General features: G+C 39.4%; 2 protein-coding genes, 2 long non-coding RNA genes and 1 pseudogene across 4 annotated transcripts; all 5 read right to left on the bottom strand.

Moving 5' to 3' along the window:
* Positions 1-36743: 36743 nt before the first annotated feature.
* On the bottom strand, positions 36744-37625 carry LOC129096983 (uncharacterized). Its single transcript, XR_008531504.1, has 3 exons — positions 37541-37625; positions 36911-36967; positions 36744-36815 (listed from the first exon to the last, which is right to left on the bottom strand). It is a non-coding gene; the product is annotated as an uncharacterized LOC129096983 (long non-coding RNA).
* Positions 37626-43533: 5908 nt separating this feature from the next.
* On the bottom strand, positions 43534-44428 carry LOC129096967 (putative cyclin-dependent serine/threonine-protein kinase DDB_G0272797/DDB_G0274007; the record flags this gene model as incomplete). The annotated part of the gene is given in 5 exon segments (XM_054605645.1): positions 43534-43716; positions 43825-43916; positions 43951-44254; positions 44257-44352; positions 44354-44428. Coding segments are annotated over 5 exon segments (750 nt in total), but the record flags the coding sequence as incomplete, so codon positions are not given.
* Positions 44429-44666: 238 nt separating this feature from the next.
* On the bottom strand, positions 44667-45549 carry LOC129096980 (uncharacterized). The gene is made up of 3 exons (XR_008531501.1): positions 45465-45549; positions 44845-44901; positions 44667-44749 (listed from the first exon to the last, which is right to left on the bottom strand). It is a non-coding gene; the product is annotated as an uncharacterized LOC129096980 (long non-coding RNA).
* A 3071-nt stretch (positions 45550-48620) lies between these two features.
* LOC129096971 (putative uncharacterized protein DDB_G0283431) lies at positions 48621-48860 on the bottom strand (the record flags this gene model as incomplete). The annotated part of the gene is made up of 1 exon (XM_054605646.1): positions 48621-48860. A coding segment is annotated over one exon (240 nt), but the record flags the coding sequence as incomplete, so codon positions are not given.
* Positions 48861-52558: 3698 nt separating this feature from the next.
* Positions 52559-56079, bottom strand: LOC129097731 (putative uncharacterized protein DDB_G0271606; annotated as a pseudogene).
* Positions 56080-72089: the final 16010 nt, after the last annotated feature.

Genomic DNA, 72089 nt, shown 5'->3' with positions numbered 1-72089 from the left:
CCCTGACCTCTGACCCCTATATGTACCTTCAGAGTGAGATTTTTAAAGGCAATGACAAACATGTCGTGGATTCAATAAACCACGGGGGCCGAATTGCGTTCACGGCGACGTCGGGTCAGGAACTGCAGTAAAAATTGGAATCAAACTGCCGCTATAAAACTGTGAAGACACACACACACACACACACACACACACACACACACACACACACACACACACACACACACACACACACACACACACACACATGGTTTACAGGCTTTTATTATCGGAGAAATAAACCTGCTCCCTTGGATTTGACACAACCTCACAGACGCTATGAAACCCCATTAAACATGATGTTGACTTTCTCAGGCAGGACGGAGAATGACTTCAGGCAAATCAACATGGACTGAGGGGGTTTCTATCACAACGGAAACACTTACAGAACAACAAATTCCACACAGATTTGTTTTTTGACATTTTCTCTTTTAAATATATAAATGTCTGAGCAAGAGACGTTGTTATGTAACATTGTTATGTTACTTAATGTTTCGTTACTTAATGTTTCGTTTCTTAATGTTTCGTTACTTAATGTTTCGTTATTTAGTGTTATATTACTTGATGTTAGATTGTTACATTAGGTTGTTACGTTGTTTTGTTTCGTTACATTGTTCCGTTACTTAATGTTACTTTACTTAATGTTACTTTACTTAATGTTACTTTACTTAATGTTATGTTTCTTAATGTTATGTTTCTTAATGTTACTTTACTTAATGTTACTTTACTTAATGTTATGTTTCTTAATGTTACGTTACTTAATGTTATATTACTTGATGTTAGATTGTTACATTAGGTTATTACGTTGTTTTGTTTTGTTACGTTGTTTTGTTACTTTGTTAAATTATATGTTACATTATGTAATTCCTTTATTGCGTTACAGTGTTAGGTTGCGTTGTTATGTTACGTTCTTACATTACATTCAGTTGTAACGTTATGTTGTTACGTTGTGGTTTTTTACGTATTATTTGAACAACATCCATGATCTTTCTTCTAACCTGAACCAAGTAGCTTTGTTACCCAAACATAACCAATCATTTCACAAAGTTAATTAAGTGTCGTTGTGTGTTTCTGCACGCGTGATTCAAGGCGGATTTGAAACGTATTGATGAAACGCATTTTTGGCTCAGAATTACATTTAAAGTGTCCTGTGGTTATAAACGTACAATGGCAACTTTTTTTCTGTCAACCAGTTGGTCTGCCTTGAACAGTGAGCAGAGAGTGCTACTACACACTGTGTGTTAGGGAGTTTGAATAGGTCCGGATGAACAGGTGGGCAGATGGGAAGATTGGCATGTCACTCTGCATGTTAGCCCCTCCCATCATCAGTGTATACATCTGTGTTATGTAGTTTCGAAGCCGTTTCAGTGGTCAGAAGACTAGAAAAGAGCTCTACAAGTACAGTCCATTTACCATCGGACATTTACAGAGGCGCCCTCGTGTCCTTGACCTAAGTAGTCAGGAGACACACACACACACACACACACACACACACACACACACACACACACACACACACACACACACACACACACACACACACACACACACACACAGGGACAGAGGCTTCATTCTCTCCTCAGGTAGACATTACTCCATTACATGCCAAATAGTTGTTTGCTGCTTTATTACTGTTCTGGATATTGCACAGAGAACCGTTGATAGTAAGGTAATTTGATACCCTGCTTTTCTTACCGGCATAATTCTGAAATTGTTCCACAGTATCCTTAGGACATCATCCTCTTCTATGATGTCAATCATGTTAACAAGGTTTAAATACGACCTGACAGTGGATGAAACATTCAGACTCCAGCGTCAGTGGTTTTAATTTAATATATAGTTTGTTCTTCTTATTGTTGTTCACTGTCTTGCAACTTAAAGGTTAAAGCAACAAAATTAAAAATAAAAAAAACACATCATATGTGTTTAACAAAAGTCAAAGTTCTTTGAATAAAGTTTCCAGATGACAGTATGTCTTTCTGGTATTAGAAAGATGTTCTTCAGCCACAGTGACAGTTTGCCTCATTATGCATGTTTGTGTTTCCTAATTTGCCGACTGGTGTCAATGTGGATGTGGAGGAGGAAGGGACTAATAACGGTGATTCGACTCATTACCTTTCATTTGGGGACCTCTGATTGTATTACCCTCTGAATGCATCAGCTAGTATATACCAACAAATGATCAGTCACTCTCACTCACCCTGAGCTGCACTCTGACGCTCTCGGCTCCTCTCAGTTCGTTACATGCATAGTGTACTTTCAGAATAAACTTCTGTCTTAACGGAAAGTTAGATTAAGGCAACATGACTACGTAGTTAGAGTAAGGAAAAGTATTTGATTGACAACTTGTGACTAAAGTGACTAACGACTCACGACTCTTGCGACTTTCAACTCTTGCTACCAAGAACTCTTGGGTCTATGAACTGCTGTGACTAACGACTCACATGACTAAAAATACTAATAAGTCACATGACTTACCACTGCCATAACAAAATGACTTAACATTCACGTTAGTAAAACGAAAACACGCAACATAAGAACTGAAAACACGTCACAAACGTACCGTAACTTCAAAATAACTCAGAAGTGCTTTGGGACACGAACATTGGTCTCCTGGTTGAGAGTACTGTGTTTGTTTGAGCCGTCCTCCAGAAGTCTCACTTTCTATATTAGTCACTTCAGTATGTGTTTATATTGCAGTCAGTACAAACCACATGGCTTGAAATGACACAACAAAAGAGATGCCGCTGTTATTTCAAGCTAAATGACTTTCAAATTGTCACGTCATGCATACGGTTTAATGTGCTCGGCTGGTCTGATGGACAGCCGTGTTATCAGAGTTTAAGGAGGACCTCATCATCAGCACCGTGTTAATGGACCAGCTGGGTGTGAACAGATTAAACTAATGCACAAGCAACAAAGAGCAAACAGGAGGTGGACAGAAAACCAGAAACACTCTACACGATACAATCCCCCGGCTATAAACTCTGCTTCCTACATCTGAAAGGGAACATGCACACATCTAGAAAACCTATCCTCAAGTGACTGATTTTAAAGGCAAAATGAAAAGTCCACACCTTGTTTTTGGCTCCTATTAGACTTTTTAACTGATTATATCATCTAAGAATCTTTATATCGTTCATAAACATCTCGTACTCTGAATATTAAAGTATGTTCCTACATTTAATCATTATTAGTCTGGTTTAGCTGGAGTCTTTTCAATTTGTGTTGCCCCTCGCCACAACAACAGACTCAACGGATCAACAGTTTGTAAGATATTTTACAAAAAGTTATTTTTCACTTTTTGTTATAACTTGGTTAGATTTAGGAGAACATTGTGGTTTTGGTTAAAACAAGGATATGTTTGTTCTGTAAAATAAGTACATTTGCTACGTAACTGACATACGTGGGGTTAGCTAAAGGTTATTTATGCAACATTCAGAGAAATAACATATCAGCAAACAACTATTTGGTACGTAAAGATAGAGTGGAGTAATGTCTACCTGAGCAGAGAGGGAAGTCATGTTTTGTTGTCTCAACTGTCACAATGTTGGAAGACTCTGAGAGGCAATAGAAACGTTTGGAATGTTGCATTTAAGTAAATAAGTTAATTACAAAAAGAAAGGTAGAACAATTCAACGTTGACTTCTAGTTTCAGGACACTAACGTGGGTCTGCTGGGGGAAAGTGTTTGACCTGTCCATCCACCCGAAGCTCTCGGAGTTAGTTGCTCTTAATACTACTTCCCCTGACGCCCTCAGAGGCTGTACGAATCATAGCATTACATTATTATTGCGTTACTTTTAGTAGGTATAAGCAGTGTGCCAAATCTGCTTATACCTGACTGGACCCCCCGATTACCAACAGGTCCAAGTATGATCAGTACAAGAGAACAGTGGCATCCCATAAACTGACAAGCGATTGACTTAGCTTGACATTTGCACTTGTGGTAAAATGACGTATACAGAACAAGAAAGGCTTTTTTTTTATCATTTGGATGCATCCCTTTGAAAGGTCTGGTGATATTAAAAACATATTTGTTTCTATTTGGTACTATTTTCTCTCCCGGCTGAGAGTGATCTTATTCCTCTACGGGTATTGTTAACATTTCATCTTATTTTTATGAAATACAAGTTAGTATTCTAAACTATATATTACACGCAAACTTTGTTGTTTCTTTCTCTTCAAAAGCGGCCTTTTGGCTGTTTGGAATCACATTTATTTGACAGTTAAACATAAACTGCAGCTCGTTGGGGATTTCACTTCTCGTTTCCTATCTGTGACATTTTGTAAGTCGCTCAGCCTCAGGAGGTTTTTTTCACCTTTTTATCACAAAAACATTGATTCTGTCCATAAATCTTTCGTCCGTATTTTTCACGTGGAACGAATGCAGAAAGATTAAACTGGTCACACACCTTTTATCCGCGGTGTGTAATGACTGTCACCTCTGCACCTGCTGCTTCTAATAGAAAGACGAGCTTCAAAGGGAAAACTGTCATTACTGAGCGGGTCGCAGAGGATCTGCAGCCGGACGCACAGTCACAACGTTCTGCTGCAGCTTCAGAAACTCTATCTGAGAACAAAGACAAATCTGACTTTTCTTTCTTCTTTTCTTTCTCCTTTTCTTTCTCCGTCCTTCATTCAAACATCAAAGCAGGGAAAGAAAATGAAAGCTGGACGCATCGGAATCAGTCAGAACCTTCTGCTGCAGAGAGCCGACGGGTTTATCTCTCACGTCATTCAGAAGAGATCCAGAATGAGAATCGCTCTGTTGTTCTCGTTAATGCTCCTGTTATACGACAAAAGAGGGAGGAGTTATTTTAATAAAAGCCAGAAATCCTGATTATCATGTCATTGATTTGAGATGTGTCTGGATTCTTTTTGGTTCTTCAAAGCAGGTTTAAATTTCATCTGTTGACAGAGCAACAAGTGCTAAATCAAAAACCTGCAACAGAGCAGCTTAATCTCAGTTAGCTGGATCACCCTGAGCCTTTAAATGCCAACGCAGTCCAACCATGGCCAATCCTTTTTATACCAGAGTTACCCAGAGCATTAAGAAGACAGGGTCTGCTGCCAGAGGAAATAGTAAAAGACTTCATTTACAAATAGATGAAAATGTATGAATAAATATGATATGCAAACAAACTAAGGGTATATGTTTAAAACAAGTATGTTATCAAGGATCAAGTTTAGTCTTTATTCACTGTTACAATCAGTAAAATACATTCAGTATACCTTCAGTAGCTAGCGTAGCATAGACATGCTAACGCTCCACAGGTTTTCACATAGAAACGTTTATCTTCTTCCAGCGAGTATCTCTGGTACTCAGCGTTTAACCACTGATGAGTCTACGGCGCAGAGCCCGGCTGGTCTATGCTACGCTGTGATTGGTCTCTCTGCGTCCTGAGGGCGGGGCTTAGTGAAGGCTCACTTACCGGACTAATCTATTAGACTTAGAGCTGAGAGCTAATAAATAAAACCAGTCAACCTTTAAAAGCGGGCCTCGGGCTCCGGAGCTGCCTTAAATAATGCTCCAGCGTTTAGGATGATTGATGGCCGAGTTAGGCCGAAGGATTTATTAAATCTATAACAGAGTTTATGTTGCGTTCATAATGATCTTTCCCTGCTTCTAAAAAAAATTAAATACCAACGTCACATGGAGAGGGGGAGGGGCATCAGCGGCACACTGACTTCTGACCTTCTACGGTCCTATATTCCTCTCTAATCTTTCATTTAACCTTTATTAGCTCTTCTGGCGTCATGAAGCGTGTGCACGTGGGCTTGTAAAAGCTTGTTGCTCCTCACATGCTGCTCAGGAGAATTACAATCTGCTCAGGTAATGAAGGAGATCAGGAGGAGATGGCAAACACATCTGCACCGCATGCACAGCCATTTTATTTAACTACAGAAACACATGTTATAAACTGGAAGTACGTAAAACTCAACATACATTTTTTATTTTTTCGGATTGAGTTTTAACGCAGCAGATTTAAACCATTTGGTAACAACACATTTCTCTCAGATTTCCTGTTCCCTCTCACACAGAAGTTCTCGGTGAATAAGGTTCTCGTGTGAGGAGCAGAACTTCCAGTGAGAGGAAGAGAAAAAAGGCAAAATAGTGATAAATGCAAATAACATAGAAGCTGATCCCAACATGTTTAAATATAGCTTCATGTTTACAGGGTTTCCTGCAGAGAATTGGTTGTCTAACATATCGCATAAATATGACCTTTTCCTGACAATTCATCATGCTGCTCTGGTTTATTAACACAAAGTAAATGTATATTTAATCAATCATAAGTCACCCGCTGAGCTGAAGTAGAGAGATCTTGATACATCTCATCCTGTGATCAATTTAGTAACCAGACATTGGTTTAAACACATTCAATGTTTTATGCTTTCATTTAATAATACAATCGTTTATTACAACAAACACAAGCTGAAGCAGCAGCCTCTTCTCCGACAAAGGTACGTTTACTTACAACTGAACTGATTTCTCGAGGGAAACATCGTTTCTCCTAGATCAGGGACGCATTTGAAACACGTGGTTATCGTTGTAAATTGAAGTATAACAAAACTAAATCACAAAAAAATAGTGTTTGGAAAATCATCATGATTTGGTTTATAATAAAATAATTATTCAAAACTGGCCGCTGCCCTGGCAGATTATTAAACATGAATGGTGTCAACTTCACTGAAGCAGACAAAAAGTGTTCAAAGAAGTGTTCCTTCATCTTTTCAACCTTTTCTGATATCAACTATTATTTCTTATTGAACTTATCCAATAAAAATAAAAACAAGATTTGGAAATTTGTGGAACAAAACAAGAAGCTAAAAACTCTGGCTGCGAAACCTGACCAGCTCAGTAGTGCCACACACACACACACACACACACACACACACACACACACACACACACACACACACACACACACACACACACACACACACACACACACACACACACACACACCACACTCCTGTCTCGAACAATTTGTGTACTTGAACACAACACCAATAGATTACATTTTGTGTTTCACAAACTGCCATGAGTCTGTTCCTCCATCAGCTCTCCGTCCCCTTTATTCATCCACCCATCCATCTTTTCATCCTTCAACCTAAACATTCAGGTCTTTATATCCCTCCACCCATCTATTTATTTATTTCATCTGTTTATTCAATCATCCATCCAGGCAAGTTACTACGAAAACAATAATTGCAACAGACTAATCTCTCTCTCTCTCTCTCTCTCTCTCTCTCTCTCTCTCTCTCTCTCTCTCTCTCTCTCTCTCTCTCTCTCTCTAGTCTCTGAAGGGTGAGTTTCCGTCGATGCAGCAGATGGCCGTTCACTGTTTGGCGAACCTTTTCTCTTTCACACACACACTGATGTGCTGTGTGTTATAGGACACACACACACACACACACACACACACACACACACACACACACACACACACACACACACATGCTGCAGCATTTATGTTGAATACGAGTATCTGTCTATAATGTGTGTGTGTGTGTGTGTGTGTGTGTGTGTGTGTGTGTGTGTGTGTGTGTGTGTGTGTGTGTGTGTGTGTGTGTGTGGATCTCCCCCTGCAGCGTTCAGTAACCTTGTTGGTGTCCGGACTCTTCCTGCAGCTCCTCCACAAAATCCTAAACATCTACACATCCGACAGAACCACAAATGCGATGGAGACGTTTTTACGTTGATCAGAATATGGACGGCTGCATGTGAAATATTGATTTTTATTATCCAATCAAACAGCTTATGAGGAATATGTCTTTTCTGACAAGAGCAAAAAAGCAGAATATTTAAAGAACATGTTTTAAGGATGCAGTTTAGTTGTAAGGGAAGGTCATTTTGTTAGAGAGAGGTTTGTCCTCTCTCTAAACACAGACACAAAGATGAAACTGCAACAGAAGCCCTCTTGTTCTTATCAAAAATGTCACTTTTTCTTCATGATGAACCGGTTATTATGCGTCTGATTCTTCCCCTGGTCACCCTGAGGTTCAGCAGCGTTTTCTCTTCCCGTAACTTCCACTCGTTTGTTTATCTGTCGGTGTTCCAGCAGCAGATCAGTGTTTCCCAGCCTGATGTAAACTCTGTGTGTGATTTCCTGCCCAGTCAGAGCGGCGGAGCGGCGGCAGGTGAAGCGGAGTAACCGTCCGAGGAGATAACGGAGAGAGAGATCAGATCTGAGCTCTCATTGGTTCACAGCGTTGGAACGCTTCACTGCTGCTGGCTTTTTGTTTCTGCGTTGTCGGACATGTTGGTCTGTGTTGTTCCTGCTGCTGGACCCGACAACACAACTCATTAGAAATAACCTTGGAAGGAGGAAGATGTGTGTGTGTTTTTGTTAATAATACATAGTGAGGACCATACACTTTTCCAGGTCCTTACTGCCTCAAAGGCCTGATTGAGGGATGAGACTTGGTTTTAAGGTTCAGGTTAGAGTTAAGTTTATGTCAGGTAAGAGTTGGGGTTAGGCCTTTATTTGTGGTTTGGGTTAGGGTCAGGGTCCTCACAATGATAGAAGTACAGGAACGTGTGTGTTTTTGTGTATCCGTACAGTATTTCTGCCTGTTCCATACCACATAATCAAAAGTCCTCATTGATTTAAATAAATTATGATCTTCACTGGTTACTGACTCCCCTCCGGCTCTGCCCACATCTTCCTTAAAACCCAAACTCTCCTTTTTGGTGACAGAAAAACATCAAAGCAGCCGGTTTGATGATTTTCGCCTTTTTCTCTTAACTCTGCAGCGACAGAAGCAAAGACCGAAGACCTCAAAAGAAAACAGGCCCCAAGCTGTTGGCACGGCAACCGACGGGCAAAGAAGGCGGCGAAGATGAAAACCTCGTACTTCCAATGAAAAAAACACTTTAAAAGCTGCAGGTTTAGCTGATTTTCACACTCGAGCAAGAATAAAAAGAAACCAGAGAGAGGGAAAAAATGAATGTGCAAGTGAAGATAAAGAAGGTTTTTTATCAAAGAGCACAAAAGATGGAAAAATCAAGGTGACTGAGGTGAGTGAGGAAAGTGGAACTCAGCCTTCTAGGAATGGTGAACACCAACAAAGCCTCACATTCAGAGAGGTGAAGGTGTAGAAATAAAAATACACTGTGAGATTGATGAGACGCCAACAGGTTCGAGGTTGAGCTGAAAAGAAGAGCAAAGAATTACCAGTGTTAACATGTTTCATGAGCAGAGGCTTCTCAGCCGTGTGTTGCTGGTTGTATAGGATGGAGGAGGCGGAGCAGTGCCTCTAATGTACAAACAGTGAGAGGATCTTCCATTCTGATCTTAATCCTCTAAAAGCTTCTGGAAGAGCAGCCAAGTTGGCTCTCTCTCTCTCTCTCTCTCTCTCTCTCCCTCTCTCTCCCTTTGTTCCGTAAAGTGTTATATGTGTGACGTTTTGATCAAAACAAATGTTGCCAAAGCATTTACTGTACTTAGACAGAGCCAAGTAAATATGCAAATATATGCGAAAATTACTTGGACCCTTTAGATTTTGCAGAACATATGACATCATAAGTCTTTGGACCCACATATCGGAATAGGAAAAACTTTCAAAAAAACAATAACCTTAGTGTCCATGTCCACATAGCACATGTTTCTGGTAGAAAAGTGGCCGTAGGGCGCTCGGTAGTCATTCATCCCAGCGTTTATGTTTCTAGAACAACAATATCTTGACAACGTCATTTGTTAGTTGCAATATTTTCACATGTAAAGTTTCTTTGAGTCAAATGTTTTGGGTTGTCATGATTCATAGAATAAATCTGCAGATTTTCTATTTTCAACCCTTCTTTTCTTACAAAATTCCGTTCCAATACAAAATGGTCTCCCGCTACGTTTCGAGGGAAAGTGTATCTTCTCTCGGGTTGCGGTTGCAGTTTTCAACAACTTGTTAACGTTGTAAATCGAAAGAAAACAAAACATCATGGTTTGGCTTAAAATGACAAGGAAATTTAAACAAAACAAAAATGCTTGTTTAGGATAAGGCAACAAAACTATTTGGTTCACAAAGGACATGGACACCGGTCTCCTGGGTGAAAGTCCTGTGTTTTTCCTTCTGCAGACTCATTTGAAACTCATTTATCAAAATCAAACATCAAACAAACATCAACAAAATACGTTTCCCCTTGAAACATAATTCACAAATCACTTTGGTTGAATGAGAATTGACTTTCCGGGAGACATGATGAATTCATATTTTCTCCCTTCAGTCATTTTTTCTTGTTTTCCATTAATAACCTCTCCTGTAGTTACCTTCAGTGTCACCTGACCTCACTCACCAGCACACCTGTTCCTCTCCTACAAAAATCAGTTCCCATAAAATCTGCACTCTCAATTATGTTGCAAGGGAAATGTATGTTCTCCCGGGTTGCAACCGTAGTTTTAAACATAAACAAAACAAAATTGCTAAAAAAACGACTATTGTACCCTGCAGTAAATGTTTTTTCACATTCTGTCTCAGAGTGTTGATTTGCTCCTCAGCAGCTCTGAAAAACACTTCATTTTGTATTTTCTTTAGTCCTTACAATTTGACATTTTCAAGATTTCCATTCAGACGCAGCTATAAATAATTTCTTCCATCCATCACGTCTTCATAAAAGAATAATGAGGCATGAAAGTGTAAAACACACAGCAGCCGCCTGAACGAGGCTCTGCTCTACATGTGATCATTATAGCAGTCGGTCCACTTCTCTGGATGACTCATAAGTTCTGGAGCCACATTATCAACGATTCATCAGATAGAAATGAACTCTTTTTTAGAGGGCTCTCCTCCTCTTTCAGCGTAAACCACAATCTTCCCTCACAGCTCAACAAAACCACGGAGCAGAAATCAGTGACAGGTTGTTCTGAGTGCAATAATGAAATGTGGAGGACTTGTTAAACGTTATTTTTATGGATTATGAACCCATAAGTGAGACTGGCCTCAGGGTTGTGAAGGGAAGTATACACAACTTGTATTTGAACTTTCATTAATGATGGATGATCTCTCTGTGGACATTCTTTTTTCCTAGTGAAGTGTAGATTATGCATCCTATTTCCTATTTACCTCAGAATATATAATCCATGGTCAATACAACTTTGTTTATATGACAAAACATAACGATGTGAACCCTGTCTCCTCCTAAATGATGCTCCCATTCAATTAAACTACACTTTCAACATTGAGAAACTTGTCTCTTTGCGATTCCATAGTTTGGAACACGTAAATTTAAACAAAACAACAAACTAGAAAACTACTTGGTTAGGCTTAAATAAACATCATGGTTTGGTTTAGAATGATTACGCAATCGATGCAAAAAATAACTATTATTTGGAAATGTTCTGGCGACAAAAGTACTTGGTTTAGTAAAAGCATCATGGTTTGGATTAATGATTACGAAATTGAGACAACAAAAAAGCAACGAAAGTACTTGGTTAGGTTTAGGCAACAAAACTATTATTTGGAAATGGTTGTGCAATAAAACTGCTTGGTTAGGATTTGTAAAAAAAAACATGGAACATGAACAGCGGCCCCCTGGGTGAAAGTCCTGTGGTTTTCCTTCTGCAGACTCATTTGAAACTCATTTTTGATATACGGCAAAGCAAACTTCGTCCACGACAAAATACGTTTCCCCTTGAAACATAATTCACAAAGCAGTTTGGTATTATGGGAATCAAATTTTCCGGAGACATGATGAATTCATATTTTCTCTGTTCAGTCACCAACCTCTCCTGTAGTTTCCCTCAGTCTCACCTGCTCCTCATTCCCTCGTTATCCATCATATACTTCAGTGATCTCAGGCGTCCTTTTTACCTTCTCTGGTTCTTCTCACTGACTGATTACCTCTAAACCACTGACTGCTTTCAGCTGCTCTGCCTCTGAGTCCTCGTCTCCGTGTGAAGAACTGCTGAACGCCATCAACCTCCTTTATGTTGAGGTGACGTCTAGACCCTGTTTTTAGCACACAGAAAAACTAACATGCAAAGTTTTGCAGTTCAATTTTTAATAAAATAAACTGAATGTAACTAAATGCAAAAAAAGAGCTTCAAATTTTAAATAGATTTCCCACATGAGAAATATTATTATTCACATTAAATGTAAGAAAACCAATATGATTAAGATTGTTTATGTCATGTGACATAGTCAGTTTATAAATGTTTGCTGAACTTCTTCATGCAAAATGACATTTCCAGGTAAAATGTTCTATAAACCTGTAAAACAAACTGATGGCAAATTAAACTCATGGTCATTCAATAATAAAAAGATTTACCAGACTTCAAAATAACTTTATTTTAAAAAGTTCCACCTCTACAGTTTTCATTGAGTGTGAATCTGCTGCAGCAGAGTTCACACATGCAGGGGACTCTGGGTAATGCTGCCCTCTGCTGTACTACACCTTAAACTACAGATGATCAGTCATGTGACTCATCAGGCTGCACTGTGTTTTACTCAGACAGATCCGAGATCAGCAGTCTGCCTGAGAGGAACGTGTTCCATGTGAAGTTTAAGACCGACCTCAGTCCAACAGTTTCAACATCAGCGTCACTCTCTTCATGTTGTGTGAACGTCAATGAAGCTCCTTTTGTTCCATAAAAATAACTTCCTCTGAAGAATGAAATTTAGTTTGAAAAGACATCATGCATGTAACGAATGGACAGACCGGATTCTGGAGGAGAAGGTAGAGTTTGAAGTGTAGTACCACTGAATAAGCTGCAGTATTTGGTATTATTGGTGTTACATCCTGTTGTTCTCGAACCTTATTTCCTGTCTGATGAAGGAAGAAACTAAAAGATAAACAAGGTTTTCTAGGGAAAAGTAGATGCAGATTTGTTGTTGTTGCTTTTGGAGTTGTCCCAGCTGTTCATTTCTTTCATCATCATCATCATCATCATCATCATCATCATCATCATCATCAATTCTTCTGTTTGTCTTGTATCAGAGATGTTGGAAGCTGCAGTTTGCAGTTTTGTTGGATCATGTTATAAAGGTGTTCTTGTTATTGTGTCCACCTCCAGCGTGTTGTCAGTTATGGACGCGCCTTTGAGAAGCTAGATGTGTTGTCATGGTGATGCAAATTGGAAAAATAGAGTCAAGCCACCACAGTGTGAAAAGAAGAGCTACATGGAGGCTGTGAGGACCTGAAAACGAAGCCAGGGGGCAACAAAGAGCTACTGTTTACTGTTGCTTTATTTTATTTTCATCAATTATCCTCTCCGTCTACTTTGCAGAATGATGTCTGTGAAGTTTGTTTCCACATTAGTCTGCTGAAGGAGGAAAAGTTCCTCTGAGCTCAACTCAGAAAAGACAAAACCAAAAACCTAAAGACAAAATATCTGACAACACTTAAAAACTGTATAAACTAAGGAATTAATAATGGTGTTTTTGCTTCACAGCTTTACACACGAACACTAGATAAATTGCGGTTTCCACATGCCAGCTGCAGCCTCATGTACTGAGTTCCAATTCTCCCAAAGTTCATCTCTTAACCAGCTGTGATGATCCATCAGCACATTGTCTCCTTTGCCATAACTTTGAGCTTCTAAAACACATTTTTTTGTAAATAACTACACACAGTTAACACATCGTTTTAAACTAAAAACCTGCCATTTTAAAATAACACACCCAGTTGTCAATCAGCTGTCACAAACCGGGCCGCACGGCCATGACAAAAAGGTGAGATACACACAATCAAGAAGTTTTAACAAATTATTTATTAATTCAAATGGCAAAACATAAAGAAAACCTAATCTAACAGTGGAGTGTCGGTCAGTAATGTCAGCAGTGTAGGTGAGTGCATGAGTGGAACGTGTATGTGCTATGTTGTATGGTGTGGAAACAAACCATGATCAGAAACAGAGATTTTAATCTGTTTATATCCAAATAATCCCATCCTCATAAATACAAGAGTGAGAATTTCTGCATCTGTCTGCAGGGCTCGACACTAAGTGTTGCCATTGGCAACGAATTCAGTGACAACCACTTTTTAACAATTAAAAAGCTAAAAGCAAAACATGCCCCCTTTAAATAAATAAATGTTTAATATTTGTTCTATTATTGATATTTAAATGTCTCTGTTTCAGTCAGAACAAAGACAAAGGGCTTTTGTGTTGATGTATTTACTGAAATCTGTTTTAGAGACAATGTTGAGACAAATAAAGTTGTTTGTTTTTGGAGTGAAAAGTTCCAAAGAACACATCAACTTAACAAACGGTTGTGCAAACTGATTCAGAAGAACCAGATGAAACTGAAATCAAACAATAAACTGGACGGAATGTGTGTGAATGTGTGCACATCCACACACATTAACACACAGACACACACATAAAAAGCACGACAAACAGAAAAAGATCAAGGGTTTCCTGAAATGCATGTGATTTTGTGGCCCTAATTATTCTACAGAGCTTCGTACATTGAGCTCCACATTCTGTGGATTTGTTTCTCATGGTTGCTGTCTTTCGATCGTACGTGATAAAAAGTGATTGATCATTAATGTGTGTCCATTTTTGAACATTTTATTTTTCCAGTTTCGCAATATGACCCTTTTTTTCTAATGCAGAAAAAAGACTTTACCATCACAGTCGGGTATCTTATTTACCCAATATTTTGAAAAAGAAGTGTTGTTGTAATTCTGTAATCCCACTCTGACAACCAGGAACAACACAATCATCTCGTACAGTGTTGTCCCACTTTTAATGCTCAGTATGTTTAGCTTTAGGTTGTTAACTCATGACCTCTCAGTTAGTTTCATGTCTTTGTTCAAAAGACAAAAGGCTCATTAGCCTTCTGACAATCAGGTCAACATTCATTCAGCATGATCAAACATAAAGAAAGTTAGAGGAATTAAATTGTGCATGATCAGAGGAATTTCTCTTTCAGGTGATTCAACATGGAAACCATTTTTCAGTTTTGGTCTCCATCCTGTTGAGCCCTGGACAAGCAAACTTGAGCAGGAAGTTATGCGTTAGTGATGTTAGTTGATGCTTTTTGCCTTTTATTTAATCAATCAGTCAAACTTCACTCCTGTCTGCTCCGGTCCAAACATTTGAAATATGAGTTGAAGATTAAATCAAGTTACTCTAGAAACATGCGTCACATTGTTCAGAGAACCAGTCACGGCGTCTCGGTGCGTTAAACCTGATTTAACAACAACATAGCGACTCGCACCCTGTTCTTCTGTTCAGGCTCGTGAGAAACAGAACTGCACCCAAAAAGAACGAGGTCATGAAGACGGCTGGGGACACAGACTCATTTTGGCGACAGAGCTGTGAGACGAGATCCATATGTGGAGGTTTACTTTAAAGGGAAGCTGCAGGGATTTGCAGATGAAGAACCACGACATGATCACTCAATCATGTCGTGGGTGACAATTGAACAAATGTTTTATCAAGCTGATCCGAATCAATTTTCTTCTTTCTCTTCTATAACTCAAATTCTGAACCTGTAACCTCCATCCATCCGTCCATTTATACCCACTGTATTGTAATAAATCTCAACAGATTTCACTTTACTGTACTTTCTATATGTTTATAATGAATCTGAACTTGATTGTGTAAATTACAGAATTTGCTCTCTGACTCCAGTGGATGTTCTCCTAAAGGGAACTTTAACCAGAATTAAGTGTTGGGTTGAATTTAACTGTCGTTAAAAATACAAGATTGGAAAATGAAATGTTTTTAATAATTATAATAGAATTTTAAAAAATGTACTTGTTATAAACAAACAGAAAAAAATTAGAAACACTCGATTAATTGTACAACCTGAAATATTTATTTTGTAAGTAGATAAAGTAAACACACTTTGAAATGGTTAGTGTTTTTTAGACATCATCATGTGAAGTAAAATTCATGAAATTTAGCAGATAAGGAAGTGCATCATCACATAGATGCTTCACATATCATTCTGACAGCTGAACAAAAACAAACGCTGGGGAAAATCCAACCTGGAGCAAGAAGGAACACAGAGAACCCGAAAGGCAATCAAAAGAATTAAACAACCTCCGGCCGTCCATGAAGGTCATGAGCTGCTGTTTCAAGGTCACTGGACATGAAAACTCACATGCAGAATCGACCGTAAACACGCTTGACTTATGGTTATGAAAGTTATGTCTCTCCGAATTCCTTGGAAAAACACATTCTAGATTCAATATGAAAAAAACATCTTTGTGGGGTTTTAATGAATAATTTCTACTAAAAGCTGACATTCCAAAACCAATTGGACCTTATGATGAGATTTTTTTTATGCCAATATCTGACCAATAATAAATTAAATACTTTGCCAATTTTACGGATGCACTAGTTTCATTCTTTCTTTTTTATTGAAAGAAAAGCTCAAACATGGTGGCAGATTTCCAGAGGAAGCATTTTAGTCATTAATCCAAGAAAAGATCTGCAGAGACATAATATGTGTTGATTAATCTGTATAGTTTATTTACAGTTTGCAGAATTCATTAGTGCAACTTCAAGTGAGCCTCGCTTAACTTTAGCTAAATGTCCATTTGATCATCAGCCGAACTCATTCTGTGCTGATGTAAAAATGCACCTTGCAGAGACACACAATTGTTGTACAGTACAGACTTTCACTGTAAATCACATACATGATGGATTACTGACAGGGCCTTCCCGGCCAAAGGCCCAGGGGCCCAAGGTGTCAACGTCCCCTCTGGAATTGTACTATAAATAGACTCAAAATGACCTCTGAGAAACAAAAAACGACTACAAAGAGATTCAAAATGACTTCAAAGTAACAAAAACATACAAAAAGATCAAAATGATCTCAAAGAACCAAAATACAATTGTAAAGAGACTCAAAATGACCTAAAAAAAACATGACTACCAAGAGATTCAAAATATCTCAGAGAAAAAAAAACACTACAAAGAGACTAAAAAGGACCTTAAATAAAAAAAAAACACTACAAAGAGTCAAATTTACCTCAAGAACAACAAAACACTACCAAGAGACTCAAAATTACCTCAAAGAACCAAAAACAACTACATAGAGACTCAGATTACCTTAAAACATTAAAATATGACTAAAAACAGACTTAAAATGACCTCAAGGAAACAAAAACCACTATAACTATGAAGTTTGATTCTTGCTCCTGTGTTGATGAGTCAATGTTTTTTGTTTTTTTCGAGGCCCTGGGGCTCATCGGGTCATATCTGCATCGTGTTTCTTACAGGTATGTTAAAAACGTCAGCATGTCAGTCACAAACCTTACTTTAAGTTGATTCTTTGTTCATTTGTTACGTTGTTACCTTCAGTTGATTCTTTGTTAAGTTACGTTGTTAAGTTAAACAGATATGTTGTTGTGTTAAGATGATTCTTTGTTAAATTGTTACGTTAAGTGATTTTATAAGTATTTACGCCCTTAACTTGATTCTTTGTTCAGTTAAATAGTGTTTTTGAAGGAAATCGTAACATAGATGATAGTTGTTTGCTTATGTATTCATGTTCAGAATGTTAAATATCGTTCTTTAAGTAAAGAGTTAAGTTCCATATGATGGAATGAAGGCTGGGAAAAAGCATTTAAGAGCTAAGGGCCTTAAGACTTTGATGCTTCCTTAAATCTAAATGTATTAGATTGTCTGCTGTCTGTCTGGTCTCTCTCTGTGGTTTGTTCCCTCTACTCACAATCTGGATCCTCTCCTCTGTTAAACTAAACGACTGAAGTGAGACTATGTAACATTTCCTTCTTCTCTTAACAATCAAAAGGTGTATTCACAATAAAAATGCGCAGTGGCTCAAATCAACACACTCAATGGTTTTGCTTTATAGCCTTTCTTGGCCTGGTATAACCAGTAGCGTATGATGGCTAATGTTTAAAAACTTTAAATAGCCATTACAGAATAATTTCACTGAATTACTAACTCCTCTCTTGTTTTATTACTCATTCATATTCCACATGTAACCACAGTGGCTGTTGTTCAGTAACAGTTCCATAATTGTAACTCTAAACATGGATGGTGTCAACAACAGATCCCTCTCTGTGTTGACTTATAAAACTCCAGCCGTTGATGAAGACTGTATGATATGGTTGAAAGCACAAGAAAAAGCTTGTACTTTGACATTGAGTAGCAATCAAGTCTGATAAAACCACTCCAAGCATATTGGCTTTTAATAAATATGACTTATGTATGTTTTACCAGACTTCTCATGTTATTTAGAAATAATAAATGTTTTCTAACCAAGTCCCTATTATCAAATATTAAAGTAACGAGTGACAACTTCATAAGTTAGCAAAACTTTTATTGTAAACCATCTTTTATTATCAATGATGCAATAACAGACAAAATGTTGACAGTCATCTTATAATCAGATTCTCTGATTGGCTTCTGAATTGAAACATCACAGAGTCCTCCCATCATAGACATCTGGATTAATAATAGACTCCTCCAGGACGATCCAGTGTGATATATGACCAACGGTACAAACTCACACCATCATACTTCAACACAAGAACAACAGAGAGCTTATTTACAACATCTCAAATCTACAAACAAATCTTTCAATTCTTTCACTTCATTTTGAGAATAAGAGCTGCTCTTAACACCTTCAGCAACATGAGCGAAGTCCATGTGCCATCGCCGCCACAACGACTGAAATCAGACTGATTTTGTTGATGAGGGCAGAGGATGCCGCTGTTGTGGCGCCCGCTGCCACCGGTGCTGCTGTGGTTGCCACCGGTGCTGCTGTGGTTGCCACCGGTGCTGCTGTGGTTGCCACCGGTGCTGCTGTGGTTGCCACCGGTGCTGCTGTGGTTGCCACCGGTGCTGCTGTGGTTGCCACCGGTGCTGCTGTAGTGTGGTTGCCACCGGTGCTGCTGTGGTGTTTCCCACCGGTGCTACTGTGGTTTCCTGAGCGTTGACACAGACTGCTTTGAGGAGAAGTTGTTGGATTAGTGTCACATTAATTCCAAACTCATTGAACAACTTTAGAGTGAAAGTTTCTCTCTTACCAACAAGCAGAAGGAGGATGGCACACATTCTTGCAATCATGGTGATGCAGTTTCTCTTTTCTGCTCTCTGAAAGATAGAATTGGTAACTTTAATCTGATGAATAGTTATTCCCTTTTGAAACATTTAATAATGCACCTTCAACTACTGCTGGTTACGCCTTACTAGATTATAGATAGTAACTGACTAATGACTATAATTTTCTTCTTTGGCTGAATGATGATTTACATAATCACTAACTGTTCTCACACCCTAAGGCAACTAATACTGTGATGATCCTAAATACAGACTGATAATTAATTATTATAATTACAACAATAAAATGGTAAGCTTTGCATTAAATTGCATCAAAAATATTTCCATTATAACATTTAACAAATAAAGCAAATTAATGGTGGCATTAAAATCACTGAAATATAATCAAAAAAGGTAGATATTTAAATTTAATGAAATATCACAAGTATACGGTTTAAAATATATACTATATTGTCAGTTGGAAACTCTATTGAGAGCATATATTAGTTAATGCACCATACAAAGTTGAGAAATCCTTCATTAACTATAGAAACACAAAAATATCAAAACAAAATAATAAAATACATTTATTAAATCATAATTTGAATTTAATTTTTTTTTACAAATCGTTGCAATCTTCGTCTTGAAAAACTAAATCAATGATTCATAATGGAGTAAAATAGTAATAAAACTACTTACAGGTTTAAGTTCTCTGCTTGAATGTCATCCACTGCAGTGAATGATGTTGTGATGTTGTTTATGTGAGTTCAGCTTCTCTTTTTATACCCAAAGAACAGACGACAAAGCCAAAGAAATATGTGCCCTCATCAGGAAATAAGGTGCGGGAAAGAAATGTTTTATTTCATGATAAAATCAACACAACCACTACGTATGTCCAAATGGCTCAACAAGTCAAACGTGTGCTGTCACATTTTTCTAGCATGACATTGTGACTTTGGGTTCGTTGGCTTTAATGGCCATTTGTTTGTGTTACTCTTGTTCTTAATTTGGGTCATTGAAATAGTTTTGTTCTACTTCCTCACTGAAATCTGCAGCTAATTACTTCATGTACACATCAGAGGTAATTAATAATATTGGGATGACATTTACAGGTTCCCCTTATTTAGAATACTAGTTTGTTCGCCTGGCGTCAAAACTAGTTCCAGTCAAGAAACAAAAACCACTATAACTATGAAGTTTGATTCTTGCTCCTGTGTTGATGAGTCAATGTTTTTTGTTTTTTTCGAGGCCCTGGGGCTCATCGGGTCATATCTGCATCGTGTTTCTTACAGGTATGTTAAAAACGTCAGCATGTCAGTCACAAACCTTACTTTAAGTTGATTCTTTGTTCATTTGTTACGTTGTTACTTTAAGTTGATTCTTTGTTCATTTGTTACGTTGTTACCTTCAGTTGATTCTTTGTTAAGTTACGTTGTTAAGTTAAACAGATATGTTGTTGTGTTAAGATGATTCTTTGTTAAATTGTTACGTTAAGTGATTTTATAAGTATTTACGCCCTTAACTTGATTCTTTGTTCAGTTAAATAGTGTTTTTGAAGGAAATCGTAACATAGATGATAGTTGTTTGCTTATGTATTCATGTTCAGAATGTTAAATATCGTTCTTTAAGTAAAGAGTTAAGTTCCATATGATGGAATGAAGGCTGGGAAAAAGCATTTAAGAGCTAAGGGCCTTAAGACTTTGATGCTTCCTTAAATCTAAATGTATTAGATTGTCTGCTGTCTGTCTGGTCTCTCTCTGTGGTTTGTTCCCTCTACTCACAATCTGGATCCTCTCCTCTGTTAAACTAAACGACTGAAGTGAGACTATGTAACATTTCCTTCTTCTCTTAACAATCAAAAGGTGTATTCACAATAAAAATGCGCAGTGGCTCAAATCAACACACTCAATGGTTTTGCTTTATAGCCTTTCTTGGCCTGGTATGACCAGTCGATGATGGCTAATGTTTAAAAACTTTAAATAGCCATTACAGAATAATTTCACTGAATTACTAACTCCTCTCTTGTTTTATTACTCATTCATATTCCACATGTAACCACAGTGGCTGTTGTTCAGTAACAGTTCCATAATTGTAACTCTAAACATGGATGGTGTCAACAACAGATCCCTCTCTGTGTTGACTTATAAAACTCCAGCCGTTGATGAAGACTGTATGATATGGTTGAAAGCACAAGAAAAAGCTTGCACTTTGACATTGAGTAGCAATCAAGTCTGATAAAACCACTCCAAGCACATTGGCTTTTAATAAATATGACTTATGTATGTTTTACCAGACTTCTCATGTTATTTAGAAATAATAAATGTTTTCTAACCAAGTCCCTATTATCAAATATTAAAGTAACGAGTGACAACTTCATAAGTTAGCAAAACTTTTATTGGAAACCATCTTTTATTATCAATGATGCAATAACAGACAAAATGTTGACAGTCATCTTATAATCAGATTCTCTGATTGGCTTCTGAATTGAAACATCACAGAGTCCTCCCATCATAGACATCTGGATTAATAATAGACTCCTCCAGGACGATCCAGTGTGATATATGACCAACGGTACAAACTCACACCATCATACTTCAACACAAGAACAACAGAGAGCTTATTTACAACATCTCAAATCTACAAACAAATCTTTCAATTCTTTCACTTCATTTTGAGAATAAGAGCTGCTCTTAACACCTTCAGCAACATGAGCGAAGTCCATGTGCCATCGCCGCCACAACGACTGAAATCAGACTGATTTTGTTGATGAGGGCAGAGGATGCCGCTGTTGTGGCTGCCACCAGTGCTGCTGTGGGTGCTGCTGTGGTTGCCACCGGTGCTGCTGTGGTTGCCACCGGTGCTGCAGTGGTTGCCACCGGTGCTGCTGTGGTTGCCACCGGTGCTGCAGTGGTTGCCACCGGTGCTGCTGTGGTTGCCACCGGTGCTGCAGTGGTTGCCACGGTGCTGCTGTGGTTGCCACCGGTGCCGGTGCTGCTGTGGTTGCCACCTGTGGTGCTGCTGTGGTTGCCACCGGTGCTGCTGTGGTTGCCACCGGTGCTGCTGTGGTTGCCACCGGTGCTGCTGTGGTTGCCACCGGTGCTGCTGTGGTTGCCACCGGTGCTGCAGTGGTTGCCACCGGTGCTGCTGTGGTTGCCACCGGTGCTGCAGTGGTTGCCACCGGTGCTGCTGTGGTTGGTTGCAGTGGTTGCCACCGGTGCTGCTGTGGTTGCCACCGGTGCTGCTGTGGTTGCCACCGGTGCTGCTGTGGTTGCCACCGGTGCTGCTGTGGTTGCCACCGGTGCTGCTGTGGTTGCCACCGTGCTGCTGTGGTTGCCACCGGTGCTGCTGTGGTTGCCACCGGTGCTGCTGTGGTTGCCACGGTGCTGCTGTGGTTGCCACCGGTGCTGCTGTGGTTGCCACGGTGCTGCTGTGGTTGCCACCGGTGCTGCAGTGGTTGCCACCGGTGCTGCTGTGGTTGCCACCGGTGCTGCAGTGGTTGCCACCGGTGCTGCTGTGGTTGCCACCGGTGCTGCAGTGGTTGCCACGGTGCTGCTGTGGCGGTGCTGCAGTGGTTGCCACCGGTGCTGCTGTGGTGCCACCGGTGCTGCAGTGGTTGCCACCGGTGCTGCTGTGGTTGCCACCGGTGCTGCTGTGGTTGCCACCAGTGGTGCGGTGCTGCTGTGGTTGCCACCGGTGCCGGTGCTGCTGTGGTTGCCACCGGTGCTGCTGTGGTTGCCACCGGTGCTGCTGTGGTTGCCACCGGTGCAGTGGTTGCCACCGGTGCTGCTGTGGTTGCCACCGGTGCTGCAGTGGTTGCCACCGGTGCTGTGGTTGCCACGGTGCTGCTGTGGTTGCGGTGCTGCAGTGGTTGCCACGGTGCTGTGGTTGCCAGTGGTTGCCCGGTGCTGCTGTGGTTGCCACCGGTGCTGCTGTGGTTGCCACCGGTGCTGCTGTGGTTGCCACCGGTGCTGCTGTGGTTGCCACCGGTGCTGCTGTGGTTGCCACCGGTGCTGCTGTGGTTGCCACCGGTGCTGCAGTGGTTGCCACCGGTGCTGCTGTGGTTGCCACCGGTGCTGCAGTGGTTGCCACCGGTGCTGCTGTGGTTGCCACCGGTGCTGCAGTGGTTGCCACCGGTGCTGCTGTGGTTGCCACCGGTGCTGCAGTGGTTGCCACCGGTGCTGCTGTGGTTGCCCGGTGCTGCTGTGGTTGCGGTACTGTGGTTTCCTGAGCGTTGACACAGACTGTTTTGAGGAGAAGTTGTTGGATTAGTGTCACATTAATTCCAAACTCATTGAACAACTTTAGAGTGAAAGTTTCTCTTACCAACAAGCAGAAGGAGGATGGCACACATTCTTGCAATCATGGTGATGCAGTTTCTCTTTTCTGCTCTCTGAAAGATAGAATTGGTAACTTTAATCTGATGAATAGTTATTCCCTTTTGAAACATTTAATAATGCACCTTCAACTACTGCTGGTTACGCCTTACTAGATTATAGATAGTAACTGACTAATGACTATAATTTTCTTCTTTGGCTGAATGATGATTTACATAATCACTAACTGTTCTCACACCCTAAGGCAACTAATACTGTGATGATCCTAAATACAGACTGATAATTAATTATTATAATTACAACAATAAAATGGTAAGCTTTGCATTAAATTGCATCAAAAATATTTCCATTATAACATTTAACAAATAAAGCAAATTAATGGTGGCATTAAAATCACTGAAATATAATCAAAAAAGGTAGATATTTAAATTTAATGAAATATCACAAGTATACGGTTTAAAATATATACTATATTGTCAGTTGGAAACTCTATTGAGAGCATATATTAGTTAATGCACCATACAAAGTTGAGAAATCCTTCATTAACTATAGAAACACAAAAATATCAAAACAAAATAATAAAATACATTTATTAAATCATAATTTGAATTTAATTTTTTTTTACAAATCGTTGCAATCTTCGTCTTGAAAAACTAAATCAATGATTCATAATGGAGTAAAATAGTAATAAAACTACTTACAGGTTTAAGTTCTCTGCTTGAATGTCATCCACTGCAGTGAATGATGTTGTGATGTTGTTTATGTGAGTTCAGCTTCTCTTTTTATACCCAAAGAACAGACGACAAAGCCAAAGAAATATGTGCCCTCATCAGGAAATAAGGTGCGGGAAAGAAATGTTTTATTTCATGATAAAATCAACACAACCACTACGTATGTCCAAATGGCTCAACAAGTCAAACGTGTGCTGTCACATTTTTCTAGCATGACATTGTGACTTTGGGTTCGTTGGCTTTAATGGCCATTTGTTTGTGTTACTCTTGTTCATAATTTGGGTCATTGAAATAGTTTTGTTCTACTTCCTCACTGAAATCTGCAGCTAATTACTTCATGTACACATCAGAGGTAATTAATAATATTGGGATGACAGTTACAGGTTCCCCTTATTTAGAATACTAGTTTGTTCGCCTGGCGTCAAAACTAGTTCCAGTCAAGAAACAAAAACCACTATAACTATGAAGTTTGATTCTTGCTCCTGTGTTGATGAGTCAATGTTTTTTGTTTTTTTCGAGGCCCTGGGGCTCATCGGGTCATATCTGCATCGTGTTTCTTACAGGTATGTTAAAAACGTCAGCATGTCAGTCACAAACTTTGTTCATTTGTTACTTTAAGTTGATTCTTTGTTTATTTGTTACGTTGTTACTTTAAGTTGATTCTTTGTTCATTTGTTACGTTGTTACCTTCAGTTGATTCTTTGTTAAGTTACGTTGTTAAGTTAAACAGATATGTTGTTGTGTTAAGATGATTCTTTGTTAAATTGTTACGTTAAGTGATTTTATAAGTATTTACGCCCTTAACTTGATTCTTTGTTCAGTTAAATAGTGTTTTTGATAGTATAGTGTGGAATGTCAACAAAACAAGGAAATCGTAACATAGATGATAGTTGTTTGCTTATGTATTCATGTTCAGAATGTTAAATATCGTTCTTTAAGTAAAGAGTTAAGTTCCATATGATGGAATGAAGGCTGGGAAAAAGCATTTAAGAGCGAAGGGCCTTAAGACTTTGATGCTTTCTTAAATCTAAATGTATTGCATTACATTACACTACATTACAGTCATTTAGCAGACGCTTTTATCCAAAGCGACTTACAGGAAGTGTGTTCAACATAGGTATTCAAGAGAACTACTAGTCACCAGAAGTCATAAGTGCATCTCCTTTCTTAAACAAGCATCTCAAAGTATAAACCAGAGCAAAAGTATAGTGCAGAGGCAGATTACTACGAAAACAATAATTGCAACAGACTAATCCGAATATAGTAAGTGCTACAAACTACTACGAATAGGATAAGTGCAGTAAACAAATACAAATTCAATAAGTGCAGCGAACTGATACGAATACAGTAAGTGCAGCAACTAATACGAGTGCCATAAGTGCTACGAGGAAGGCTCCGGGTAGTACTTCCTGAAGAGGTGAGTTTTCAGCCTGCGCCTAAAGATGGGCAGTGACTCTGCTGTCCTGAGGTCAGTGGGGAGTTCATTCCACCACTGAGGGGCCAGGACAGAAAAAAGCTGTGACCGGGTGGATCGGCCGCAGGGACCTCTGAGCGACGGGGCAACCAGTCGCCCCGAGGCAGCAGAGAGGAGTGGTGGGGGGGTGTAGGGCTTGACCAAGGCCTGGAGATAGGAAGGAGCTGTTCCTTTCACTGCCCTGTAGGCTAGCACCAGAGTCTTAAACTGGATGCGAGCTCTTACAGGGAGCCAGTGTAGGGAACGGAGAAGGGAAGTTGTGTGAGAGAACTTGGGGCGATTGAACACCAGACGTGCTGCAGCTTTGGTATTAGATTGTCTGCTGTCTGTCTGGTCTCTCTCTGTGGTTTGTTCCCTCTACTCACAATCTGGATCCTCTCCTCTGTTAAACTAAACGACTGAAGTGAGACTATGTAACATTTCCTTCTTCTCTTAACAATCTCTGTGTTGACTTATAAAACTCCAGCCGTTGATGAAGACTGTATGATATGGTTGAAAGCACAAGAAAAAGCTTGTACTTTGACATTGAGTAGCAATCAAGTCTGATAAAACCACTCCAAGCATATTGGCTTTTAATAAATATGACTTATGTATGTTTTACCAGACTTCTCATGTTATTTAGAAATAATAAATGTTTTCTAACCAAGTCCCTATTATCAAATATTAAAGTAACGAGTGACAACTTCATAAGTTAGCAAAACTTTTATTGTAAACCATCTTTTATTATCAATGATGCAATAACAGACAAAATGTTGACAGTCATCTTATAATCAGATTCTCTGATTGGCTTCTGAATTGAAACATCACAGAGTCCTCCCATCATAGACATCTGGATTAATAATAGACTCCTCCAGGACGATCCAGTGTGATATATGACCAACGGTACAAACTCACACCATCATACTTCAACACAAGAACAACAGAGAGCTTATTTACAACATCTCAAATCTACAAACAAATCAAATGTTGTGGTTGCCACCGGTGCTGCTTACAGGTTTAAGTTCTCTGCTTGAATGTCATCCACTGCAGTGAATGATGTTGTGATGTTGTTTATGTGAGTTCAGCTTCTCTTTTTATACACAAGGAACAGACGACAAAGCCAAAGAAATATGTGCCCTCATCAGGAAATAAGGTGCGGGAAAGAAATGTTGCATTTCATGATAAAATCAACACAACCACTACGTATGTCCAAATGGCTCAACAAGTCAAACGTGTGCTGTCACATTTTTCTAGCATGACATTGTGACTTTGGGTTCGTTGGCTTTAATGGCCATTTGTTTGTGTTACTCTTGTTCATAATTTGGGTCATTGAAATAGTTTTGTTCTACTTCCTCACTGAAATCTGCAGCTAATTACTTCATGTACACATCAGAGGTAATTAATAATATTGGGATGACAGTTACAGGTTCCCCTTATTTAGAATACTAGTTTGTTCGCCTGGCGTCAAAACTAGTTCCAGTCAAGATTCAGAATAGTGAGTCATAATGTAGACAAAAAAACTTGAGCACAAGATCTATTTATGAAATCATTTCTGGAGCTTTCAGGCACATCTCAATGCATCCATTGTATTGGGTTGTTGTCACATGATCCAGGTCATGTGATAACAACTTTATTTCTTGACAAATCCAGATTTTTTTTTATATTGCACATTAACTCAATTTACTGAAGTACCACTGAAGAAAGAGTAACAATCAAGAAAGAAAATACAGGAATAAAGAGAGAGCGATAATTATTTAAACAAATTCATATAAAATAGATGTTCAAAACACTGAGTAATACATTGTTTGTGAGGGGATTAATAAACTGATATCCAGAATAATTCAGATTGTACGTTTTTTTATACCAAGGGAAAAGAGAAAAGAAGAAGTAAGACAGACAACATTATCCTCACATACATAAAATCAAATACATACATATACACATATATTTAAATATAGTACACATCAAGTAATTAAGTAGTGTGTTTTTTAAAAACATGGTTGAAAGGATTCCTGCCAATAAAGTTCATTTTGTAAAAAAGAAGTTGAAACAGTCAAACTGTTCATTTTTAAAGATACTAAACTTGGAATGAACCAAACTACCTGTTTTTTCATTGAGGTTTGAGAACTTTGCAAATTTAGATTTTTACACGGCCATGTTTACACATATTTACACATCTTTACACATCTTGTATATATATTTTTTATTTTACATAATGAACAACAAAGATAACAAACAGGAACAGCAACAAAAACAACAACAACAACAGCAAGAATAACAAAAACAAAACAAAAACAAAAAACAAAACATGAATGAAAGTTCATGAATACATTCATGAGTCACCCCAACTACACACACACTCACACACACACACACACACACACACAGACACACACACACACACACACACACACACACACACACACACACACACACACACACACACACACACACACACACATTTTTTCCCCTCTTTCTTTCTTTGGAGTAATATGACAGGTACCACCAAAGAACCAATAACAACAACAATAATAGTGAATAACTAAATAAAAATTCAATAAACAAGAGTGAACAAAATGGCTCATCATTGTCAGTGTTGTATCAGGATATATCCTCATCAATTTGATTTTCTTTCAAGAGTGACATGATTTGACTCAGAGAATCTGTGTGGTCACTGCCCAAATCTTGCAAGACAGAAGCTGCTTGTTCCATAGAAACAAGTTCCAGAAAGTCCTTCTGCCAGTTAACTATATCAAAACAATTTGGTTTCTTCACTTTCCAGTTCATAAGGATTAACCGTTTAGCTGAAAGGAAGGCTAGGTCTAATAAATATTGAATTTTTTTTGTGGTTGCTCCCTCTATTTGTTTTCCTAGAAGACCCACTGCTGGTTCTAAAGGAAAGTTGATTTTAAATAATTTACATAGATAATCTCTGATTTTTGACCAAAATGTCTGTGTTTCTGGGCAGTGCCACAGTAAGTGGATAAGAGTTCCATTCATTCCACACCCATGCCAACATTTATCTGTAACACCATTATTCATTTTCTTAAGTTTATGTGGAGTGATATAGGATCTGAACAGAATCTTAATTTGTATGATTTTATACCTGACACATTTTGAAAGATTATTTGAGCGGCTCAAGATAGTTTCCCATTGTTCTGATGTTAAATTTATGCCCAAATCTTTCTCCCATTGTGCTTTTATAACTTTAGAAGAGATGCAAGAAGAAGTACAACATAACAGTTTATAGATTTTAGATACCTTTCCACTGCCAGAGACTGCATCCCTGAACTTAATATCAAAAGAATCATTATCTGCTAACATGATATTTGCAAAGCTTTGCATGATGGACTTAATTTGAAGGTACTGGAATGTATCCGAGTTATTCAAACCAAATTTCTTCTTGAGTTCATTGAAGGAGAGCATTTCTCCGTTGCTTCCCAGGATATGACCTAGGTTGGTGATGTTTTTTTCTTGCCATGATTCATTACTAATAGGTTTCCCACCGGCCTTTAGTGCTAGGTTGTTCCATATGGGGCATGAAGGTAAAACTAAACCATTCATTTTGAGTTGTTTGTGTATTTCATTGACAATTCTACACGAGAATGAAATTATGGGATTTTTTATGATTTTATTACATTTGGTGTGATACCAGAGTGAGGCTAAGGAGACATTCTTATAATTCACCTCGACAAGTTTCTGCTCCAGCCATCTCCAGCTACCCATAGCTGCCTGCTCCTTCTCATACGCCCAGGATAGGGGATAAATACCATTGTACGCCAAATAATAAGTATGAATGTCTGGTATCCCTAGTCCACCCTTTTTCCTGTGGATAGATAATTTTTTCAGACTTATTCTAGGTTTTTTACCTTTCCATAAAAATAAAGAAAATAGTGTGTTAATTTCTCTGAACCATCTCTGGGGGACTTCTAATGGGATGGCGGTAAACAGAGAAGCTAATCGTGGGAGCACATTCATTTTGAGCACTTCTGCCCTCCCCCATAGTGATAAAGGTAGGTTTGTCCATCTGTTCAAATCGTCCCTCACAGTTTTCAATAATTTGGGGCCATTTAACTCAAAAATGTTATCAATCGGGGATGTAATATTAACACCAAGATATCGCATACGCGGTTTTCCAAACAATAGGTGTTGAACTCAAATGACCTGAGTGTGTGAGACGATTCAGGGCGATGGCCTCGCTCTTTAACCAGTTGATCTTGTAACCACTAAACACACCAAAATCACTGATTAGTTTAAGCAGATGGGGCACAGAAAGAGCAGGTCTAGACAATGTCAATAAAATGTCATCCGCGTAGAGATTAGCTTTAAAGTCATAATTAAAAAGTTTGATACCTGTTATACTCTGATTTTCCCTGATAGCACAGGCAAGAGGCTCAAGTGCTAGAGTGAAGATAATTGGGGAGGCTGGGCAGCCTTGTCTGGTGGATCTAAAAAGGGGAAAAGGGGGTGAGATTAAACCATTGGTTTTGACACATGCGACCAGATTGTGGTAGAGGGCCTTAATCCATTGTATGCATACTGGTCCAAAGCCATACTTAGTCAGAATATGGAACAGATAAGACCACTCTATCCGGTCGAATGCTTTTCTCTCGAATCTTTACACATCTTTACACATCTTTACAGTTGGCAACAAACATTTTCTCTACACTGAATTCACTTTTTTAAAAGCTTCACAGAAGTCACACCCCGGATTCAACCACAACATTTAACACACATCTCACAATCCACTCTTGTTCCAGAGCACGGCCAACATTTGACAACCATGAAACTTGTGACATTAAAAACCATAGAAACATGAATCACTATTGTTTTTTAACAGCTTTTCCACTCTTGTTATTAAAGATCGTATTACAAAAAGGTTTTTTTTGCAGTTCTCTTAACTTAATTAACTAAAGTAAGCTGAGCTTTAATGCTCACGTCAATATTTAAACAGTCATCATGGTCCATATTGAAAAAGGTTTGAGGAATACTATGTACGTATGATATTAGTACATTTGTTCAGATCATATTCAAGGAGCGATGCTGACTCATCAGTCTGTTGGTCACACCTCACAGCGTAATGGAACATTACGTTGTTTGCCGAATATCCATCCATACAGTTTATCCAGTTGTTCTGACTGGAGGCCATCCCAGCATGCACCAGGATAGGCCATGAAGTATTGTATTAGCCAGAGAGCTAAGTACCTGTTTTAAAAAACACAAATGATACACCCAAAGGTTGTTTAATGGCATTGTTAGTCTACAGCAGTTAAGCCAGAATCCTCAAAGATTCTTCTGACCATCTGGTTAAAAGATATTCTGTTTTCAGACTGATAAATAGAGTCGGTACATTCAATTATGCTCCCATTAACACGTATTTATTTACCACCAAGTGACGTTTCGAGCGTCAATCCCTTCTTCAGACGAGGAGTATAATACAGAGACACACCTTCAAAAACACCTACTACCAGGCAGGTCACCTGACAGAGCACCTGGTCCGTATAGACTCAGACTGAAAACATCCAGTGATATATGACACGGTAGCTCCCATGAACTTCGCTGTCTTAATTAGTTTTCTCTTTGTGTTTATACCGGAGCGCTTATGAAATGTCACAGAATACACTCATCAACATCGAAGAAGGAAGCTTGGAGATTGGATGAAGTGCAGCCGACCACCAAACCAGACCTTCTGGACCAAACGCCACTGAAAGGGGAGTCCACCACCCCAGGGATGAAAGCCGAGATGGAAGCTAAGCTAAGCTAACCCGGCTCGGACCTGAGGACACTCTACTACCTAGCCTGCTGCTGGTTGTCTGATGTCTGGTGGCAAGAAAATAAAATGGATGACAGAAGACTTCCGGATAACCCAAAAACTGTTGCTCACATCTTTACAGGGACAGGGCTAGTTGGACGAGAGGAGACAGACTTTGTTTACTTCAGTGATGAGTGGTGCTCAAACCTAGTAAAAGTTGACGGACATTTTTTCCCTGATGTCTAATGGTTAATGTTAAGATGACATACATATTATCTGCCAGATAATTGTTTTTCTTGTTGATGCTGTTTACATTCCTCCTGAAGCAAATTCAAACAATTGCACTACAAGAATCCATGACTTCTATTGTTTGTTTTGTAATGTTTACAACATGATAATACATTTGAATAATGTGCACAAAGGCAAGAATCCTTGATTCTTGAAATACATCATACATAGATCCATCATTTTAAAAATGACACAAAGCACAGACAATCTCATGATAAAACTCATCATGCATTAAAATTAGCAAACAAGGCCTATTGGGTTAATATGAGAAGCTTTGGTCTAAACCTTTTAGGTCAATGCGAGTCACCTCAAGCAGGAGACGTACTTGAGCATGCAGCCAAAACCAGACGCCCAAAATAGAATTCAGTTTGCTGCAGCAGAATGAGAGATTAGCTGTGGACAGACACAAAGGTGCACACTCACAAAGGAATGTGAGGGATCGCATGATCCTGGTGGTGATAACAACGTATTGCATAGTTAAAATATCAGAAAAAACTACAAGGACCACTTTAATTTAACACACTTGTTTGTCTCTTTTACAGGCCAATAATTCAATTATTTTATAATTTTACTATGCGTAACTTTATTGTATTTTATTATAAAATTTTATAATTCAAACTGTAAAAGATTTTTCCTCCAAAGAAATCATCAAAAGTATTCAAAATGGTTTTATCTCACCACAATATGTAACACTTAATAACAATGGGTTTTTCTTTCCAATATCTGCCCAAGATTGTTCTTAAATTAGTTCTTAAGAAACGTCTACGTCAGATTCATGACGTGTTCTAAAACCACAGAGTTATTCTAAGCTGTGTTATTATAATGATGAAACCCTTTGTCTTTGTCCATGTGATCCTAATTAGCATGTAAACGATCTGCCAATCCCCATAAAAGAGAGACTGCCGGTCTTTGTGTGCACACACAGACACTGAAAAGAAAAGTCAATAATGCTAAACAAAAGCACTCCACCGAAGTTTCTTTGCAAATCCATAATCAAGTAAAATAATGAATGAAGTTGAAATAGAGTGTATGAAATAACATTTCTGGCATTGATAATAGATTATTTATGTGTGGTTTCCAACATAATTAATGATCAGATTACAAACCATCTGATTATTATCTTACATGCTTTAAAATGTTGTGATCTAGTTGATCTCAGGGGCGGCTGTGGCGTAGTGGAGAGCAAGGTAGTTCTCCAATCAGAAGGTCGGTGGTTCGATACCCGGCTTCGGCAGTCGATGTGTCCCTGGGCAAGACACTTAACCCCAAGTTGCTCCCGAAGGCTTGCCATCGGTGTGGACTGGATGATGAATGTTAGTTAGAGTCTGATGGTGGCACCTTGATGGTAGCAGTGTGCTACCATCAGTGTGTGAATGGGTGAATGATATGTAATATACTACTGACTGTAAGTCGCTTTGGAGAAAAGCGTCTGCTAAATGACTGTAATGTAATGTAATGTAATGTAATCTTAAAACTACAGATATAATCATTTGCCTTTTAACTGTATTCAGAGGTTGTTAGTATAAATGTAGGAGAATAGGTATGTTTAAAACAAGGAGTTCAAAATGTGTAGTTCACTTTGCAGAACAAAAGAGGGCAGTCTACACAGATAAATACTTCTGCAGGAAGTGAACTCCAAACGAGTCATATTCAGTAACGATCAGTAATGATAAAAAAACCCACAAAAAACTTTGAGGGATGCTTTTACTCGTTTAGTGTTGAAGTGTTTATTTATTTTAAAAGACCATGTTTTGTAAAATAATGAAAGTAATGAATGAGAAATATTACAATTGATTAAAATAAATATGGTAATTTGAATCCGGTCTTATGGAACTGTGGAATTTAAGATAACACCAACCACGCACCAGTAAAACAGAACCGACCTCCCACACATGACAAAGAACGGGCTTATGCCACTTAAACAAGAGTGGTTGTGAAAAAAGATCATCAGAGATATAAAGGCATGTTATAATTAGCAGTGGCATGTCATAATGCCACCGCTAACCTCCCATTAAAATCAAGTGCAGAAATCTGGAGAAACTCATAAAAGGAGGTAGGCTGCCGGACAGACCCGGTAAACCCAAACGTGTGGTGAGGGTGAACTGGGAACGTCTGGCTGAGGACCCTGTCCGAGAGGTCTTCAACTCCCACCTCCGGAATAATTTCTCGTGCATCCCGGGGGAGGCTGGGGACATGGAATCCGAGTGAGCCATGTTCAGATCCTCCATTGTGGAAGCTGCTGCTAGAAATTGTGGTCGGAAGGCGATCGGTGCCTGTCGTGGCGGCAACCTGAGAACCCGCTGGTGGACACCAGCGGTGAAGGAGGCCGTCAAGCTGAAGAAGGAGGCCTTTCGGGCTTGGTTGGCCCAGGGGTCTCCTGAATCAGCAGGCAGGTACCGGTTGGCCAGAAGGGCTGCAGCTACGGCAGTCGTGAGGCAAAAACCCGGGTGTGGGAGGAGTTGGCGAGGCCATGGAGAAGGACTTTCAAATGGCCTCAAGGAAGTTCTGGCAAACCGTGAGACGACTCAGAAAGGGGAAGCAGGGCTTGTCTCAGGCTGTGCTCAGCAGGGGGGGAGAACTGCAGACCCGGACTGGGGATATTGTCGAGCGGTGGAAAGAACACTTTGAGGAACTCCTGAACCCGACCAACACGTCCTCTGTGGAAGAGGCAGAGTCTGAAGACTCAGGGGAAGTCTCGTCCATATGCCTGGCGGAGGTCGTTGAGGTAGTTAAAAAGCTCTTCAGCGGCAAAGCGCCAGGAGTGGATGAGATTCTCCCGGAGATGCTAAAGGCTCTGGACATTGTTGGGCTGTCTTGGCTGACAGGTCTCTTTAGTCACGTGGAAGTCGGGTACAGTGCCTGTGGAGTGGCAGACCGGGGTGGTGGTTCCCATTTTCAAAAAGGGGGACCGGAGAGTGTGCTCCAATTATAGGGGTATCACACTGCTCAGCCTCCTGGGAAAGTTTACTCCAGGGTGCTGGAAAGGAGGCTCCGGCCGATTGTCGAACCTCGGATTCAGGAGAATTTCGGTCCTGGACGTGGAACAGTGGACCAGCTCTTTACCCTTGCAGGTCTGTTGGAGGGTGCATGGGAGTTTGCTCATCCAGTCTACATGTGTTTTGTGGACTTGGAGAAGGCCTTCGACCGTGTCCCTCGGGGAGTCCTGTGGGGGGTACTGCGGGAATATGGGGTACCTGGTTCGTTACTACGAGCCATTCGGTCCTTGTATGACCAAAGTGAGAGCTGTGTCCGGATACTCGGCACAAAGTCCAGCTTGTTCCCAGTGCGTGTTGGCCTCCGCCAGGGCTGCCCATTGTCACCAATCCTGTTTGTGATTTTCACGGACAGGATTTCAAGGCACAGCCGGGGGAAGTTTGTTGTTCAGCAGTACTGCACTTTTTTTACTTTCAGATAGTATTTTGTTATTCATGCTTTCTGGTGCATTGTAGGATTGTATGCGAAGCATATTTAACTGTAATGATGAAGATTATTTTTATCACATACAATAGATGCCAAGTCAACATTTCCTTACGAGACACAAGAACAATACATTGTACTAGAATACAACATCTGGCAGTCTATGTTTGCATCTACATTAAAAAATATATAATCTAAGAAAACAATGATCTCATTGCCTTTATGGATTTGCATTTGTCTTTGTTTTTTAGAGTGTCCTCTGATCTTTTCTCCTAACAGCACTTTGTAAGGTTGAGAAAAGTTTCACATGAAGTGTATTCAGTTTATTTATTATCACGAGCAAAAACCAAGTCCAGCTGTTCATGAAAAATTGCCCAACTGTTCACAATTGCCCTGTGATGTCAAAAAAAGACATCTCTGTTGCCCGTTTTTCTGTAATAATGATATTAAAATTAGCTTCATGATGTATGCCCAGCCAACCTTGGCTTATCACACACTACCAAAAGAAAGAAATATAGATACGACGCAACTTCATACACCATAAATAATACACTCTTGTTCTTTGTATTTCATCATTTAATACTTTTAATACTTTACATGACATATTAACATGGATATACAAATACAGATGACAGCAGTCACCACAGTATTCCTTACAGTGTAAAGCATCAAATACAAAAAACTGAACTATGGCTATTTAATATCTCATTTGAGAGCTGTTCATGTGTGTCTTTTGTCTCTTTTGTCAAAAGAATAAACAAAAGGCTTTTCAGTGTACTTCATCAGTGCATAATATCAGAGCTTGATCATATAATAAATAATACATTACAGGTATATGTTAAATAATGACAATAAATTAAGTTCAATCCTTCAGCCTCTTCATAAATAATACATGATGTATACAGCGTCTAAATGTTGCTAGTATTTAATCTCCTGCTCCAGTCCACTTCTTAATTCCCAATAACTGCTGTAACAATCGCTACGACTAAAAGGACACTTGTTTTGTTGATGACTCCAGAGGAGGCAGCAACTGTGGTTGCTGCTTCTGTGGCTGCAGCTGGGTTAGTGACAGGTGCTTTGGTAGTTGTTGTAGTTGTTGAGGCAACTGTTGTTGGTGTTGGGGCAGCCGTGGTTGTTCCTGCTGCAGCTGTTGTTGTTGTTGTTGTTGCTAATGGTGTTGTTGTTGCTGCTGTAGCTGTTGTTACTGTTGTTAGCTGGTGTTGTTGGGACAGCTGTGGTTGTTGTTGCAGGTGCTGGTGTTGTTGTGCTGCTGGTGTTGTTGTTGCGGCTGCAGCTGTTGTAGTTGCACCTGCTGTGGTTGTTGTTGCTGCTACTGTGGTTGTTGTTGCAGCTGGTGTTAGCTGCTGTTGTTGTTGTTGCTGCTTGATGTTGTTGTTGCTGCTGGTGTTGTTGCTGTGTGGTTGTTGTTGTTGTTGCTGCTGTTGTGTGTTGTTGTTGTTGTTGCAGCTGGTGTTGTTGTTGCTGGGTTGCAGCTGTGGTTGTTGCAGCTGCTGTTGTTGTTGTTGCTGTTGTTGTTGCTGGTGTTGTTGTTGCTGCTGGTGTTGTTGGCTGCTGTTGTTGTTGCTGCTGGTGTTGTTGTTGCTGCTGGTGTTGGTTGTTGCTGGGTTGTTGTTGCTGCTGGTGTTGTTGTTGCTGCTGTTGTTGTTGTTGCTGCTACTGTGGTTGTTGCTCTGTTGTTGTTGCTGGGACTGGTGTTGTTGTTGCTGCTACTGTCGTTGTTGCTGGGACAGCTGTGTTGTTGTTGCGGCTGCTGGTGTTGTTGTTGTTGCCGCTACTGTAGTTGTTGAAGGGGCAACTGTGGTTGTTGCTGCTGCAACTGTGGTTGGATAAATCAGTAAAACGTTCAGATTTTGATTCCACATTTGAAAAATGTTACAGCATCTTTTACTGGGAATCATCACTTAAACTTACCAACACACAGAAGTAGGATGACACAGATCTTCATCATCATCATGGTAAACGGCTTTTCTGTTATACAAACACAAAAGCAGATTTTTAGTTACATTCAGTTAAGCAATAACAACTGTACATTTTGTAAAATCTGTAATTAAATTATTACTTACTGATATTCACAGGCATTATTGTAAATCATTGATTTACCAAAATGTCATATCATAAATACCATAATGTTTAAATTGTTTTATGACTTTTATTGCTTCCTTTACTGCATCTTTAAGACAATGATACTTTGTTAGATATTGATGCAAACTAATACTATTTATTTAGAGGAAAAATAATGATCAGGTATCATAAATTAGGATTATCATTGCTTAACCATAAGCATCTACACTGTTTTCTGGAATAAAACATATTTCTTTGTCAAAAAATTAAACTTTTAACCGTCAAATATCAACATGTTTTTTTTTTTTGCCGTACACACACAATAACTAAAGCATTAGTTACACAAGGAGCACAGATAACTGTAACATAGATAATAAAGAACATATATAAAATTTCATAACATAGTAATTTAAAAAAAGGTTAGGAAACACAAATAGCATTAATTGAAATTGGGAAAATATTCACAATTGAAATACTTACAGATTTTCTCTGGCCTTGACTTTTCTTGACTGCAGTGACTGAAGTTGCGATGCTCTCTGGTTGCTCCTGTTCACTGTCAGTTGTTTGCTGGTTGATGTCTTCCCCTGAACAGGTAGCAGCTTTTATATCCACACAAAGCAGGTAAGATGACGTCAGGCTCTGCACAAGGACGTTAATTAAGTGCCTGTTCTTTTAAGGTGTGGCCACACGTTTATCATCTTATTCATAATAACTAATATTACATCATGAAGAAACCTGTCGAGCGACATTCTTCTCAGATATGACGTTGAATTCTTTTTTTCCGAGTGGGGATACCTATGACGTTCATGTAAATGTTTGTTTACTTTCCTGACAAGATTAAATATAAACTTTTTCGTCATTGTTCATCTTTGTCTTGTTTTGATTTGTTTTTGTGTGTATGTGCGTGTGGTAGTACCACACCTTCAGGAGAAGGTGTAGTACTACCACACCTTCAGGAGAAGGTGTAGTAACTCTCATGAGAATGAGCTGAATTCTTTAAGTGGTGTTCACTTTGGTGTCTTTGGTCTGAATACATCTGAATGAAATAAATCGTAGTGTGCAAGAAATGTATTTGTTTGTTGAAAAATATTTGTTGCTGATACTATATTTGTTGAGGCAGCAACATTTTTGGAATTTGTATCTGTATTTTAAGTGGAAAATAAGCGTAACAATCCTGATAAACAGCCGATGCCTATCATAAGATAAGATAAGATAAGATAAGATAATCCTTTATTAGTCCCGCAGCAGGGAAATTTGCAGGATTACAGCAGCATAGGGTATTGTGCACACAAGAGACAGTAAAAGAAAAACAAGATGAAAATAAAATGAAATACAAAACAAGTATTATAAATAAGCAATAAAAAACAGTAAAAAATCCACAATAACTGAATCAAAATCTAAATGTTATCCTTTAACTATTTTAGGTGATTCCTTTTACTCCACAAACTACAGTCTATAGGTCTGAATGAAGCCATGGGATAGTCACTCTTACAGAGAGAATTCAGACTGTTGTTACTGATTTTACTGAGTCAAGCCAGATAACCATCAGAAATGGGTTGCCACAGGGGTCTATCCTGGGGCCATTGTTGTTTACAGTATACATAAACAACAAAATTCTTCCTCATCAATACTTAAATGTCCAATTTATATGCCACAGGCTCTAGTTTCTGGTTTCTACCTGCTGGTGGCACCAGAGGAAAGGGTGGAGGTACAGCAAGTCATTATCTGTCACTCTATATTTGGATCTTAGTCAAAATATAGATAATCACAGAAAACAATGATCTCATTGTCTTCATTGATCTGCATTTGTCTTTGCTTTTAAATGTGATCGACTGTTTTCCACTTAAAGCAATAAAGAAATAAAGTTTATTCAAGTTTAGTTATTATCAAATCAAAGTCCAGCTGTTCATAAAAAAAATGCCAAACTGTTCTTATTGCCCTGTGACATCAGTAAATTAACTTCTACATTTTTATGTAATGATGATGTAAAAATTAGCTGAGATCCCCAGGGAACATGAGCGACTGGACACTACCAAAAGAAACAAAAATAAGTAAGCTGCAACATCATACATCATAAATGCAGCACAGTGTATCGATTCAAGAAATTCCTACAAAAAACTGAACTATGGGTATTAAATATGCAGTATGTGGGTTATTTGGTTCTCTGTCAATGTTAACCTGAGTTAGTAACGTGAGTTAGTATATATATATATATATATATATATATATATATATATATATATATATATATATATATATATATGTATGCTCGTCTTTTGTCAAAAGAATAAACGTTTCAGTGTACTTCATTAGAGCATAATATCAGAGGGTGATCATAACATTATTTTTGTATTTGTCAAGAACATAAGTCAAAGTTAAAGCATGTTTTAATTGAATATATATATAATAGATAAAACATAATGCATGTTAAATAATGACAATAAATTAAGTTCAATCCTTCAGCCTCTTCATAAATAATACATGATGTATACAGCGTCTAAATGTTGCTAGTATTTAATCTCCTGCTCCAGTCCACTTCTTAATTCCCAATAACTGCTGTAACAATCGCTACGACTAAAAGGACACTTGTTTTGTTGATGACTCCGGAGGAGGCAGCAGCTGTGGTTGCAGTTGGAGTTCTTGCTTGGGCACCTGTGGTTGCTGTTGCTGCATTTGGGGTTGTTGCTTGGGAATCCATGGCTGTTGCGGCTGCAGTGGTCATTGTTGTTGCTGTGTAGTTGGTTGGCTCTGTGCATTGCCTGATGCTGTTCAGAAATGTAATGGATGAATCACTAAAACTCTCAAATATCACTCAAAAATGTTACAGCATCTTGGAATCAATAACTTAAACTTACCAACACACAGAAGTAGGATGACACAGATCTTCATCTTCATCATGGTAAACGGCTTTTCTGTTATATAAAAAAATATATTTTATATAATATAAGATTCTGTTCTGTAATGACAAATAAATAGTGTTTAACAATTAGTACATTTTGTAAGATCTGTCATTAAACTATTACCTACTGATCGCTAATTTACCAAAAATGTCATATCATGAATACCATAATGTTTACATTTGTTTTATTACTTTTATTCCTCATTTTTAAGACAATGATACTTTGTTAGCTATTGATGCAAACTAATACTATTTATTTAGAGGGAAAATAATGGTTAGGTGTTACAAATTAGGATTATCGTTGGGTTACTTTAAGTATTTATAATGTTTCTGGAATAAAGTTTTTTGTCAATTAATTAAAGCTTTAAGTTAAAAACAACCGTCAAATATCAACACATTTCTTTAGCTGTACGCACACAATAACTAAAGCATTAGTTACACAAGGAGAACAGATAAATGTAACACCAATGATAAAGAACAAATATATAATGTCACAACATTGTAATTGATAAAAGGCAGGAAACACAAATAGCATTAATTGAAATTGGACAAACATTCACGATTTAAATACTTACAGATTTTGTCTGTCTTTTATTTTTCTTTACTGCAGTGAGTTAAGCTCTCTGATTCCACCTGTTCAGTGTCCGTTGTTTGCTGGTTGATGTCCTCCACTGAACAGGTAAAAGCTTTTATATCCACACAAAGCAGGTAAGATGATATCAGCCTCTGAACGAGGACCTTAATTAATTGTCAATGTTTTTTAAGGTGTGGCCACCCTTTTTAATATCTCATCATAATCCCTATTTTTACAGCATGAAGGAAACTGTTAGATTGGATTTTATATTGTTGGGGTTGATATTTATGATGTTAATGTAAATTTCACCAACCGTTTTATCTTTGCGATGGTCTTTAAACACCTCGTATGTTTCTGTCAGAAAAAGCAACCAAAACGAAACTTAAATTGTGATATTTAATCATAAACTTTAAATTCTATGTCTCATTTAATATCTTGCTCTGAATAAACATTTACAGTTCCTGTAAAAAAAAAAAATATATATTCATTAGCATGGCCCGACAAAAGTCCAACTGTTCACGAAAAGTGATTAAACACAGTTCACAATTGCCCTGTGACATCTGTGAATAAACTGCTTTGTTGCCTATTGTTCTGTAATGATGATATTCAAATTGACTTTATGAGATGCCCAGCCAACATGAGCAATTGGACACTGCCAAAATAAACAAATATGAGTATGATGCCACATCATACGTCATAAATAATACACTCTTGTTCTTTGCATTTCATCATTTAATACTTTTAATACTTTACATGACATATTAACATGGATATACAAATACACACACAGGGCAGTCAGCACAGTGTAACTTCGGTGTACTTCATTAGAGCATAATATCAGAGCTTGATCATGAGATTATTTTTGTATTTATAAAGAACATAAGTCAGAGTTAAAGGATGTTTTAATTAAATATTTATAATAGATAATGCATAATATATGTTAGATAATGACAATAAATTAAGTTCAATCCTTTAGCCTCTTCATAAATAATACATGATGTATACAGCGTCTAAATGTTGCTAGTATTTAATCTCCTGCTCCAGTCCACTTCTTAATTCCCAATAACTGCTGTAACAATCGCTACGACTAAAAGGACACTTGTTTTGTTGATGACTCCAGAGGAGGCAGCAACTGTGGTTGCTGCTTCTGTGGCTGCAGCTGGGTTAGTGACAGGTGCTTTGGTAGTTGTTGTAGTTGTTGAGGCAACTGTTGTTGTTATTGTTGTTGTTGCAGCTGCTGTGGTTGTTGTTGCTGCTGGTGTTGTTGCGGGTACTGTCGTAGTTTGGGCAGCAATGGTTGTTGTTGCTGCTACTGTGGTTGTTGCGGCTGCAGCTGTGGTTGTTGCAGCTGGTGTTGTTGTTGCAGCTGGTGTGGTTGTTGCAGCTGGTGTTGTTGTTGCAGCTGGTGTGTTGTTGTTGCTGCTGGTGTTGTTGTTGCTGCTTGGGTGTTGTTGCTGCTGGTGTTGTTGCTGCAGCTGGTGTGTTGTTGTTGCAGCTGGTGTGTTGTTGCTGCTGGGTTGTTGTTGCTGGTGTGTTGTTGTTGTTGCAGCTGGTGTTGTTGTTGCAGCTGTGTGGTTGTTGTTTGCTGCTGGTGTTGTTGTTAGCTGGTGTGGTTGTTGTTGCTGCTGGTGTGTTGTTGCTGCTGGTGTGTTGTTGCTGCTGTTGTTGCTGTGTGTTGTTGTTGCTGCTGGTGTGGTTGTTGTTGCTGCTGGTGTTGTTGTTGCTGCTGGTGTGGTTGTTGCAGCTGGTGTGGTTGTTGCAGCTGCTGGTGTTGTTGTTGCTGTTGTTGCTGCTTGTTGTTGCTGCTGGTGTTGTTGTTGCTGCTGGTGTTGTTGTTGTGTGTTGTTGTTGTTGTTGCTGGTGTGTTGTTGCAGCTGGTGTGGTTGTTGTTGCTGCTGGTGTTGTTGTTGCTGCTGGTGTTGTTGTTGCTGCTGGTGTTGTTGTTGTTGTTGCTGCTGGTGTTGTTGTTGCTGTGTTGTTGTTGCTGCTGGTGTTGTTGTTGCTGCTGTGTGGTTGTTGCAGCTGTTGTGCAGCTGTGGTGTTGTTGTTGCTGCTGGTGTTGTTGTTGCTGCTGGTGTTGTTGTTGCTGCTGGTGTTGTTGTTGCTGCTGGTGTTGTTGTTGCCTGCTGGTGTGTTGTTGCAGCTGGTGTGGTTGTTGTTGCTGCTGGTGTTGTTGTTGCTGCTGGGTTGTTGTTGCTGCTGGTTGTTGTTGTTGCTGGTGTTGTTGTTGCTGCTGGTGTGGTTGTTGCAGCTGGTTGTTGTTGCTGCTGGTGTTGTTGTTGCTGCTGGTGTTGTTGTTGCAGCTGGTGTTGTTGTTGCAGCTGCTGTTGGTGTTGTTGTTGTTGCTGGTGTTGTTGTTGCTGCTGGTGTGGTTGTTGCAGCTGGTGTGTTGTTGTTGTTGTTGCTGGTGTTGTTGTTGCTGCTGGGTTGTTGTTGTTGTTGCTGCTGGTGTTGTTGTTGTTGTTGTGGCTGCTAATGTGGTTGTTGCAGCTGGTGTGGTTGTTGTTGCTGCTGGTGTGTTGTTGTTGCTGGTGTTGTTGTTGCTGCTGGTGTTGTTGTTGCAGCTGGTGTTGTTGTTGCTGGTGTTGTTGTTGTTGTTGCAGCTGGTGTTGTTGTTGCAGCTGGTGTGGTTGTTGTTGCTGGTGTTGTTGTTGCTGCTGGTGTGGTTGTTGTTGCTGCTGGTGTTGTTGTTGCTGCTGGTGTTGTTGTTGCTGCTGGTGTTGTTGTTGTTGCTGCTGGTGTGGTTGTTGCTGGTGTTGTTGTTGCTGGTGTGGTTGTTGCAGCTGGTGTGTTGTTGTTGCTGGTGTGTTGTTGCTGGTGTTGTTGTTGCTGCTGGTGTTGTTGTTGCTGCTTGGGTTGTTGTTGCAGCTGGTGTGGTTGTTGTTTGCTGGTGTGGTTGTTGTTGCTGCTTGGTTGTTGCTGCTGGTGTTGTTGTTGCTGCTGGTGTTGTTGTTGCTGTGGTTGGTGTTGTTGTTGCTGCTGGTGTTGTTGTTGCTGCTGGTGTTGTTGTTGCAGCTGGTGTGGTTGTTGCTGGTGTTGTTGTTGCTGGTGTTGTTGTTGCTGCTGGTGTGGTTGTTGTTGTTGTTGCAGCTGGTGTTGTTGTTGCTGCTGGTGTGTTGTTGCTGCTGATGTGTTGTTGTTGTTGTTGTTGGGTTGTTGTTGCTGCTGGTGTTGTTGTTGCTGCTTGTTGTTGTTGCAGCTGGTGTGGTTGTTGCAGCTGTGTGGTTGTTGCAGCTGGTTGTTGGTTGTTGTTGCTGGTGTTGTTGTTGCTGCTGGTGTTGTTGTTGCTGCTGGTTGTTGTTGCTGCTGGTGTTGTTGTTGCAGCTGGTGTGGTTGTTGTTGCTGCTGGTGTTGTTGTTGCTGCTGGTGTTGTTGTTTGCTGTGTGGTTGTTGCAGCTGGTGTTGGTTGTTGTTGATGCTGGTGTTGTTGTTGCTGCTGGTGTTGTTGTTGCTGCTACATTGGTTGTTGCAGCTGGTGTGGTTGTTGCAGCTGGTGTTGGTTGTTGTTGCTGCTGGTGTTGTTGTTGCTGCTGTGTTGTTGTTGCAGCTGGTGTTGTTGTTGCAGCTGGTGTTGTTGTTGCTGGTGTTGTTGTTGCTGCTGGTGATGTTGTTGCTGCTGGTGTGGTTGTTGCAGCTGGTGTGGTTGTTGCAGCTGCTGTTGTTGTTGCAGCTGGTGTTGTTGTTGCTGCTGTTGTGATGTTGTTGTTGCTGCTGTGTTGTTGTTGCAGCTGGTGTGGTTGTTGCAGTTGGTTGTGATTGTCGTTGCTGCTGGTGTTGTTGTTGCCGCTGGTGTTGTTGTTGCCGATGGTGTGGTTGTTGGTTGTTGTTGCTGTGTGTGTTGTTGTTGCTGCTGTGTTGTGTTGGCTGGTTGTTGTTGCTGCTGGTGTTGTTGTTGCTGCTGGTGTTGTTGTTGCTGCTTGTGTTGTTGTTGCTGCTACTGTAGTTGTTGTTGGGGCAGCTGTGGTTGCAGCTGGTGTGGTTGTTGCTGCTGCTGGTGTTGTTGTTGCTGCAGCTGTGGTTGTTGCTGCTGCTGGTGTTGCAGTTGCAGCTGCTGTGGTTGTTGCGGCTGCAGCGGTTGTAGTTGCAGCTGCTAGTGTTGTTGTTGCGGCTACTGTCGTTGTTGCTGGGACAGCTGTGGTTGTTGCGGCTGCTGGTGTTGTTGTTGTTGCCGCTACTGTAGTTGTTGAAGGGGCAACTGTGGTTGTTGCTGCTGCAACTGTGGTTGGATAAATCAGTAAAACGTTCAGATTTTGATTCCACATTTGAAAAATGTTACAGCATCTTTTACTGGGAATCATCACTTAAACTTACCAACACACAGAAGTAGGATGACACAGATCTTCATCATCATCATGGTAAACGGCTTTTCTGTTATACAAACACAAAAGCAGATTTTTAGTTACATTCAGTTAAGCAATAACAACTGTACATTTTGTAAAATCTGTAATTAAATTATTACTTACTGATATTCACAGGCATTATTGTAAATCATTGATTTACATACCATAATGTTTAAATTGTTTTATGACTTTTATTGCTTCCTTTACTGCATCTTTAAGACAATGATACTTTGTTAGATATTGATGCAAACTAATACTATTCATTTAGAGGAAAAATAATGATCAGGTATCATAAATTAGGACTATCATTGCTTAACCATAAGCATCTACACTGTTTTCTGGAATAAAACATATTTCTTTGTCAAAAGATTTAACTTTTAATTTAAAACAACCGTCAAATATCAACATGTTTTTTTTTTGCCGTACACACACAATAACTAAAGCATTAGTTACACAAGGAGCACAGATAACTGTAACATAGATAATAAAGAACATATATAAAATTTCATAACATAGTAATTTAAAAAAAGGTTAGGAAACACAAATAGCATTAATTGAAATTGGGAAAATATTCACAATTGAAATACTTACATTTTTTCTCTGGCCTTGACTTTTCTTGACTGCAGTGACTGAAGTTGCGATGCTCTCTGGTTGCTCCTGTTCACTGTCAGTTGTTTGCTGGTTGATGTCTTCCCCTGAACAGGTAGCAGCTTTTATATCCACACAAAGCAGGTAAGATGACGTCAGGCTCTGCACAAGGACGTTAATTAAGTGCCTGTTCTTTTAAGGTGTGGCCATACGTTTATCATCTCATTCATAATAACTAATATTACATCATGAAGAAACCTGTCGAGCGACATTCTTCTCAGATATGACGTTGAATTCTTTTTTCCGAGTGGGGATACCTATGACGTTCATGTAAATGTTTGTTTACTTTCCTGACAAGATTAAATATAAACTTTTTCGTCATTGTTCATCTTTGTCTTGTTTTGATTTGTTTTTGTGTGTATGTGCGTGTGGTAGTACCACACCTTCAGGAGAAGGTGTAGTACTACCACACCTTCAGGAGAAGGTGTAGTAACTCTCATGAGAATGAGCTGAATTCTTTAAGTGGTGTTCACTTTGGTGTCTTTGGTCTGAATACATCTGAATGAAATAAATCGTAGTGTGCAAGAAATGTATTTGTTTGTTGAAAAATATTTGTTGCTGATACTATATTTGTTGAGGCAGCAACATTTTTGGAATTTGTATCTGTATTTTAAGTGGAAAATAAGCGTAACAATCCTGATAAACAGCCGATGCCTATCATAAGATAAGATAAGATAAGATAAGATAATCCTTTATTAGTCCCGTAGCGGGGAAATTTGCAGGATTACAGCAGCATAGGGTATTGTGCACACAAGAGACAGTAAAAGAAAAACAAGATGAAAATAAAATGAAATACAAAACAAGTATTATAAATAAGCAATAAAAAACAGTAAAAACTCCACAAGAACTGAATCATGAATCATGTTTTTGGTTTTGATATAGCAGCTGGTTTACAAGACTAGAGACTAGATTTTATCACAACCATCTGGAATGTCCCAAAAAATAATTTAAATAATACCAAACAGTGTCAACAGTCATAAATTGTAAATGTTATCCTTTAACTATTTTAGGTGATTCCTTTTACTCCACAAACTACAGTCTATAGGTCTGAATGAAGCCATGGGATAGTCACTCTTACAGAGAGAATTCAGACTGTTGTTACTGATTTTACTGAGTCAAGACAGATAACCATTGGGGCAACTGTGGTTGTAGTTTTATTACCATTTTACTCCATTATGAATAATTGATTTAGTTTTTCAAGACGAAGTTGTTGCGGCTGCATCTGTGGTTGTTGCAGCTGCTGTGGTTGTTGTATTCAAATTATGATTTATTAAATGTATTTTATTATTTTGTTTTGATTTTTGTGTTTCTATAGTTAATGAAGGATTTCTCAATCTGTATGGTGCATTTACCAATATATGCTCTCAATAGAGTTTCCAACTGACAATATAGTATATATTTCATACCGTATACTTGTGATATTTAATTCAATTTAAATATCTACCTTTTTTTAATTATATTTCAGTGATTTTGATGCCATCTTTAATTTGCTATATTTATTATATGTTAAATGGAAATATTTTTAATGCAATTTAATGCAAAGCTTACCATTTTATTGTTGTAATCTAATAAATAGAACTTTTTAATTACCAATTTATGAAACAAATTAAAAATAAAATACAATATTTATAATTTTGTCAAATGTAAGCCTTGAATTTGTTTCCACACGGATTGTCAAAAAAGTTTTCATATTATGAATTCGGAGAGACATAACTTTTCATAACCATAAGTCAAGCGTGTTTACAGTCGATTCTGCATGTGAGTTTTCATGTCCAGTGACCTTGAAACAGCAGCTCATGACCTTCATGGACGGCCGGAGGTTGTTTAATTCTTTTGATTGATGATTTTCGGGTTCTCTGTGTTTTCTCCAGCGTTTGTTTTTGTTCAGCTGTCAGAATGATATGTGAAGCATCTATGTGATGATGCACTTCCTTATCTGCTAAATTTCATGTTGATGTCTAAAAAACACTAACCATTTCAAAGTGTGTTTACTACAAAATAAATATTTCAGGTTGTACAATTAATCGAGTGTTTCTCTTTTTGTTTATAACAAGTCTATTTTTCTTTTTTGTGGATTTGCATTTGTCTTTGTTTTTTAGAGTGTCCTCTGATCTTTTCTCCTAACAGCACTTTGTAAGGTTGAGAAAAGTTTCACATGAAGTGTATTCAGTTTATTAAGTCCAGCTGTTCATGAAAAATTGCCCAACTGTTCACAATTGCCCTGTGATGTCAAAAAAAGACATCTCTGTTGCCCGTTTTTCTGTAATAATGATATTAAAATTAGCTTCATGATGTATGCCCAGCCAACCTTGGCTTATCACACACTACCAAAAGAAAGAAATATAGATACGACGCAACTTCATACACCATAAATAATACACTCTTGTTCTTTGTATTTCATCATTTAATACTTTTAATACTTTACATGACATATTAACATGGATATACACACACAGAGCAGTCACCACAGTATTCCTTACAGTGTACTTCATTAGAGCATAATATCAGAACGTGATCATGAGATTATTTTTGTATTTGTAAAGAACATAAATCAAAGTAAAAGCATGTTTTAATTAAATATTTATAATAGATAATGCATAATATATGTTAAATAATGACAATAAATTAAGTTCAATCCTTCAGCCTCTTCATAAATAATACATGATGTATACAGCGTCTAAATGTTGCTAGTATTTAATCTCCTGCTCCAGTCCACTTCTTAATTCCCAATAACTGCTGTAACAATCGCTACGACTAAAAGGACACTTGTTTTGTTGATGACTCCAGAGGAGGCAGCAGCTGTGGTTGCTGCTTCTGTGGCTGCAGCTGGGTTTGTGACAGGTGCTTTGGTAGTTGTTGTAGTTGTTGAGGCAACTGTTGTTGGTGTTGTTGCTGTTGCAGCTGCTGTGGTTGTTGTTGGAGCAACTGTGGTTGCAGCTGCTGTGGTTGTTGTTACTGCTGGTGTTGTTGTTGCTGCTGGTGTTGTTGTTGCTGCTGATGTTGTTGTTGCTGCTGGTGTTGTTGTTGTTGTTGTTGCTGCTGGTGTTGTTGTTGCAGCTGCTGTTGTTGTTGCTGCTGGTGTTGTTGTTTGCTGCTGGTTGTTGTTGCTGCTGTGTTGTTGTTGCTGCTGGTGTTGTTGTTGCTGCTGGTGTTGTTGTTGCTGCTGGTGTTGTTGTTGCTGCTGGTGTTGTTGTTGCAGCTGGTGTGGTTGTTGCTGCTGGTGTTGTTGTTGCTGCTGGTGTTGTTGTTGCTGCTGGTGTTGTTGTTGCTGCTGGTGTTGTTGTTGCTGCTGGTGTTGTTGTTGCTGCTGTTGTTGTTGTTGTTGTTGCTGGTGTGGTTGTTTGTTGTTGTTGCTGCTGGTGGTGTTGTTGCTGCTGGTTGTTGTTGCTGCTGGTGTTGTTGTTGCTGCTGGTGTTGTTGTTGCTGCTGGTTGTTGTTGGTTGTTGTTGTTGTTGTTGCTGGGTTGTTGTTGCAGCTGGTGTGGTTGTTGCAGCTGGTGTGGTTGTTGTTGCTGCTGGTGTTGTTGTTGCTGCTGGTGTGTTGTTGTTGTTGTTGCTGCTGGTGTTGTTGTTGCTGCTGGTGTGTGTTGTTGTTGCTGCTGGTGTTGTTGTTGCTGTGTGGTTGTTGCAGCTGGTGTGGTTGTTGCAGCTGCTGTTGTTGTTGTTGCCGATGATGTTGTTGTTGCTGCTGGTGTTGTTGTTGCCGCTGGTGTTGTTGTTGCAGCTGGTGTGGTTGTTGCAGCTGCTGTGTTGTTTGTTGCTGCTGGTGTTGTTGTTGCTGCTGGTGTGGTTGTTGCAGCTGGTGTGGTTGTTGCAGCTGGTGTTGTTGTTGCCGCCTGGTGTGGTTGTTGCAGCTGGTGTGGTTGTTGTTGCAGCTGGTGTGGTTGTTGCAGCTGGTGTTGTTGTTGCAGCTGGTGTTGTTGTTGCACGCTGGTGTTGTTGTTGCTGCTAGTGTTGTTGTTCCCGCTGATGTTGTTGTTGCAGCTGGTGTTGTTGTTGCTGCTGGTGTGGTTGTTGCAGCTGGTGTGGTTGTTGTTGCTGCTGGTGTTGTTGTTGCTGCTTGGGTTGTTGTTGCTGCTGGTGTTGTTGTTGCTGCTAATGTGGTTGTTGCAGCTGGTGTGGTTGTTGCAGCTGGTGTTGTTGTTGCTGCTAGTGTTGTTGTTGCTGATGTTGTTGTTGCTGCTGGTGTTGGTTGTTGTTGCTGCTGGTGTTGTTGTTGCTGTGGGTTGTTGTTGCTGCTGGTGTTGAAGTTGCGCGGTGTGGTTGTTGCAGCTGGTGTGTTGTTGTTGCAGCTGGTGTTGTTGTTGCAGCTGGTGTGGTTGTTGCAGCTGGTGTGGTTGTTGCAGCTGGTGTGGTTGTTGTTGCTGCTGTTGTTGTTGTTGCCGATGATGTTGTCGTTGCTGCTGGTGTTGTTGTTGCCGCTGGTGTTGTTGTTGCTGCTGGTGTTGTTGTTGCTGCTTGGGTTGTTGTTGCTGCTGGTGTTGTTGTTGCTGCTAGGGTTGTTGTTGCAGCTGGTGTGGTTGTTGCAGCTGGTGTGGTTGTTGTTGCTGCTTGTGTTGTGTTGTTGTTGCTGCTGGTGTGGTTGTTGCAGCTGGTGTGGTTGTTGCAGCTGGTGTGGTTGTTGCAGCTGGTGTTGTTGTTGCCGCCAGTGTGGTTGTTGCAGCTGGTGTGGTTGTTGTTGCAGCTGGTGTGGTTGTTGCAGCTGGTGTTGTTGTTGCAGCTGGTGTGGTTGTTGCAGCTGGTGTGGTTGTGTGTTGTTGTTGCTGGTGTTGTTGTTGCTGTGGTGTTGTTGTTGCTGCTGGTGTTGTTGTTGCTGCTACTGTGGTTGTTGCAGCTGGTGTGGTTGTTGTTGCTGCTAGTGTTGTTGTTGCTGATGATGTTGTCGTTGCTGCTGGTGTTGTTGTTGCCGCTGGTGTTGTTGTTGCTGCTGGTGTTGTTGTTGCTGCTTGGTGTTGTTGTTGCTGCTGGTGTTGTTGTTGCTGCTGGTGTGGTTGTTGCAGCTGGTGTTGTTGCAGCTGGTGTTGTTGTTGCTGCTGGTGTTGTTGTTGCTGCTGGTGTTGTTGTGTGGTTGTTGCAGCTGGTGTGATTGTTGTTGCTGCTGCTGGTGTGGTTGTTGCAGCTGGTGTGGTTGTTGTTGCTGTGTGTTGTTGTTGTTGTTGCTGGTGTTGTTGTTGCAGCTGGTGTGGTTGTTGTTGCTGCTGGTGTTGTTGTTGCTGCTTGTGTTGTTGTTGCTGCTGGTGTTGTTGTTGTTGCTGCTGGTGTTGTTGTTGCTGATGGTGTTGTTGTTGCCGCTGGTGTTGTTGTTGCTGCTGGTGTTGTTGTTGCTGCTGGTGTTGTTGTTGCTGCTGGTGTTGTTGTTGCTGGTGTTGTTGTTGCTGCTGGTGTTGTTGTTGCTGCTGCTGGTGTTGTTGTTGCAGCTGGTGTTGTTGTTGCTGCTACTGTGTTGTTGTTGCTGCTGGTTGTTGCTGCTGGTTGTTGTTGCTGCTGGTGTGTTGTTTGTTTGCTGTGTTGTTGTTGTGGTGTTGTTGTTGTTGTTGCTGGTGTTGTTGTTGCTGCTGGTGTTGTTGTTGCCGCTGGTGTTGTTGTTGCTGCTGGTGTTGTTGTTGCGTTGGTGTGGTTGTTGCAGCTGTGGTTGTTGTTGCTGCTGGTGTTGTTGTTGCTGGTTGGGTTGTTGTTGCTGCTGGTGTTGTTGTTGCAGCTGGTGTTGTTGTTGCTGCTACTGTGGTTGTTGCAGCTGCTGTTGTTGTTGCTGCTGGTGTTGTTGTTGCTGCTGGTGTTGTTGTTGCTGCTGGTGTTGTTGTTGCTGCTGGTGTGGTTGTTGCAGCTGGTGTTGTTGTTGCTGCTGGTTGTTGTTGTTGCCGCTGGTGTGGTTGTTGCAGCTGGTGTGGTTGTTGTTGCTGCTGGTGTTGTTGTTGCTGCTTGGGTTGTTGTTGCTGCTGCTGGTGTTGTTGTTGCAGCTGGTGTTGTTGTTGCTGCTACTGTGGTTGTTGCAGCTGGTGTCGTTGTTGCAGCTGCTGTTGTTGTTGCTGCTGGTGTTGTTGTTGCCGCTGGTGTTGTTGTTGCTGCTGGTGTTGTTGTTGCAGCTGGTGTTGTTGTTGCTGCTACTGTGGTTGTTGCAGCTGTTGTGGTTGTTGCCGCTGGTGTGGTTGTTGCAGCTGGTGTGGTTGTTGTTGCTGCTGGTGTTGTTGTTGCTGCTGGTGTTGTTGTTGCTGCTGGTGTTGTTGTTGCAGCTGGTGTTGTTGTTGCTGCTACTGTGGTTGTTGCAGCTGGTGTGGTTGTTGCAGCTGCTGTTGTTGTTGCTGCTGGTGTTGTTGTTGCCGCTGGTGTTGTTGTTGTTGCTGGTGTGGTTGTTGCAGCTGGTGTGGTTGTTGCTGCTGGTGTGGTTGTTGCTGCTGGTGTTGTTGTTGCTTGTTGTTGCAGCTGGTGTGTTGTTGTTGCTGTGTTGTTGTTGCTGCTGGTGTTGTTGTTGCTGCTGGTGTTGTTGTTGCTGCTGGTGTGGTTGTTGCTGCTGGTTGTTGTTGTTGTTGCAGCTGGTGTTGTTGTTGCTGCTGGTGTTGTTGTTGCCGCTGGTGTTGTTGTTGTTGCTGCTGGTGTTGTTGTTGCAGCTGGTGTTGTTGTTGCAGCTGGTGTGTTGTTGTTGTTGCTGCTGGTGTTGTTGTTGCTGCTTGGGTTGTTGTTGTTGCTGCTGGTGTTGTTGTTGCAGCTGGTGTTGTTGTTGCTGCTGGTGTGGTTGTTGCAGCTGGTGTTGTTGTTGCTGCTGGTGTGTTGTTGCTGCTTGCTGGTTGTTGTTGCTGCTGGTGTTGTTGCTGCTGCTGGTGTTGTTGTTGCAGCTGGTTGTTGTTGCAGCTGGTGTGTTGTTGTTGCTGCTGTTGTGTGTGTTGTTGTTGCAGCTGGTGTTGTTGTTGCTGCTGGTGTTGTTGCCGCCGGCGTGGTTGTTGCAGCTGGTGTGGTTGTTGTTGCTGCTGGTGTTGTTGTTGTTGCAGCTGGTGTGGTTGTTGCAGCTGGTGTGTTGTTGTTGCTGCTTGGTTGTTGTTGTTGCTGCTGGTGTTGTTGTTGCTGCTGGTGTGGTTGTTGCAGCTGGTGTGGTTGTTGCAGCTGCTGTTGTTGTTGCTGCTGGTGTTGTTGTTGCAGCTGGTGTTGTTGTTGCTGCTGGTTGTTGTGTTGTTGTTGCCGCTGGTGTGTTGTTGCAGCTGGTGTTGTTGTTGTGTTGTTGTTGCTGCTGGTGTTGTTGTTGCTGCTGGTGTTGTTGTTGCTGCTGGTGTGGTTGTTGTGCTGGTGTGGTTGTTGCAGCTGGTTGCTGCTGTTGTTGTTGCTGCTGGTGTGGTTGTTGTTGCTGCTGGTGTTGTTGTTGCTGCTGGTGTGTTGTTGCTGGTGTTGTTGTTGCTGGTGTTGTTGTTGCAGCTGGTGTGTTGTGCTGGTTGTTGTTGCTGCTGGTGTTGTTGTTGCTGCTACTGTGGTTGTTGCAGCTGGTGTGGTTGTTGCAGCTGCTGTTGTTGTTGCTGCTGGTGTTGTTGTTGCAGCTGGTGTTGTTGTTGCTGCTGGTGTTGTTGTTGCCGCTGGTGTGGTTGTTGCAGCTGGTGTTGTTGTTGCTGCTTGGGTTGTTGTTGCTGCTGGTGTTGTTGTTGCTGCTGCTGTGGTTGTTGCAGCTGGTGTGGTTGTTGTTGCTGCTGGTGGTGTTGTTGCTGCTGGTGTTGTTGTTGCTGCTACTGTGGTTGTTGCAGCTGCTGTTGTTGTTGCTGCTGGTGTTGTTGTTGCAGCTGGTGTTGTTGTTGTTGTGGTTGTTGCAGCTGGTGTTGTTGTTGCCGCTGGTGTTGTTCTTGCAGCTGGTGTGGTTGTTGTTGCTGCTGGTGTTGTTGTTGCTGCTTGTGTTGTTGTTGCTGCTGGTGTTGTTGTTGCAGCTGGTGTTGTTGTTGCTGCTACTGTGGTTGTTGCAGCTGGTGTTGTTCTTGCTGCTTGTGTTGTTGTTGCAGCTGGTGTGGTTGTTGCTGCTGGTGTTGTTGTTGCCGCTGGTGTGGTTGTTGCAGCTGGTGTGGTTGTTGTTGCTGCTGGTGTTGTTGTTGTTGCAGCTGGTGTGGTTGTTGCAGCTGGTGTGGTTGTTGTTGCTGCTTGGGTTGTTGTTGCTGCTGGTGTTGTTGTTGCAGCTGGTGTTGTTGTTGCTGCTACTGTGGTTGTTGCAGCTGCTGTTGTTGTTGCTGCTGGTGTTGTTGTTGCCGCTGTGTGTTGTTGTTGCTGCTGGTGTTGTTGTTGCAGCTGGTGTGGTTGTTGCAGCTGGTGTGGTTGTTGTTGCTGCTGGTGTTGTTGTTGCTGCTGGTGTTGTTGTTGCTGCTACTGTGGTTGTTGCAGCTGGTGTGGTTGTTGCAGCTGGTGTGGTTGTTGTTGCTGCTGGTGTGTTGTTGTTGCTGCTGGTGTTGTTGTTGCTGCTGGTGTTGTTGTTGCTGGTGTGGTTGTTGCAGCTTGTTGTTATTGCTGCTGGTGTAGTTGTTGCAGCTGGTGTGGTTGTTGTTGCTGCTGGTGTTGTTGTTGCTGCTACTGTGGTTGTTGCAGCTGGTGTGGTTGTTGCAGCTGCTGTTGTTGTTGCTGCTTGTTGTTTGCTGCTGGTGTTGTTGTTGCTGCTGGTGTTGTTGTTGCTGCTGGTGTTGTTGTTGCCGCTGGTGTGGTTGTTGCTGCTTGGGTTGTTGTTGCTGCTGGTGTTGTTGTTGCTGCTACTGTGGTTGTTGCAGCTGGTGTTGTTGTTGCAGCTGGTGTGGTTGTTGCAGCTGTGTGGTTGTTGTTGCTGCTGGTGTTGTTGTTGCTGCTTGTGTTGTTGTTGCAGCTGGTGTGGTTGTTGCTGCTGGTGTTGTTGTTGCGCTGGTGTGGTTGTTGCTGCTGGTGTTGTTATTGCCGCTGGTGTGGTTGTTGCTGCTGGTGTGGTTGTTGCAGCTGGTGTTGTTGTTGCTGCTACTGTGGTTGTTGCAGCTGGTGTTGTTGTTGCCGCTGGTGTTGTTCTTGCAGCTGGTGTGGTTGTCGTTGCTGCTGGTGTTGTTGTTGCTGCTTGGGTTGTTGTTGCTGCTGGTGTTGTTGTTGCAGCTGGTGTTGTTGTTGCTGCTACTGTGGTTGTTGCAGCTGGTGTGGTTGTTGTTGCTGCTGGTGCTGTTGTTGCTGCTTGGGTTGTTGTTGCTGCTGGTGTTGTTGTTGCTGCTACTGTGGTTGTTGCAGCTGGTGTGGTTGTTGCAGCTGGTGTGGTTGTTGTTGCTGCTGGTGTTGTTGTTGCTGCTTGTGTTGTTGTTGCAGCTGGTGTTGTTGTTGCTGCTGGTGTTGTTGTTGCAGCTGGTGTGGTTGTTGCAGCTGGTGTGTTGTTGTTGCTGCTGGTGTTGTTGTTGTTGCAGCTGGTGTGGTTGTTGCAGCTGGTGTGGTTGTTGTTGCTGCTTGGGTTGTTGTTGCTGCTGGTGTTGTTGTTGCTGCTGGTGTTGTTGTTGCTGCAGCTGTTGTTGTTGCTGCTGGTGTTGTTGTTGCTGCTGGTGTTGTTGTTGCCGCTGGTGTGTTGTTGTTGCAGCTGGTGTTGTTGTTGCTGCTTGGGTTGTTGTTGCTGCTGGTGTTGTTGTTGCCGCTGGTGTGGTTGTTGCAGCTGGTGTGGTTGTTGCCGCTGGTGTGGTTGTTGCAGCTGCTGTTGTTGTTGCTGCTGGTGTTGTTGTTGCGCTGGTGTTGTTGTTGCTGCTGGTGTTGTTGTTGCCGCTGGTGTGGTTGTTGCAGCTGGTGTGGTTGTTGCTGCTTGGGTTGTTGTTGCTGCTGTTGTTGTTGTTGTTGTTGTTGCTGCTACTGTGGTTGTTGCAGCTGGTGTGTTGTTGTTGCAGCTGGTGTGGTTGTTGTTGCTGCTGGTGTTGTTGTTGCTGCTGGTGTTGTTGTTGCTGCTGGTGTGTTGTTGTTGTTGTTGCTGCTGTGTGTTGTTGCTGCTGGTGTTGTTGTTGTTGCAGCTGCTGCTGTGTTGTTGTTGCTGGTGGTGTTGTTGTTGCCGCTGGTGTGGTTGTTGCAGCTGGTGTTGTTGTTGCTGCTTGGGTTGTTGTTGCTGCTGGTGTTGTTGTTGCTGCTACTGTGGTTGTTGCTGGTGTGTTGTTGCAGCTGGTGTGGTTGTTGCAGCTGCTGGTGTTGTTGTTGCTGCTGGTGTTGTTGTTGCTGCTGGTGTTGTTGTTGCTGCTGGTGTTGTTGTTGCTGCTGGTGTGGTTGTTGCAGCTGGTGTGGTTGTTGCTGCTTGGGTTGTTGTTGCTGCTGTGTTGTTGTTGCAGCTGGTGTTGTTGTTGCTGCTTGTGGTTGTTGCAGCTGGTGTGGTTGTTGCTGCTGGTGTGTTGTTGTTGCTGCTGGTGTTGTTGTTGCTGCTGTGTTGTTGTTGCAGCTGGTGTGGTTGTTGCTGCTGGTGTTGCTGGTGCTGCTTGTTGTTGCTGCTGGTGTGGTTGTTGCTGCTGGTGTTGTTGTTGCTGCTGGTGTTGTTGTTGCAGCTGGTGTTGTTGTTGCAGCTGCTGTGATTGTCGTTGCTGCTGGTGTTGTTGTTGCTGCTGGTGTTGCTGCTTGTGTTGTTGTTGCAGCTGGTGTGGTTGTCGTTGCTGCTGGTGTTGTTGCAGCTGCTGTGGTTGTTGCTGCTGGTGTTGTTGTTGCGGCAACTGTAGTTGTTGGGGCAACTGTGGTTGTTGCTGCTGCAGCCTGGAATGTTGCAGCTGCTGTGGTGGATGAATCAGTTGAACTTTCAAATTTTGATTCCACATTTGAAACATTTTACAGCCTCTTTTACTGAGATGTAATCACTTAAACTTACCAACACACAGAAGTTGGATGACAAAGATCTTCATCATCTTCATGGAAAGGGCTTTACTGTTATATAAATACAAAAAAAGAATTTGTTAGATTCCTTTAAGTAATGACAACTAAATCGTTTTTCAACAATTAGTATATTTTGTAAGATCTGTAATAAAACTATTACTTACTGATATTCACAGATATTATTGTAAATTGCTGCTTTACCAAAATGTCGTGGCATAATGTTTCAATTTGTTAAATTCCTTTTTTTCCTAATTCACTGCATCTTTAAGACAATTTACTTTGTTAGCTGTTAATACAAACTACTACCATTAATTTGGAGGGAAAGAAAAGCTAAGTTGTTACAAATAAGGATTGTCATTGGGTTACCATAAGCATTGACACTGTTTCTTGAATAAAACACGTTTTTTCTTTTCAATTAATTCAACGTTAAATTTAAAAACAACTGTCAAATATCAACATAACGTATTTTTTGCCGTACGCACACAATAACTAAAGCCTTAGTTACACAAGGAGCACAGATAACTGTAACACAGATAATAAAGAACAAATATAAAATTTCATAACATTGTAATTTAAAAAAAGTCAGGAAACTTTTTTTTAGCATTACTGAAATTTGACAAATATATTCAATTTAAATACTTACAGATTTTGTCTGTCTTTTATTTTTCTTTACTGCAGTGACTTCAGCGCTCTGATTCACCTGTTCAGTGTCCGTTGTTTGCTGGTTGATGTCCTCCACTGAACAGGTAAAAGCTTTTATATCCACACAAAGCAGGTAAGGTAAGGCTCTGAAAAAGGACGTAAATGAATAGTCATTGTCAATGTTTTTTTTAGGTGTGGCCACCTCTTTAAAATCTCATTCATAATGACTAACATAACAGTATAAAGAAACCTGTTAAGGGACATTCTTTTCAGATATCACGTTATAGTTTTTATTTTTGGGGATGATATTTATGATGTTAATGTAAATCTTTGTTTACCTTCCTGACAAGATTTCACTAAGCTTTTTCGTCATTGTTCATCTTTGTCTGGTTTTGATTTGTTTTTGGATGTAAGTACGTTTTGTAGTACCACACCTTCAGGAGAGAATGTAGTAACTCTGATGAGGATGAGCAGAAACTTAAAAGTGGTGTTCACTTTGGTGTCTTTGGTCTAAATTACACCAGAATGAAATAAATTGAACTTTGCATCGAGTCTATTGAGTGTTCCTACTAGGGACATACAGAGATTTTGGTATTTGTATCTGTTACTAAAATTGTCGAGGCAGCAACATTATTTGTACTTGTATCTGGAAAAAAAAGCGTAACAGTCCTGATCCGCTGTCGATACTGTTCCTTTTTCTGTTGTTTCCTTTTGTTATAGCAGCTGGTTTACAAGACTTAATGATTTTACTGAGTCAGGCCAGCTTACCATCAGAAATGGGTTGCCACATGGTTCTACACTGGGGCCATTGATGTCTACAATATACATTAATAACAACATTCTTCCTGATCAATATTTCAATTGATGAAACATTATTATATGCCCCGGGCTCCACTTCAGTCTGTTTTTGATGGTTTCCAATTATCACTCCTTAGCCGGAGACTCATTCTTAACAGCACTAACATAACTCTTCCTGAGTCATACAAATATTTAGCAATTTGGCTTGATTCATATTCAACATTTGACTCAAAAATAATTAAATCAAACTAGTCTTCTTGGATATAGTTATGGGATGTCTGTCTTCTTCCGACTTTAAAACTATTGTGCAGTCAACCTCCTCAAAGCAACATATTCCCTTTATTATATTTTACATTTATTAAGTTCTTGTTGTTAATGTTTGCACCAAGCTTAATAAATTCTAGCTTGACATATTTCACTCCACTCAGAGCCAATCAAATAAATTGCTGCTAATGACCAAAACGGCCATCCTAGGTGGATCATAGCGCCCTCGGCTTTTGCATTTGTCTCTTCGCTGTTTTCAGTTTGTAAACAGGTGTGTCGGTCAAAAGGTCCAGGGCCGTTTTTTATTTCCCTGATCATCCCTTATTATAATAATAATAATTATTTTTTATTTATTAGTCCCACAATGGGGAATTTACAATTCTCTGCATTTAACCCATCCCAGAGGAGCAGTGGGCTGAAGCGCCCTGAGAGCAAGTGTCTTGCTCAAGGACACTTGCTCTCACCAACCTTGTGGTTACGGGATGGGCGCTCTACCTGGTGTGCCACAGCCGCCCATCTTGGCTAAAGTGAATGCAATGTCTTTCTTGAGTTCCTGTTGACTTTTTCACGTTAGCAAAGCGCTATAAGTTCCCTAAACACAACTGAAGAATGGTAATCATGCTTTAGTTGCCAAAAAAGATATGTATTCTTTAAGAAAACTAATTAAATGAATTATCAATGAACGCTTTGCAAACACATTCAGTGTAAAACATTTTGTGACTCTGTAGGGACGTTTTCCATTAAACTTTCCTTTATTGTCTTAATAAAAAATGTATTCTGTTGCCATTTCATTGTGCTTAAAACATATTTGCAGCTGGAAATGATCACAATTTAAACATAATAAAGTAAAAATATAATAAATGGATTATCAACTTAAGAGAAAGTTAGCGCAGCACCAGCACACGGCACAGTTACAGAAATGCCACAGAGCCGAGTCACTGAAGGAGAGGCAGCAGTGTCTGAACAGAGAACCACTGAAGTCACACCTATAGTTCCACACACTGAAACAAATGGAGCCGAGCAGCCGGGTCAGCTTTTAGTGTTGTTGTTGCTAAGCAACCAGAGTCACCTATTGATGGGGGTGTCAGTCAATCGACCAGTTTTTCGAGTTACTTAAATCATGTTTAAACTCACCCATCCACCAAGTACCTCAGCCTATAATAAATTGTTAACAGCAGCTTTTTTTTCACCTCAAGGTCCTTTTAGGCACGGCACGTTTATTAATATAAAACAATTCAGCAACCAGGCAAATCAAATAGCTTTACATAAAACATCTGTTCACATTTACACCATATTTTACTGGAATTTGCAATAGTGACTTTTTATACCCTCTGCATTGTGCTAATAATAGCATGGCAATATTTTGGAGCCTAACTAAGAAACCACATCCACATTTCTCAGTTAAAAGCCAATGTCAAATTTAAGATCAGAACACTGTCAGCACTGTTGCGGTAGTTTGCACTGTTACCCCTGTAAGCACTGCTAGGTTGCTGACCCGTAGTAGCCTTGTGGAGAGGCAACAGAAATGCTCCCAATCTCCTATAAAGCAGCGTAAACATGAGAGATCACCCCTATTTTTTCCCTCCTTTTGTTGTTTATTCTTTAAATTTGACTTTTTTGTCCCCTGTTATATTGTCCTCTTCTCATTCTTCTTTTCTTTAATCTCTCATTCTTCCTCTACATCCATCCTTTTTCCCCTCCCTCTCCTTTCTTCTTCCGCTGATGTAACAGCATGAAAATTACGAAAATGCCATAAACAATTTGCACCTGACCTCTAAATTTGTTGGAGGTCAACTGTTTGTAGTCTTGAGGGTTGATGATAGAGCTCCAAACATTTTGCACATGATTGTTCTTCAAGTCATATTTATTATACTCAATCATTTCTGAGTCAGTGCATCTGGTCAAATTACCAAAGATGGTAATTATTATGTCAATTACTGTAACTTAAATTACCCTGCCACTGCATACTTTCATTTGATGAAAACAATATGAGAAATGATTTAAAGGCGGTGACCAGGAAAAAAAGGCATTGGTAACGGAATACTTTTCACTTACAGGTGAGTCTTTCTACTGTCATTCTCAGCCGTGAGAACAGATGAAGTATAAATTATTTTAATACAATGAATACTTTTGGTTTTGTTGAGTGAGAACTGTCTTTATTTCAAACATGTCCAACATTAAGGAAGTTATCCACAATTGTTTTAAATTATGTGCAACCTTAAATAGTCATAGAAGTAAATTATATAGAATGTGTTGAATGATCTGGATTTCTTTTAATTAGTTTGTCATTTTGATTCTGCAAATTAACATTCAGCATTTTAATGCTTTTATGAAGACTTTGTAAAACAGTGAGTGAAATGTGACCCCTCCTACAAATCATCAGAACCTGTTGTTGACTGAGAATCTGCATGAAAGCAACTCATTATTTTCTTATTTTCTATTTGTGCCTCAGGCAGTACATCAGAGTTCATACTGGAAATAATGCACTCAGCAGAGTGTGCATTATCTCCGCCAGGTGTGTCTCCCTTCCAAAGAGGAGGTGGATCCCTCTCAATTGTCCCTCTCGGCACAATGGATGGATTACTGAACAGGCCTTCCAGGCACAGGCCCGAAGGCCCGAAGGCCCAGAGTGTCAGGGGCCCCACTGGCCTTCACCAACGAAAAGGAGCAAAACAACCACAAAGAGACACAAAGCAACTACAAAAAGATGCATGCAACTAGAAAAAGACACAAAACAACTACATAAAGAATAAAAACAACTACAACGCGAATCCAAGCTCCAACTAAAAAACACAAAAGAATACAAATAAACAAGCAATTACAGAAAAAACGCAAAACATCTACGAAGAGACACGACACAGCTTACAAAGAAAGGCTAAACACCTGCAAAGAGACACAAAGAAACTTTAAAGTCACAACGACTTCGAAAAGGGGCAAAAAAACACTAAGAGACAAAAGGCAAGAACAAAAAACACAAGCAACTACAAAGAGACACAAAGCAACATCAAAAAGACACAAGCAACTACAAAGAGACACAAAGCAACATCAAAAAGACACAAGCAACTACAAAGAGACACAAAGCAACATCAAAAAGACACAAGCAACTACAAAGAGACACAAAAAAACTACAGAAAGACTCAAAAAGAATACAAAGAGCTACAACCAAGAAACTCAAAACAACTACAAAGAGACACAAAGCAAAAACTAAAAAGACAAAAAAAGAACTACAAAGGGACACAAAGCAACTACAAAAGAAAAAAAGAACTACAAAGAGACACAAAGCAAAAACAAAAAGACACTAAATGACTACAAAGAGACACAAAATTGGCACAGAGAGAAACATGAACAAAAGAGGCTTAACAACTATAAAGTCATTGTGTTTTGCTTTTATGTAGTAGAGGTTTGTTGGGTCTTTGGATGTCTCTTGAATCTCTTTTGAATGTCTCATAATACTCCCTTCTCTGGCTTCTTCAAGGTCAAGATGGCTGCAGAGATAACAAAAGCAGGAATGTATTAATCTGGTTTCGTGCCTAACCAAAGTGGATCCTAACATACAGTATTAAGTAAGAAAGTAATCTTCAAAATGAGACATGTTCTATGAATGTCAGGGTTTTTTTAGCCATGACAACAGTAAAAAAAAATGTCCCTACAAAAGACTGAGTAGGGCTTGTTTTCAGCCCTCCGGCTACTGAAGCAGTTGTTAATCACTTGCGACACAAACCTGCCAGTCAAGAGGAGTGAGGAGCCAGCAGTCAAAGACGATCAAACAGTCAATGAAATTTTAGTTTTTTCCTTGAGCATACAGTTATAAATGAGCATAAAAGATAATAAGCTGACGGGTCCAGTAATATGCAAGATTTTCTGTGGACGGACAGACAGATACACACACACACACACACACACACACACTCACAAACACATGACCCAACACATGATCTCCCAACAGGCTTATTGAGATAACAAAACAATTATTAAGAGTTTAAAGTGCTGACCTTTCAACTGTAAGGGTCGAGGGTCCATACTGGGTGAACAGTGCAGGAATCATAACAGTTTTTATACATAATCCCTAAATTCCAGGGAAATGCAGTGAGAATTTTTAGTTTTGTTTTGGCCAATCAGTGGAATTCTATTCTCCTGCTGTACTTTAATTTATTCTCTCTTGTTTGTTTCTAATTTTGTTTTAGTCCGAGTGTATTTGCATGATCGCTGAAATGAAGCTACGTAATAATTAAACACTATAAGCAGTATGTAAATCGTAAATGAGTGATATGATCCTTTTTTTTCTGCAAATATTGTACCAATAAATGATTACATGGAGAAGGTTTGGTGCTTTTTTCTTTACATATAATACGACCTCCCACACAGGTCAGGATGAATTTTTACGTACAAAGACATGACATAATAGTAATACCCCATTATTAACACGTCTGGATGAAGAGTCATACTCTTTTGTCGGTGAGGTTTGTGATGGCTGTGGTTGCTCGTAAATATTCTGTTACTTCACAGGTTCAACCTCTGACACCCTCACAGTCAGTGTGTCTGTGAAACTCGAAGGTTTGATAATAATTACAGCTTGAATTGGACTCTACAGAACTCCAACACAAATATACAGTAACTAAGGCAACAATTTTGTGTAAAAACTGGAAAATGGGAAATACACACAGTTTTTGTACCTGAAGATTTCTCTTTATTATATTCTTATAGTTGGTTTAACTTCTATGGAAAACTATTTCATAATAGGAAAAGAAAGACAGAAGAGAGGTTCTTATGAGAATAAAAAAGAATCAATGGAAAGTCAAAATTTATGAGAGACAAATTCTCAGATACAAACATATTAAGTCAACATGTGCTTTGATTTCCTGCATTGTTTTTGCAATGAAACAGGAAGTAAAAACTTTGGCGTCTCGTATAAATATCAGTGGATATGATGGTTGTACTCGTAATGTGTGACTTTAAAATGACTGACGACAGAAACTGTAAATCAGCGGTTTTACATAGTTACAATGTGTTCACCAGGTTGATTCAAATGTGTATTTTGTATAGAAATACACAAATATATATAGAAGTTTCGACAGCTGTGGGAAGTGCAAATATTCAATCAAGGTATAAAACACATGGGTGTGTATTTAAAGTATCAACACGTTCTCATTGACAACTCGTCACAAGACTTCTTGGCATCACTTTTCTTTACGGTTTTACCGACGTCTTCTGCAGTAAATGTATGTGTTGTTCTTGCAGTGATTCCTGAAATCCTATGAAGTCTCTAAAAAAAAAAATGTCCTTTTTAAAAGTAGAGTAGTTTTGAAAAGTCTATTAATTTAAAGATGCATAAAAGATTAACAAAGTTCTTGTGACATCTGTTGAATATAATCGTGGATCAGTTTCTGGGGACTTTAAGTTATATTTAGAGGAAAATGTTCCATTAAGTGTAAATATGGCAGCGAGAAGACACAGTTTGGTTTTATTTTCTCGTCAGCTGTGACGACAGCAGCTTCCACTGTAATCAACAGAATTGAGTTCAGGAACAGAAACATCAAACTTATTTTTAAACTCACTTAGTAATGTCTTATACAAAGAACTCCCAACATATTGACTCACACTTTGTCTGTTATGTTGAGTGTGTGGTGATGCACATAGACACCTACACACCTTTACACACCCAGCGTAGAATGTTCTTCATGATTGCTCAGATTGTGTCTGTTTATAGCTTCAGGGAAGTTATGGTGTTGATCACTTCACTGCCTTTTATATAAATATACAGATTACCATCAGTTCAAAAACAAAGAACCTCCACCCTTCCTGTTTGTCCTCTCTACCAGCGGGCGAGTCAGAGTCATGCTAACAACAGGTGACAGGCATGCAGTCGATCACAGCGCCACCTAGTGGGCCTGTAGGGTTATGAGAAATATTCAGAAAAAAAAATATTTAAAAAAGAAAAAGATTAATTTTATAACTGAATGCGCTCATAAATAAATTCAAATAAATGCAAATTAAAAATGCATTATTTTAATGACAGTAAAGTTTGAATATCACCAAAAAAAGATGTGTTTTGTGTTTCCTTTGATGCAGTGACAAAGAAAATGATGTGGCAAACAACACATTTTTTATGACTGGGGTAATTTTTTCTCCTTTGTTTTTTGTCATGTTGTGGGTTATTTTTCTCATTTATTTTGGAAAGCTGGTTTCAACCATCAGAAGTGAGCCTTCAGTTGCAAAATGTCGTCTCTACGTCACTCCTCCATAGTCCAAATAGGGTATCTTCTGTTCATTGGTTGCAATAAAATCAACATGGCAACATGAATGTGTAAGTATACATAAAAATGTGGTTGCTCGTAAATATTCTGTTACTTCACAGGTTCAACCTCTGACACCCTCACAGTCAGTGTGTCTGTGAAACTCGAAGGTTTGATAATAATTACAGCTTGAATTGGACTCTACAGAACTCCAACACAAATATACAGTAACTAAGGCAACAATTTTGTGTAAAAACTGGAAAATGGGAAATACACACAGTTTTTGTACCTGAAGATTTGTCTTTATTATATTCTTATGAATAAAAAATGAATAAATTTCTGTGCAAAGTTGTCAATGTTTTAAATTTTTCTGGGTCATATTTTCCATCATGTTCTCCAAAGGGTTATCCATCGGTTGAGCTTCAACCTGAGCTCTTTTAATCACCTCATCTTGTCCTGTAGAAGTTTAATTCTGGCAATTGGACGTTACATAACACACAGGTCAATGAACTGAATTAAAAAGGACGTAAAAATAAACTCTGAGTCATACCAAAGCACTGAAGCCTTGTAAAGGTCATGAGCTTGTTTTTATTTACCGATCTACAGACCACTGTTGGTTCTTCCTTTTACTATGTTTTCAAAGAACAAAAGAATAAAATAGTGGAGATGTGAATCAGTCAGGTATGGGAAATGAATGAGGAAATCAAACAACGGACTGTAGTTCTTGGATCTTATACATCAGGGCAGACAAAGAAAATATAAGTAAACACAACTGTTATAACTATAGTCATCTTTGAGCAGGTCATTCCAATTATTGTTTTCAATACAATCATCTTTAACTGATACATAAAAAAGAATAGAAAGTGATTAATTAGATGCTATTCAATGGTCAATAATTGGCTAGTTAGCATACTTCCCAGCATGCCTTGTATTCGAGTAAAACCCTTCATTCCTTCTTTTAGTTACAGAAACATAATGGAGACTTTATTGTCCGTCTTAATAAATGTTTGACATGTTGCTGTGAGATGAGTCAGCATCTCTTCTTGGGTAAAAATGAAAACACTATCCTCTCTTTATGCAGACGACACTGTGATGTTATGTGACGTTTTCATGTCATTGTCTTTGTGTTATGTGCTGACTTACTACAACAAAACCTTTTGACACTAAACAATGGGATGAATATAACCATTCATTTGGCAGATGTGCAATACCGGCATACAAACCACAGAGAGCAAGAGCTGAATGTCATGTAACGCTAGGAATGTAGACCATGAAATTATTTGTTTTATATTTTCTTTTGTATGTGTTTGTTACGCCCCTGACTCATCTCTGGCCTCTTTCAGGAGGAGAGCTGTCTGTCTGAGTTTCAGGTCTGCCACGCCCCCCTTCAGTGCCTGAAGCACCCACACCGGAGGGTCAGGGAAGCTGTGTCGGGTTCTCTGCCATTTAAGTTGTTGATTCAGTTTTCTCCTGTTTTCTTATCAGCTGGGGAGCTCAGTATTGTTTTGTTTCTGTAGGAAAGTTGAGTTTCTTATTATCTAGATAGTGGGGGGGTTGTTTAATATTTTGGCCTTAGAGACCCTGATGTCAATGCTTCCAGTTTAGTTGGGTTTATTTCTGTTAATCAGTTTGTTATCAATAAATGTTACTTATTGTGCTCGAGTGGTCCAGCTGCATTTCATTTAGTTTCCACTTGTGTCAAGGGTTTGTTTCAAATAGTTGTGTTACTGCCTGTGTACCCCGAGACCATTAAGGAGGCCGTAACAGTGTTTTTCTTTTCTTTATGATTCATTTGGGTTTTAGATGCTATTGATTTGTTTATGATGCATTATCTTTCTAGTTATTGCTTTTACTCAAATTTTAGTAGTGTATGTATGTGTATGCCCTTACAAAGCACATACTGTTGCATCCAATATGTATTCAACTGGGACCTACTTCTTCATCAAAGCGTTGACCTTTGATTATACTATGTGTTGGGATGTACTAAATATTTTTCTGGCATACTATACAGTGTATATTAACAGGTAATTGAGGATGAACATACTTTTTTTCAAAATAAAAGCCCCATATGTGCACAAAGTACCAGGCACACTGTCAAAATGTCTTTTGAAATGTTCTAGTTTACACTGTTCATGTACGTTATGTTCTGGTAAATACATCCATGTATTTTGTACCCTATTTCAGGTGTATATTTAACTTTAAACCACTGCTATGATGAAAACTTCTCAGTTATATACATCTGAATGAATATGGTCAACAAATCCTAGTCATCTAAAGATTACTGGTAATTGATTTGAATTGACTATTTGATACAAATATAATCTCTCCTAACAAAACACAAAGTAAAGTCAGCTGTCAGTTCACATGAGCTCTGACGTTATGAGACATGCAGCTCCACCTCCTCCACCTTCATGTCGCAGAGATAATAATCACTGAGGCAGCAGACAGAAGAACCTGTCATTAATTTATAGTCTCTGTCGTCATTTATGGAAAAGATAATTCAAGGCATTTTACAGGAGCCCAACCCTACTGTAGTTATTTAGAAAATAGAGCTGTAATTCTACGTTTCACTTCCCATTTTCTTGCACAAATTGCTGAAAATCAAAAACGAATGTGATCTTTGAATAAATGTTATTTTTCATTTGTTGAATCCTAAATTAACCCGGAGAAATTATTAATTTTGCATCTCTGATTTGAGTTTTTTCACACATTAAACTAACGTGTGCCGTTGTAGTGAGGGGTGAAAAAATCTGTCTATTAATTGAAGTTTTCCAACTTGTAGTGAAGTGCAATCAGAATGCATTGTGGGGGAGAAATCACATGTGTAACATGTTTCCCGAAATGTCCAATGAATCCAAGAAAACAACATGAAAGATAACCCAACCTAATTTTGACACCAAAAAAACTGAAAAAAAACGTCTAAAGATATATACACACACATTTAAGGTTATTTTATTGTCATTGTACATCAGGTTTGCACAACAAAATGCATATTGCAGTCCCATTTTCCTCCATAACAAAAACACAGAAAAACACATATGTTTTTTAGGCGAAAGATACTTCTGTAACTGTTTCTAGACGTAGCAGGGTGAACAGGTTGTGTCTGGGTGGGTATTTTCTTTAAATATCCTTTGAGCTCTTCGCAGGCACCTCTTATCACCAATATCACTGATGCTGGGTAAGATGGGTACCAATCATGTTCTGGGTGGTTTTAAATTACAATCATATGTTCAATATTTATTCAATAGTAGAAATTCATGACTGTCCTTTTACAAATCAATAGTCATTGTTGTTTTCATATGTCGTATCTAAAATTGCCATGTGAAATTCTGTTGTTTCATCTCTTTGATTTCAAATAAAGTTTTAAAATGTTTTGGTGTGGTTGAAGGAAAATCAAAAACAATTAAAATATAGTTTGATTACATGTATTGGGGAGGGGAATAAAAAAAACAAATATGTGCTTAAAGAACATAAACCACCTAATAAACCAATGTAACACTTACCAAGTGGATTTTGAATTAAAATGGAAACTATTTAAAAATATAGCAATGACTTGATTTTAATTTACAAGTAAGTGACAATTATACTGATAGAGAACACTGTTATCTACGTAAAAACACATATTTACTTCTGAAACTGCCTTAAAATTGACTTTTCAGTTTTATTTATCTACAAGGAAGCTTTTGTTTATTAAGTATTCTTCCGCAACCCCATCCACGTCACAACTGATGTTGAAATATTTGTCTGCTCACCTGTGACGTACCTGTATTAATTTAAAGATGCATAACAAATCTACGAAATTCTTGTGACATCTGTTGAATATAATCGTGGATCAGTTTCTGGGGACTTTAAGTTATATTTAGAGGGAAATGTTCCATTAAGTGTAAATATGGCAGCGAGAAGACAGGAACAGAAACATCAAACTTATTAACTCACTTAGTAATGTCTTATACAAAGAACTCCCAACATATTGACTCACACTTTGTCTGTTATGTTGAGTGTGTGGTGATGCACATAGACACCTACACACCTTTACACACCCAGCGTAGAATGTTCTTCATGATTGCTCAGATTGTGTCTGTTTATAGCTTCAGGGAAGTTATGGTGTTGATCACTTCACTGCCTTTTATATAAATATACAGATTACCATCAGTTCAAAAACAAAGAACCTCCACCCTTCCTGTTTGTCCTCTCTACCAGCGGGCGAGTCAGAGTCATGCTAACAACAGGTGACAGGCATGCAGTCGATCACAGCGCCACCTAGTGGGCCTGTAGGGTTATGAGAAATATTCAGTAAATAATAAAAATATATATGTATTATCTTTATATGTGAATGAACTAAAAAGAAAGAAAGAAAGAAAGAAAGAAAGAAAGAAAGAAAGAAAGAAAGAAAGAAAGAAAGAAAGAAAGAAAGAAAAACTAAAATGCATAATTTCAATGACAGCATTTTTTTTAACATCTCACCTCAACAAGATGTGTTTTTGTGTTTCCTCTGATGCGGTGCCAAAAATGTAATTCTGCATCTCTTATCTGAGAGTTTTCACACAATAAACTAACGTGTGCCGTTGTAATGAGGGGTGAAAAAAGCTGCCTATTAAATAAAGTTTTCCCACTTGTAGTGAAGTGCAATCAGAATGCATTGTGGGGGTGAAATCACATGTGGAAATCAACATTGCGCCTGAAATTCAAAATGAATCCAAAAAAACAACATGAAAAATAACCAAACCTCAATTAGACACCAAACAAAACTGAAAAAAAACATCTAAAAGTAGATACACACCTGACTCTTTCTTTTAAGGTTATTTTATTGTCATTGTACATCAGGGTTGCACAACAAAACGCAGATTGCAGCCCCATTTTCCTCCATAACAAAAACAAACTAAAAACACATCATATGTGGAGGGTGGAGGATGATTTTAGGAGTCTTACAGTCTGAGGAAAGAAGCTGTTCTGAAGTCTGGTGGTTCTGCAGCTGATACTTCTGTATCTGTTTCTAGACGGTAGCAGGGTGAACAGGTTGTGTCTGGTTTCGTCTTTTAATATCCTCTGAGCTCTTCACAGGCACCTCTTCTCACCAATATCACTGATGCTGGGTAAGATTCGGTACCAATGATGTTCTGGGCGGTTTTAAATTATAATGATATGTTCAATATTTTGCAATAGTTGTAGAAATTCATGAATTACAAATCAATAGTCATTGTTGTTTTCATATGTCGTATCTAAAATTGCCATGTGGAATGATGTTGTTCCATCTCTTTGATTTCAAAGAAAGTAAAAAAAAATATGGGTTTGGTTGGATACAATTTAACATATGAAAACATCTAAAATAGAGTTTGATTACATGTGTGGAGAAATAAATATCATAAAACCAAAAATATAAACCACTTAATAAACCAACTTAACCAATTGCAATTTGAATTAAAAAGGAAACTGCATTCAAAAATATATAGTAATGACTTTATTTAGATAGAGACTGTTATACTGATAGAGAACACTGTTATCTACATAAAAACACATATTTACCCCTGAAACTGCCTTAAAATTGACTTTTCTGTTATATTTATCTACAAGGAAGCTTTTGTTTATTATGTATTCTTCCGCAACCCCATCCACATCTCAACTGACTGAGATTTATTGTCTGCTCACCTGTGACGTACCTGTCTACATTTACTGTAAAATAAAGCTTGCAGTGACTTCTACTGGCAGCTGCAGGGAGGTACAAGAACATCATTGAGCTTTCCTCCTCCACAACAAGTACTTCAGCTTGATATACTTCATAAATACAAATATACACGTATGGCCAAATGTATTTATGTGTATTTTTGATCTGGATCTGCAATGGTATTCAAACCAGCCTTCTTTTTGTCTTTTGTTTCAACAGTTTGTGTTTGCCCCCTTCCTTTTTCAACATGAACAAAGCCAGCTCCATAAAGAAATGTTGTTTCCAGTTTGATGTGAAGGAGCTTGACTGTCCTGCAACCCATTGAAATGAACTGGAACAACCACAAAGAGATAAGAGTACAAACCAGCTGCAAAGACAAACACAGCAACTACAAAAGAGAAAAAACATAGACAAAAAGGGGACACAAAAGATATAGGGGACTCAAAATGATTGCAAAGAAACAAGCAACCACTACAAATAGACAGAAAACAACTACTAAAAGGACGAAAAAATCCAATAACAAAAAACACAATAACAAAGTGTCACAAAACCACAGAGCAAATGCGTAACGACTACAAAGAGACACAGAACAACAACACAAAGAGGCTAAACAATATAGAGTCCTTGTGTCTTGCAGGTAGTGACATTTTGTATGTCGTCTCATTATCAGCCCAGACTCCTCACCTGTTAACACTGTTTCACTGGTGCTCTACCAGTTCATATAGGCTGCAATGTTGCTTTCTAGCGTTTGCGTCCAATTCTTTATTCCCTGAGTCGTGACAGATACAAGCAAAATGGAAAAACTCGCAAAATATATAAAATATATTGAAATACCTTGAAACAAAGTCCAGGAAAAACAAAAACAACAAGAAACTTGACAAGAAACATTTTGACCTAAAGTAAAAACTGAAGTCAAATAAGTGTTAAGAACAGTTGCAAAGCTCCAGAGATGTCCAAAGACAAAGCTTGAAAACACAGTCCAGTCCTGATGGTCCAGGAGTTTAAAGCACTGATGATGTAATCACAATATCTCAGAGTCAAGTCAAACATCTTGGGCTTGACTCTTTTTATTCTTTGTTAATAAAGATAAAAATGTGTCCTAAAATCACTGAATAAAATCTTAAAATCTATTTGAAAGCTTGCATGCAATCATGCACGAGTAAAACAATCACACCTGGACGGGTGTCACCTGTTGAACAAATAGTCACCAGGTGGCGCCGTAGGAGAACGAGACACATCAAGATGATAAAGGCTCCAAACATATGCTCATTACCAAGAAGTAAAAATCTAACAATAAAAATAATAATAATGGAGTCTGATTGCTGATTACAGCCTTTACAAAGTGCATGTGTGAGAATAATTTCAAACCTGGCTTATTCCAATGTTCAGATTTCTGTTCTGGAAATGTATGCTAATTAACACATATTCAATAAGATAATTCATTATTTGCATATTTATACATATCATTTCAGAAAACTTTTTAAACAAAAGATAATTGTCTTAACGTAAGTAATCAACTGGGGAAGTGTCATGCTGATATCTTTTTTTTTTTTACAATACATTCATCATCACAAGTCCCGTAGGTATTGACTGGATTACCTTTATAAAAGCTATAAGAATGTTATTTAGTAAAACTTAATTTTAAAGGTACAAAATGTCATGCTAAATAGGTGATAATTAGTATACTTGAACAAAAATTATAATGCCCCTTAATTTCCCCACAATTCAACTGAAAATGCATCGAAAAACCCCAACATTATTTAATAATAATATTTTGCTATGTCCTGATAAGCAGGTAATAAATAGCTGCTAATTACTTTGATCCATTTTTAGAAAAACATTACAAAGTTAACTGATAACAAAAGCTTTTGCCAGTTTCCTGGCAATAGGATGATACTTATCATAATGTCATTGACAAGCTTATAATAGCTTAATTATATTCAATAAGCAGTTGACATTGTTCATTTATCATGTTTACTTCTACCAAGTTAATAGAGGGTCACATGCAAATCTTTGTAATTAGGCCAGAATATGTAGTTCATAGAATAACATAACAAGTGCATTTAGTTTTTTAGGTTTCCCTTTTTTCTGATTTCTATACATCATAATTATGGCTCCCTGTCTTTACCACAATAATTCCAGACTCTCAAAAAAAAGTAACCAGCACACAGCAGAGGAAATA

This window comes from Anoplopoma fimbria, chromosome 10 (assembly GCF_027596085.1).
Source record: "Anoplopoma fimbria isolate UVic2021 breed Golden Eagle Sablefish chromosome 10, Afim_UVic_2022, whole genome shotgun sequence".
Lineage (NCBI taxonomy): Eukaryota > Metazoa > Chordata > Actinopteri > Perciformes > Anoplopomatidae > Anoplopoma > Anoplopoma fimbria.
Note: the sequence above shows the minus strand (reverse complement) of the source record. Positions and strands in the feature narration are given on the sequence as shown.